The 72,089-nt window shown below is 34.4% G+C and overlaps 1 non-coding gene and 1 pseudogene across 1 annotated transcript; both read left to right on the top strand.

The window, feature by feature from the left end:
- The first annotated feature begins 26,711 nt into the window (after positions 1 to 26,711).
- LOC117705187 (cytochrome P450 2C42 pseudogene) lies at positions 26,712 to 32,553 on the top strand (annotated as a pseudogene).
- A 4,669-nt stretch (positions 32,554 to 37,222) lies between these two features.
- On the top strand, positions 37,223 to 37,436 carry LOC117706475 (small nucleolar RNA U3). The gene has a single exon (XR_004606562.1). It is a non-coding gene; the product is annotated as a small nucleolar RNA U3 (small nucleolar RNA).
- The last annotated feature ends 34,653 nt before the right edge of the window (positions 37,437 to 72,089 follow it).

Genomic DNA, 72,089 nt, shown 5'->3' with positions numbered 1-72,089 from the left:
GATTCTTTAAGAATAACCAGGTCAATATCAAGACATACTTAGCATTACTCATGCTTGTTTAATGATAGGTGCACTAAAGGGCATAGCAGTTAGGCTTAAAATAGCTGAACTGTGTTTGAATGTTGCCCACTGGAGATGTTGCTGTTTTCTGTATTATAGGTTAAATTTCTTCAGTGCTTTCACAGTTATATATGTAAAAAATTAGGGGAAGTGATAAAACTACTTTATAAAATTAGTTTGAAAAGTAGATGAGTCTATCTATAATAAAGCATTCATAAGATTGCTAACACTCAGTGAGTATTGATTATCACCAAGTACCATGATGTAAAAACATTATTACCAGCTCTCCAAACCATGACATTTGAAATGTTGATTTCAAATATCAAGTGAAAAGAATACTAGATAAGGAGAGTAGAGGAGAGCAAAAGTAATAATATCATAAAGACAATGGAGCAAGCCAAGTAAAAACTTTCAGGAATCGAGAATAGCAAGATTCAGGGACATATGAATAGCCAGGGTAATTTTCACTGAGAACCGTTTAGTTCTTAGAGGAAGATGAGGAAAAGCTAAAGAAATAAAGATGTTTTGAGATTTTGGTCTGATATTCTTAAAAATAATCTTTGATATGTTAGGTTATGTGACCATAGGAGATTAGAAAATAAAAGGAAATACAACTATAGATATCTGAAATAGTGACACTATGAAGTCCGTTTTAGTCAGGTTTTCTATTTCTGCACAAACATCATGACCAAGAAGAAAGTTGGGGAGGAAAAGTTTATTCACCTTACACTTCCACATTGCTGTTCATCAGCAAAGGAAGTCAGGATTGGAACTCAAGAAGGTCAGGAAGCAAGAGTTGATGCAGAGGCCATGAAGGATATTACTTACTGGCTTGCTTCCCCTGGCTTGCTCAGCTTACTTTCTTATAGAATCCAAGACTACCAGCCCAGAGATGGTACCATTCACAAGGGGCCCTCTTCCCTTGATCACTAATTAAGAAAATGCCTTGCATCTGGATCTCATAGAAGTATTTTTTCAATGAAAGCTCCTTTTTCTGTGATGACTCCAGCTTGTGTCAAGTTAACACAAAACCAGCCAGTATACAGTTGGCTCAGCTAGCTTGCTTGAGTTGGCAGGCCTCTGTGGCTGGAATGCAGAGAGGTCCTCCATAGGAGATTAGACAGTGTCTGGGTAATCAAATCAAAGGCCCCCTCATGGTTCTCCACAGCTGCATGCCCCAATAACAGGAGGAAGTCCATGGTTTTAAAAGGTTTATTGTCATGGAGAAAAGTGGATATAGCTGTATTCTGTGTCCTCAGGGTGGGCCTGAAGTTAAATACCATTTATAAGGAAGAGGGTCTGGGAAGTAATGCTTAATTGGATATTCACTCTGGCCTTGAGGTATCTCATTAATATGGAGATCTCTTGAGGCTCTTCAGCCTGTAGTCATGCCCTCTACCTGTGGAGGCACTGGTAGGGGCATTGCCCTATGTGACTGAAAGGCTTTGGTCAGTGGAGGTCTCCGGCCATGTGTCAGGAGCCTGGAGTCTGGGAGCCTGGTGAAATGTATGCCAACCCTTGCAGAAATACCTGTTGGGTCTCCAGCAATCTCTAGCCTGTGCTCCACCAGAAACCAAGCTATCCTTTCACAGTCCCACTCCTGTTACTTTTTGTTTCCTTTTCCTTATCATCCACATTCAGTACACAGTGAAGGTAAAATTACGTTTGACATTTAGCATAGATGCCTTTTGTAAAGTACTTTTTTTAATGAAGTCAAAATTAAGATAAAAAACGAATCAACAGAAATTTCTCAGCACAGCACATATCCCATGAGACAGACAAGAAAATGAGCTTTCAATTAGATAAAACTGCATTCCTTCAAAGACACTCATTATTAAATATTCAAGATTATGTGCATTAGCAAGGACATAAACTCATAGTCATACCTTCTGCAGGGCCTCTGACAGTAACCATTATAGAGACATTAAGTGAAACTTTGAAAAGACAAGACAATTCAAGAAATGGGCCAATTTGAACAACTCAAAGCTACTTTAATGGCACATTTATGGAACACAAGACAAAAGAGAATCAGAAAGAAAAAAAATTAGAGACAAAGTGGCCACTGCCCATTGATTGAGAGTTTATACTTTAAATCATTTTGACAGCTTCAGAAAAGAATATAGTTTTCTCAGAAGATAGGTCTTAAATTTTGTTTTAAAAAAATATATATAAAAAGAAAAGGATAGCAAAACTGACCTAAAATGACTAAAACATTTACCTGCAGACAATATACCCTATTATAGAACTAGAGCCAGATAAAGAACAGTTAAAAATTGGTTGCAGAACAAAGGTCACGGTTCACTATAATGTCTTTTATCACTCCTTTCGAAACCATTTAGCATCCTTATAATATCCAGCACTTACATTCAACTTACAAACTTAAGGATAGTCTTTTCTTATAATTTTCTTCCCAAAATTTATCTAGATTTATGACAACTTACATCTTTTCTTACCAGCAGCATTTATAATATATATATATATATATATATATATATATATATATATATATATAGTATTATATATACTATATAATACTATACATTATATAGTATTCTCATTCAAAAACTCTGGATTTAGGCTATAAAGAGAATGCTATGTCACTATACTTCATTCCTCATTGTATAAACTCTAAAGACACAAGTATTTCCTATCAAATTGTATACTCTATGAAGGACATTAAAGACAGAATGAAGCCTAGTTTGCTGCACGTCTCACAGTACTGTGACCAAAAGCATTGTTATGCATGGGGCAACTTGATTTCATTTTGGAATGTTGAAAGATCTGACAACCTATATTCATGCTACATTTGTACACACAACAAAATCTGGAGGAGCAAAAAGATTATCTGGATGATTTGAGGGAAAGGTTGATTTTCACCTGAATTATGGAAAGATCAAAATGTATGCCATTAGAATTAGATACTTGATAATTAATTACAGAATAGGCTGTATCATAACATTAATTCACTTCCTTGGCCTTGTTAAAGAACTTTTTTGATTATAATTTAGAGTAAAATGGAATTGATACAGTACTAACAAATCATGTGACAATTCTTTTATTTTTTATTATTTAAAGCAATTTTTAAGTTTAAATCTATCTTGATCATATTCTTCCCATCTGCAAAATCCTTCCTGATCCTCTCTCCCACTGTATTCACCCAATTTTTGAGTTCTTCCTCAAAAAACCAAAAGCCCAACTTAATATCAAAACTCTGAAAATCCAAGAAAACAAAATAATCTGCCCCCACAAAAAAATCTCACAATGTAACCACATAAACACACACACACATGCACACACACAAATATGTGGAATCCAATGTAAGTTGATCAACTACTCTTTAACATTAAACCTGCTCTGTAATAGTTAAGAAATCCACTGTCACTTCTTTGGAGAAAACGGAGTTTCCTTCTTCCAGCAGATATAAATGACAGTGCTGTTATTATCATTTAGCTTAGTACTAAGTTTCATGTATTCATCATTATTTATTCAATTGGTTATTCACTTTTTAAAGTATAACAAAATAAAAATTATATGATAAAACTAAAGCTCTCACAATGAAGTTGGGCAAGACAAAAAACAGAAGGATCTTGCTCAAGAGAAGTCATAAGTGTTAGAACTTGCTTATTTGCACACTCAGGAATTCTGTAAGAACAAAATAAGAACAGAGGACCTGGTGCATGCAGATCAGGTAGGCACTGTGCATGATGCTTCATTCAATGAGATGATTTCATGTGCAGTTTACCTCAAGGATCTCAACTATGGAATGAGTCATTACTTAGAAAATAGATGTAGAGGTAGTAGCATTAACTGTGGCAAATATGCTCATTATTATAGTAGCATAAGGAATATTAGTCATAAATATTGTGTTATCAAATTTTCCCTGGAATTACCAATTATGAAACCCTCAATTGTTATTCTGAAACCATAAGCTTTAGTAAATGCTGACCTTTATATACATGAACAAAATAATAAAATCAAGTCATAATAAAACTAGCTTAAGCTTACAATGTTCTTAACCTAAAACCAATATTTCACATGTATTTATCCACAGAAAATTATATGCCAAGCAAGGAATGTTAGGGGAAATCTAGTTGTTTATAGTTAATACATTTCTAACCGGCTTGGTTTTAAATGTCTGAGTCACATTTGCAACTATAGGGTTCTTAGATAGGAAAAGAACTTCACATTATCTCTTCAAGTTCATTGTAAGTCTTTGCTGTTTGTTTTAAATATGTTTTCAGTTTATTCTAGATTCAAAGCTGTACAGATTCCCAACCATAGAGAGTAGGTGTGCAATTTCCTTCATATCTAGTTTGAATAAAAGTTTGAAAATTCTATGCATGTTCAAATTTCCAGCTATCTATTGATCTTGGAAGTTGGGAGTAGAGATTGAGATGTGATGGGCTGAGTTCATGTGCCAAGTCAATCTGGGTCAATGAGGATAGGCTCTGTAGCATAGAACATATAGGAAGGATAGTTAGTTACCAATAAAGTTAAATATCACAGTATTTCATCAGAAGTCTTTAATAACGTGGTTAAAAGTGGTTTGAGTCAGTAATTTCAAACCTGCAGAGTTAGCAAGGAATCACACAGCTGAGTTTCTGTTGCAGTAACACTCAATGTGGCCACTGCCCTGTGCTGTCATTCTATCTTCATAGGTAACATTTGTATAATTAGTTCAAGTTAAGCATTGAACATCTGGTCAGGGAATCCGATATGGTCTTCATGGCAAACACACACAGGTCTTTGTATGTTTGATAACTGGTGAACCTTCTCTTAAGGTTAATTTTTTTTCTGAACTTTCATAAAAAGCTTATTGATCTGATATACTTAATTAAATATACATCAATCTATTCATTTAAATAAATTCTCTAATTTTTCTTTTTCTTCATCTATCAGTTTTGTATCTATGGCGTTCTCTGCATCTCCTTCTTAGTGTTCTCCAGAACCTGGACTATGTTGTCCTTTTCTTTGGAAATGCTAACAATCACATGACACTATCATGATTTTTCTTGACAGCAGTTTGATTACTAGTAGATGTTATCATATGATGATTCAGAGATCAGGAACATGCACAAAGACACATAAATAGAAATTCTTATTTCAATGAATTATCAGACAACTTTCACAATAATATAAATTTAGAAATATACACCATATATATATATATATATATATATATATATATATATATATATTGTCTTTTCGTACTCATCAAGCTAATGAACTTCTTCAGATATAACTTAGCTACTGTTTAGGAAAGAAGGTCCCAAAAATTGTCCTTTTCTGATATCTTCTCAAGGGAGGACAACAAATTAAAACAGAAATATTATCTATGTTCATTCCTGTGACAAATAATATAAATAAAGGATTATACCTTGTGTGATTTTTCAAAACGTTAGTGGTTACAATTTATTAACCTATTAAACAGATAAGATTAGTTTTTACTGTAATTATCTGAACTCCTCTTCTGTGTCTTTAAAGGATCATTCTTTACTGTTGCTACTAAGTGAGTTACTGAATAATCATTTCTTTTCTTAATCTAGATTGTATTTTACAGACTCATGTAATCATCACTCTGTAACCTGTCTCAAACATTAAAATGCCTTAAAATGAATTTATTCTCTTTTGCAAGTAGATAAAAAAAGTTATAGCTTGATTATGCAATAGTTCGGTTTTCAAAAAGTTAGTGCTATCCTAAGTCTAAATAAATGAACAAATGGTAAAGAAAACTGCAGAGTAAATATGAAATTTAATAACGGCCTTCCAACAGCTTGCCTTTCAGATTGTTAGGAATTCATTAAACAATGGTTGAGCAGCATTGACAATTAAATTACTCTCATATGAGGTACCTAGTCGTATTATGAATATCACATATAACATAGCTCACATTTCTAAAGGGATATATACAACAAATTGAATTTCAGATAATTAGCATGAGGCTTGGATTCTGTCTCTAGAAACCTCCCACTTTGTTTCCAAATAATTGGGATGTAACCATTTAAAGGGTGTATCCATTAAAAATATTAAAGAAATGAGAGTTTAGAGTTTCTGGCTGTCTTAAAGGGAGTTTCCAACACTGTGGATTAATGAGTAGTGGTGAGATTGACTAACCATATAGAATAGTAAATATTACTTTTACAAATTAGATACTTAAAAACTAAAACTATATTAGGAGCCATTTTTTATTTTCCCCTAGATTTTTTTAATTATTTCCTATATTTTCATTTCAAATGTTGTCCTCCTTGGTTTTTCCTTTGCAATCCCCCATTCCATCACCTACATTTTGCCTCTAATAGAATAATCCCCAGCCACCCACCCACACCCTCTTTACCCTCTAGCATATGCCTTCACTGGGGCAACAAGCCTTACAGAACCAAGCCTCTCCCTTCCATTGATGCCAGATATGGCAATTCTCTGCTATATATACAGAAAGAGCCATGAATGCCTGTATACTCTTTGGTTGGTGGTTCAGATCCTGGGAGCTCCGATAGGTATGGTTAGTTGATATTGTTATTTTACCTATGGGGTTACAATCCCCTTCAGCTCCTTCAGACCTTCGGGGGATCTCTTTCACTGGGGTCCCAGCCTCTCTCCAATGGTTGAACCTGAGTGTTTGAATGTGTTTTAGGTGGTGGCAGAGCTTCTTAAAGGACAGCCCTCCTGAGCTCCTGTCTGTATCTTACTGATAGAGAGGAAAGCAGGGTATTTTAGCTCAAGCTTCTATGGGATTTCCAAGCCAAATTGTGTATCTTTTCAAAAAAAAAATTTTGATTATAATCCTTACTTTTTATGTAGTGGAAACCCTCGGTTTAAATGAGTAAAGAATTTGCAATATCTATATCTATATCTATATCTATCTCTCTCTCTCTCTCTCTCTCTCTATATATATATATATATATATATATATATTGCAAATTCTTTACTCATTTAAATATATATATATTGCAAATTCTTTACTCATATATATATATGGCATGTATATGACATTAAAGCAATTAGAAAATATAAAAATCAAAATAACAGCTTACTCTTTATTAATCCATGAATTACTCTTTCAGGCCACTGTAAACATCAATATCTTGTTACAGGCTTTTGTTTTGTTGCTGCAGTAGGGACAGAGGCCTAGCCTAGGTCCCCCCATGCCAACCCACACAGCCTACTGAAGAATTCCTTTTCCCTTTGGAGACCTCGATTCAAAGAAAAAGGATTTATGGCTTCAAGGAAAAACGTATTTAAGATCTTGCCAGTATGAAGCAAAACTGAATTCTCTAAAAGCAGAATAAAAGGGACTCTGAGAAAATATACCTGATGGCAAGAGTGTGGGCTTCTCAATGGAAAGTCTTTACAGTGAACACATAGGCTCTCTGCTAATATCTCTAAAGGCTCCTAACACCACTCTTTTATGCCCAGCTTTAAACATTGCTAAGGGATGAAGTTTACAGTAAGGTTAAAAGTAAAGATGTTTTCCTTCTATAAACAAAATTGTAAGGTGGATTTATGTGAGTTATTGCTTAGATTAATAGTGAGAAGGGAGTCATAGATACTTGAAGGTTGTCTATTATCTTTGGCTTTCAGTAAACATGATTTATTTACTGTCTTTGACAAGATGTCTTTGAAAAATCCCATTGTTCTCTGAGCAATTTTGCCTAGTGCCAGAAATTTCCTCACTGGCAATAGAGTGTTTCTTCATGTTTTGGCTTGTTTTGCTTTTTTTTTTTTTTTTTTTTTTTCCTTTCATATCCACTTAATCTTTTGCCTCTTTGTCTGTTTTCTTTCAATTATACTATGAAGAAATCAAGCACTAGGTTATAGAGTCTAGAAAACTGGCTTTTCTGATGCTGGTAAGCATTTGCTAGCCTCCTAGAGCTAGAGTAAGACAAACAATAGCGAAGGAGAGCCTAGCTGATGAAGGTCCTATCTCAGTGAGACTGGGAGGAGATGGCTAGGAATGATAGCACAGTTCCCAAGGCGGAACTTAGCTCATATTTAAAGTTTTAAGCCAAGACTTACTGAAATAATCTGTCCCTGGAAGGATCTAGTGTATGTGAGCACAGTGAATAGTCCTTATAGAATCTCCAAGTCCTTTAATGTCTAAAGTTCTCTGTAATTTTTCTTTCTGTCCTTATGGCAATCTCTTTCCCTAGGACATTCTACACCTTTGTCAAGTGCCCTCTTCTTGGTCTCATACATGATGGCTAATTTCTCACTCTGAATAGAATTTCCTCTAGAAGTTTTTTTTTCTTAAATTTTAAACAAGCATAATTGTTTGCTCTATGTCCATGCTTAAGGTCTTACCCCTTTTTGTTGCCTTCAATTGTGCTTGAGTTTTCCTTTCCTCATAATGGCTGTGCTATAAAGAATTGTGGATTAATCTTCTTGATCCCTCACATTGAGTCTTGTGGATAAAGAAATGGCATTGTTGGACCATAGATTGAAAGTAATGTCTTGATATTATTTGTTTGACCAGACCTGGCGTTTGTTTCCCAGCACCAAACACCAAACACCAAAACAGTTTCCGTGGAGAATATATATATATATATATATATATATATATATATATATATATATTATACTTTATGTTCTTTTGAATTAAATTGATTAAACAAGTCACCAGTATTTCTTTATTGATTATATATGCCATCTTCAGTGCTGAGTTTTCAGTGGTGTGTTGGAAAAATATGGCTTCTCTGATATCACTGATACCTAGAAATTAGCTACATACAGGGAATAGCTTCAATTATCTGCCATTCATGAAATGCTTGCATTTAGAGAGGTAGATAATGAAGTATTTTGATTCAGTAAACACACATGAGTGTTTGCTTTCTTGATTTACATCTTGTGGTTGAAGAAAAATAAATATCACTAAGTTCTTGCCTAAAAGATTCACCATCTATCAGAGAGTACTGACCATGGATCTAACATTTTTCTGTTGTTTAGATTTGTAACAGGTACAGAGAAATAGGTAATGTCAGTCTGAATCATCAGCAAAACTGATGAGATGAACTGTGTTATCCAACTCTTGTTACCAGGATTACTTTGCAGTGATCTCCTCAGAATATTGCAGGAAAAGAAAACATTGAGAAAACATACAGACAAACATCTTCCATTACATCTCAGAATTTTTTATACACATCAGTATCTATGAACTAGCTGTCTAAAAAAATAGTATCATATCAATGAGAAATGAGCAAATAGGAAGGTCAATGCCTGTCATGTAGTTTTATCATGGGACTATGACTCATCCTTCAGTTTTCAGTGCAGTTAATTCTCTAGTTCAGAATTTTATAACATGGGGTAACAATTACAGTGGTGATCATACACCTTGTAAAACACCTATTTCTATAATTAACAAAATGTATACAATTTTACTTTAAGTATTCTCAGAAGTAACTACTTCTTTCATTAACTGTCATGAATATATTTAACAAATATAAATTCAATAGGAGTCATAATTAATTTTATTCCATTCTAATTAAAAAAGTTTTTCTTTGATCTTTCTTTCTCTTCAGTTTGTAGTTGCTGTTGTAGAAGAGATCAGTAAGCTATTTACTTTCTCAGTGCAAAGTGGAAATTGCATGCAAAAATATGTTGATTTAATCAATATATATATTTTTTCAAAGTTCATGATCTTTCACTAGATTCTTGAAGGGGATCAAGACCCATAGAAGCTCAGAAGATTAGAAAATGTCTTTGTATATTTTCCAGTTCTCCACATCCTTTAAAAGGCTCTGGTCAACTGTTGTTATAAAAACATTAGAATAAATTTTAGATTACTTTTCTTACATAAAAGAGAGAAAATAAAAATTAATGTCACTATGAAAAATTTTTAAGCATTTAAAACATAAATTAATGTAGACCGTCACATTAACAAACAAAGACAGTAAAATCACATTATCATATCAATAGAACCAGAAAAGAACTTTGACAAACTCTAACAGCTACTTATTATATATTAAAATCAACTCTAGTAAACTAATAATAGAATTAAACTTCAACTTGATAAAGCATACTTACTAATATAGTAAGGGTAACATGAGGCTGTATGCTGTTAAAATTGAACTTTTATGTTAACATGGAAAGAATGTATTTCTTTCTATTCTGATTGGGAATTCTTTCTATTCTATATGGGAATTGTGTACCTGGAACTTTAGTTAAAAGTTTGAGCTGTCATTTTGTTGCTGAATCACACTAGGTCTTTTGAAAGAAGAGTAAGAGCTGATAATCACTCAGCCATCTCTCCAGCTCTGAGGATTTCTTACTATCAAAATTTTCTTATTCTCTATCAATCATAGTCAGTGAAGCAAAAATATGCAGAATAAAAAAATTAAGAAATAATTATCAGTGACATGCTCATGTGTACTGTATTTCTAAATACTAAAGAACTCTTTAATCTCACAAATTGTATAAATAACATGATAACAAAATCTAAAGTCCTCAACAGGTAGTTCACCAAATATTAAAAATGACACATTAATGTATAAAATATGCTGCATATTAATATGTCTTTATAAAATGTAAATGAAAAGCCTATGTTTGAACAGGGCCAAGGGAAGAATGAAATTTAGCTGCGTTTTACTTTTTGGTAATGAAATTTACCTTCCAAAGATAAAATAAAAATGAAAACAAACCCCTCAAAACCAAACAAGCAAATAAACAAAACAGCAGAAGTTACTTTTCATGAAATCTACTATGAATGTCTCTCAGCCTCTGTCCTTATTATGTTAGATTATCATCTGTAAAGTCTAAGAGAGATTATTAAGTTATATACTTGGACTTCAATACATGTGGCAATTTGAGTCAATGAATAAAATGTTCTTTTAATATTTAGTGGTAGTGAGTAAATAAGCAAGATATGTGATCAGAACAATACATTCATTCTGTGATTTTTGTTGTTTATGCCATAGTCCTTTTTAATAAATAGTAATGGGTAAATTACTTTTATTAGAAAAAGTTAATGTGTGCAACTGCTTTAGTTTACATAAAAGCAAAATAATGAACATACTTCATTCACTCTGAAGTAATTATTTTTAATTCCATTTTTATCATTCAGGACTCATTTTTTGTCCTTCAATAATGTTAATTTGCCAGTAGGAAGACTGTATTGAAATGCCTGTCACATGGGATTAGGACTACATTAAATGAAACCAGCAGAATTGATTCTCTGGTACATTCCCATATAATTTAAGGCTGAATTGGAACGTGATAAACGATGCTTGTCCTTAGTCATTCTGCTACCTGAACAGTGATATGTCATTCATATCTTCCCATTGTACTTTTGTAGCTGCTGTGGGGGTTGCAAATCTTCAGTAAATACACTTTTATATTAAATGTACATTTCAGAACAATTCAAAATGTTAGAAATTCAGGAGGAGGAAATTTAAATGTGGTTGAGAATACAAAAGGAAAGAGACTTATTGACAACTCTTGGCTGCATTCCTCATTGTATAGCTCAGAAGCAATCATACATAGTGACATTATTCTTCAAAGTTGTAACCAGTTAGAGATGGTTATGGGATTAGAGCACAGCTTGTCCATCCACACATTCACTGCACTAATACTTACTGAGTATAATGCTGTAGACATTGTAGTAAATGTATTGTTAATTTTGACTACTCTGAGGCATCATAGATCTGTTGGAAGTGGTTGGCAAAATTTAGGGACAATTATAGTATAGGAGAAATGATATGTTCCTCTAAGAAATGTTGCATGTAATTTCCAAAAATGACACAGAGGTTATACATTTTAGGCATTTGTGTGGGGTAAAAGAAAGTGTCATGTGAAGGCTGTGTATTGAAAGGTTAATAGATATAAAGGGACAAGAGAAGAAAGGTTTAAAACTTACACCCCGGCTTTGAAGAAGCTAGTATGTTTGACCAGGGCATATGAACCTGAAAGCAGAGTAAATTCATTAATGTACTTAATGCAGGGAGTCACTGTAACAACTCTGTAATATAGTAATATTTTTTTTTCTGCTTAGAACACTGTTTATAGTTGCTTATCGGTTCTGGGTGGTTATATTAGAAGAGGAAAAGCCAGACAGTAGATCACTCATTCAATTGCTTTTGTAGATACCACTGGTGAAAGTTGGGAATAGAAAGCAGATATGCAGCATGGTAAACAATAGGCATATGAATAAGGCCAAGAGTATGGAAAACATAGTAAATGGTATGAACGTTATTCCTCCCTGGTAGATGGGAAATCGAACCAGCAGCAAGATTACTCTAGGAAGCACTGCTGAGTACTTTAAATGCAGTTCTGCCAATACATCCATTACCTGGGTGTGTACATGTTTACAGGTTTATCTGTTATCCAAAGCAAAACAGAAGTGTCAGAATATATAGCATAATTATAAGTGACTGTTTATATGCACATATGAAGTAAGTAATTTAAACCCCATTATATGTAGTTATAATCCCACATGGATGTAAAATAAAATGTTTATAATTTCAGAAATGAGATTTCAAATAATTTTGTGAGGAGAGGTATTTGGCATAACAATGGACTTGCCCAAAGAATTTTGAGCTTTTGAAATTTCTAGGTCAAATTTATTCCGGACAATAAAATGTGATTAAAAATAAAAATACAATTTATCTTACTAATTAAGAAATTATCCTCATGGTATATTGCTACTTTTTATTACTATTTGCAGCTTTGGGAAAAATCATGAAAATGGTTTTGTTTTGTTTTGTCTTTTTGTCTTAACGAAAGCACCATATATAGAACTATCCTAAAGATAAAAATGACCTATGCTAAACAATCATTTTTATAGAAAAATAAACAATCATTTTCTTTTATAGAAAAATATGTCCCTAATTTAAAATTCACACACATGCACACTGAGAAGTTTGTCATTCTGTGATTAGAAATACAGGAACACACACACACACACACACACACACACACACACACACACATATATATAAAACAATAAATATTTTTAAAAGACCATCAATTTTAAAAAGAAGATGAAGGGGGTCTATGGTAAATTGAAGGAAGAAAAGAGACATGATATAGTTATTTTATAATCTCAAGAAAATAAAAGAATTAAAATTTTAAAATGTTTGATACTAATAAGTTGAAATAGTAGCTGCTACATTACATTTTCAAAAGTATGAATGAATGTCTTAGTTTTGCTGATTATGTAGTCTCTGTGCCTCTACTTTTGTATGATTTGAAGAAACAAAATTTATTTCATTAATTTTGAGCTCATGTGTTCTTGAGGCCATACTAGGAAGTCCTCTATTGTATATGTGTTTAGGGCCTCATATTAGCTAATGTGTGCTGCCTGTTTCGTGACTCTGTGTCTGAGAAATCTGAGGATTCAGGTTAGTTGAGACTGTTTGTCTTTCTATGAGGTCACCCTCTTCCTCAGCTTCTTCTGGCTTTTCCCTAATTCAACCACAGGGTCCTCAGCTTCAGGTTTGATATAATTCATGAAACTAATGCACTCCAACTAAAAAACATGGCTTTTAAAAATCTAATTTATAGAGCAATGTAATGATAAGCCACTAATTTACTCCAGGCCTTATCTAGGGAATCTAGAAGAAAAGGAGTAAGAGTACCCCACAGTATAGATAAGAAATCTTCCCAAGATACGAGGACTCTTACTTGATTATGTCACCTGGAAAAATAATCTCTGTGATTTTTATAAAAAAATTATTAACAAATTCATTCTTGTAACTTACTATAAAGTCTTTCCTACAGCCAAAATGTTTTAAAAATAAAATCAGAGAAATCATTGCATTTTTATTATGTTCACACACAAACTAAAATAGCCACATTTGCATATCAAGCCACTGTACCAGACATTGCTACATATTTGCAGGTAAAAAAGTTCATGTCATGATATCCTGTTTTAGATCATTTTAATAATAAGATAGATTTTTTAAATAATTTTTTAATAATAAGATTTTTTAAATCATTGACAATATATACCCTGGTTTCAAAATAACCGAATGAGAGGTTTTGTAATTTAAGGGAGGTATTTTGCATATCCATTTCCCTATTTCCTATCTCATATGTTGATTTAATCATTTATAATTTTTATTGTACCCAAGAATTCTATGATCATGTTTAGAAACTTTATGTGGCTTCTTTAATTATTTTTGATCGTACATGAACTGTAAAATATTTATCATTATGTACTCTACTTCTACATTAATAATAATTTTTACCTTTACAGGTTTGATAAGTCATTGGAGTTAGAAATAATGGTATGTGAGATAGAAAGAAAGTCACTCACTGAAGTTATTTTTCATTTATTTCACTGTATTCAGGGGAAGTACACTAGTAATGAGCATATTCAAGTCCCAGTTTTATTCCTGTAGTCTCTTCCTCCTTGTAATAATCCTTTCTCTTTACTTATAATGATCCAGAATCTGCTTACTGTTCTGTTTCTATAGCCTCTGACCTAAGCTAATTAGTTTTCTTTGCTAGCATAGCACTACAATAACAATTATTTCAACCATTTCCCTTTAGAGGGAAGGCAGGATAATGAGAAGTCCCTTGAATTTTATTTGAGCACTGTGACTTGATAAAATGTGAAACCTTGAAAAGTAAGTCCAGTCTATATTATGTATGTGATGTAATGCATCTCATGTGTCATTCATCTTCAAGTTCCATGGATCTTCATAGGACAACATATTCAACCTCGAAAATGATATTTTGATGAGAGAAGACATTTCAGAGTCTAAATTTAAAGTTGGAAGATTATCTCTAGGGTTGATCTACTGGAATTACTTATTTGAGCCAAAGTAATTCATGTAATTCAGGTGTACTGAAACCCTTCTAATAAATTCAAAACACTGATGAGTGAGCGAGATTGGTGGTGCTAGCACTCAGTTCGTCGTTTTCCTTATCATCCTTGACTTTTAATGCCTGCTCTTTCGAAAGTGTGCTTCAGAAATCCATGTGCTCAAGAATATTTGATTCATTAATTTTGAAAGACTGATGAAGGTCTCTCTGTGGTAAATTTAGAGATACCAAAAAACCCAGAAGTGAATACTCACAAATATTTTTTTTAAAGAATTAATAAAATGGTCACAGTTAAGTTTAGATTGCAGTCCAAATCTTAGATTAACTGGAAGTTGTATTCAAACAGGAAAGTCATAAAATGCCTTAAAAATAGCCTAAATATTTCTCAGTGAGTTCCTGAATGTGAAAGTGTGCAGAGAGGAACACTTGTTTGATTTTTTTCCTTTTCTTCTCTCTTTAATCTTCATTTCTTCTATATGCCTTTCTTCCATCCCTGCTTCTCTCTCTATCATGTAGTGTGTTCCACCTCTTTAAATCCTTTGTTTTTGATGAAAGAGAAATTAATTAAAGAAGGATGGAATTTTTCATATTTTTAAAGCCTCTAATTTCCATTTGATAGTCCTTATTACCTTACTGTAACATGTAATTTTGTGTGTGTGTGTCCATTTATATCAATATATAATATGCAGAGTATAATACTAATGTGCAGGAATACAGCTAATAATACTGATACTAATACTAATACTGTACAGGAATAAGAGTGAAGAGATACTGTTTCAATTTAAGTAATGGTATGCTTTCATTGATATACAAAATAATTAAACAAAGACAGTTTATAAGAGAGAAAAGTTGATTTTGTCTCATGAAAAGTTCAGCCCGTGGGTGTTTGGCCCACTTGCTTTGGCTATGGAGGGACACTAGGATATCATTGCAAAACACATACAGAAAACATCTGGTAACATCTAATTGATATGAGTCAGAAAAAGAGAGATGAGAAAGGGCTGAAGTCCCAGTGTTTAGCCTAATGCCATAATCCCAAAGACTTAACTTCTTCCAAGGAAACTCTCACCTTTAAAATTTCTGTCACTTTCATTGGAGCCATAACAGGAAGATCAGGAGTTTATCATGAATATTTAGGGGCATTTCCAAATCATAGCTATTTTGTAAATAAAATTAACCATTCACCTTAAGTGGATCTTATTTGACTATTTAGCTAATGTTTTACTATACATCGCAAATTTTAGTATGCTTTAACAAAAATATTATATAACTTTGTATTCTAGGTATAACAGGCCCCACTCTCTAGGATGCTGGAAAAATCAGAACAAAGCATGCATATTTGTGCAGTTTTTATCATAAACAACTCAGATGGAGGAAACAAGCTTCTACCTTCTACTGAAACTGGGACTTAAAAGTATGTGTCTTTAGGAAGAAGGGGAATGGGATAAGGAGTATGAAGGTGAATGGGGAAAGGGGATAATATCTGAAAGGTAAATAAATAAAATATCCAATAATGATAAAAAATAGATACTGGAACTGGCTATTGCACTCAAACATTTGAGACTTTTGTCAACAATTTAATATTACCCATATTACTCAGATTCCTTATAATCCTCAAAGACAAGGTATTGTGGAAGGGGCCCATGAAACTTTAAAAGAATATCTTGATAAAATAAAAAAGGGGGACGTATATCTCCTTACACCACATATTTATTTTAATCATGCTCTTTTTATTTTAAATTTTTTAAAAATTTGGATGCCAAGGAACTTTCTGTTGAATGTCTATGGAATCCTACAACTAGACATACTTATGCCTAGGTGAAAATGAAGGATCCACTTACTGCCCGATGGCATGATCCCATTCAGGTATCTAATATGGGTAAGAGGGCATGTTTGTGTTTTTTTTCTACAGGAAGCTGGAGGGACCTGGTGACTGCCAGAGTGATTAGTGAGACATGCTGATGCCTGGACAAAGAATGATGCTGTCCTTCGAGCTTGCAGAGTGTCCTGACAATGGTGACAGGGAAGCTGTATTGGACATATGTTCCTGACCCACCTTTACTTTCCTATATCCCAGATGGAAAAAGCTGCCTTGCCTCAAGGTTTTAGACCTTATGAGACAGAGAATCAAAAAAAGAAGTTATAATGACTCTTGTATTTTTCTTAAATGTAACCAGTTATTTAGACTCACTCATATACTGGTCTAGAAATCAATCCAATATAGGAAATAACAATATTCATTTGGAAGACTGGATCTGGACACTTTCAGAGACATTTTTGGACATTAGCTACAGTTCTATATGATGTTATGATAGCAAGAGATAAAGTTGGAACAGGATCTGGATTTTAGACAAGTGTTAGTGCATGTGTTAAGGATCTTTCAATTTTCAAGTTAAAATTATTTTTGTTTCTTCTACAGTATTTATAGTAATTTACACTGATTGTACACTTCTAATGGTGTTAGTTTGTTGGAACTTGGCATGTCTGTTATGAGTGTCTATCAACCAACTTTTATCTTATTGTTCTGAGTATTACTGAACCTTGGTTTTCTGAAAAAAGCTTACAAGTATTGGAAGAAGTGAGTTAGGTTTTAAGCAGAAGCAAGCCAGTAATGGATTTGATTATTGCTGGTATAATAGCTGTAATTATATTGACTGCTAGCACCACTACGTCTGCAATAGCTTTGAAACAAGAAGTTAAGATAACTACTTTTGTTAATCATTTAGCAAAAAAAAAAAAAAAAATGTTACTAATGTGTTGAGTATACAAGAGGATTTAGATAGGCATTTGGAACATCGGACTGATGCTCTTTATTCTATTCAAATTACTGGAAGCAGGTTCAGAATTTAAGGTAAGGAGCCATCTCGGGTGTCTTGCCAAATATCAGTGAGGTTGTGTTACTTCTAAAATTTACAATGATAGTCATTGTAATTAGGAAAAAGTTTAAAGACACTTGCAGGGTATTTGCCATAATTATAACACCTCTTTGGATGTTTTAACTTTGCATAGTGAGATTATGAATTTAAAGAATGCTGTTCTGCTGAGCTTTGATGCTGCAGATACAGCTGATGAAATTATCCATGACCTGAGGTCAATATTTCCATTTTGGTCTAGCTTTAAGAATGGCATATACAGTTTGATCATGCTAGCCCTTTTTGTCCTGGGAATACTTTTATTCCTGCCCATGGTATGAAAGCTTGTGTTTATCAACATGAACACGTTGGCAGCCAAAGTACATGACTTGAAACTGAAAATGGATCCCCAGAATTTTAATTTAACAGGCCGGCAAACCAAGGACAGGTACGATTCTGCACAGAGCCTTACCAACATACGATAGAAGTGTATTGCTTTTACTAATGCATATTTCACAATGGGTAAATAAGGCATTCTTGGCAGAATGACCTATGACAGGCTCAGTCCTGCTTATGAAGTAAAAAGGGGAAAGATGAGGAGAGATTTTGGGGTTGCTTGGCAGGAAACTGACATTGGTTAAGGACAAAGAAATGGGCTTCAGGCTGGGATCTGACATGAGGCAAGAACAAAGAAGTAATTTCAAGCAGGAATATAAATCTTAAGCTAGAACAAAGAAGTAGGCTTCAGGTATGAAAATGACTTTGAGCTAGAACAGGGAAGCTGGCTTAGATATTTTTGTCATCCTCATAAGTCCTTAAAAATAGTGATCATGGGAGTGATCAAGGGACTTTATTTATTGCCTTGTTTGCTCTTTGACTATTTGTGTTTATTGTCTTGTTTGTTCCTTGACTATTTGCATCTATTTTATTGCTAGTTCCCCAACCTAGTACTGACCTTAATACTTGCATGTAACTAAAATGGTATAAAAGCAAAAAGGAAGAGGGCAGATGGAATAGGGGGTTTACGGGTATTGGCGGGAATGGGGAAAGGGGATAACATTTGAAGTGTAAATAAATAAAATATCCAATAATTAAATAATTAAAAAGTGTTTGTCTCTAGGTGTTTGTATGTCTTACATTTTGTTTGTTTTGGTTTTATGTTTATTTTCTCCTGATTTGCTTTGTGTTTGCCTATTTGTTTGTTTTATTCCTGTTTGTTTTGTAAAACAGAAAGAGAAATAAAAGAAAAGTCATGGATTTGTGTTGGTGGGTAGGATCTGGGAGGAGTTGGTGGAGGTGAATACCTTATCAGAATATATTGTATAACAATGAAAAAATTTAATAAGGTAGTCTTTTGAATATTAAAAATAAGTAAGAGTTATCATAAGAATAAGGACAAAGTTTTCACGATTAGAAAGTTTTCATAGATAAGGAGCAACTGTGAGGATGCTGGTGGGTTGGAGGTTATACGAAAACAGGTGTTGCGACATTTCACTTTGTTGACATTATGGAGACTCTGAGAATTAGATCTGATAGGTAGGTAACCATGTTTGATAGCAAGGGGAAAAGAAATTTCAATGAGACAAAAAAAAAATCTTAAAAAGGCTATGATATCTTGAGGACCGTAGTTAATAATGCCTCACATTCTAAAATAATTAAGGAAGTAACTTTTTGTTTTCTCATTAAAAGAAGAGATCATACAGTATGCTCATAGTGATGTGGAATTCCACAATACATACTCATTCAGAAATAATTGTTGAATATGATAATTGTTTTTCAGCTTTTTGTCAATTTAAGTAAGCATGAAATATTAAAAGTTGACATAAAGAATAAACAATTTCCAAATTATTTTTTATGTGTACAAAATTCTCAAAGAACTAATAAATGTATTATATTTTAAAACAGTTATATAACTTTTCAAAAATTAAGTAAGCAAAAAGTACTAAAAAACATAGTGGAGATATAACACATAACAAAATTATATATCTGTATAATTACAAAACAAGATAGTTTCTAATTCAGAATTTCATTTTATTTTTAAATCTTTTTAAATGACTTAAATGTTAATTTTAAATATTTGTTATTTACATAAGCTTATTTTTTTTTATCTTCCAAATGTGAGAAAGCTAGAGATCAAATGAACTAACTCATACATGTTGAATAAGCACCCTACTATTGAGGTATGCCACAACACTGATTTTTGTCTTATAAGTATATTTTTAGAGAACTCAGGATATGAAACTCAAAACATGAACAATTTTAATAAAATTTTTTCATACCAGAATGTAAATTCATGAATCAATTGTACTTTCTTCTATGTCACTTACTTATGTGTTAACTAAAAACATAACAGAATATATATATTGAAAACATTTCTGGAGTATTTTTCTTCATAAAAGATGCTTGTTAAATTATTATTTTATTTTTCTAGCTTTGTTTTTTTGATTTAATATTTGTTTTTGTATCTTGAGAGGAAGAGAGGAAGACAAATGAAGTTAGGCAGCTGGAGAGGACCTTGGAGGCTTTAGAAGAGGGGATATTATGATCAAATTTGCCAAATTTGTGAAAATAACTTACAAAATAACCTTTAGATACTAAGTGTTCACAGGAATTTGCTCCCAATTTTTCCACATCTACTATTTGGTACAGATTTCTTAAAGGACAGGTTAGACAAAGTCATAGTCATTCCCTGCCAATATTCAAGAACTTTCCACAGAACAATACTGGCACTTGACAAAATTATAATAAATTGTCTGTGGCATGGTGTACTAGGTAAAACCATCATAATTATGGTCCACTAATGTTAACCCTCTTTATTAACAAAGGCATACAGAAAAAAATTAAGTAGTTACATGGGTTTTTGGATGAAGAGATATTTGATTATGTAACTGCAAAATATATTAAAACTAAAAATATTTTATTTTTTTTATTTTATTTACATTTAGAATGTCATCCCCTTTCCTCATTTCCTCTCCCTAGAAAACCCCTCTCGCATGCCTCCTTTTCCTTTTTGCTTTTATACATTTTTTAAAAATATTAATCAAAGGCTTTATAAGTTTGGGAATGCTCAATCAGAAGTGTAACCCAATACCCAACCTAGATATATAAACTATCTTTGACTAGTAGAGACACATGGACATATTCCTCCATGCACCCCTGCTTCTCTCTCTTTCTCTCTCTCATCACCTAGCTTCACCCTTCCTGTTAAAAATAAAACTTTTTTCTCAAAATGCAATTAGAGCATAATTATTCCTAATTGTACCAGTGAGGTACAGGATAGTCCTAATACCCAGTCTATCATTTTGTTGACTAACCAGAACCTCTGTCATCTTTCCTAATTAAAACACTTAGTTATGAACCTGGCCTTTTTCTTGGATTTAGAATAAATGTCAGCTGAAAACCATCCACTCAGATCTTTTCTCTCAAAGTAAATAGCCAGGATTGGCTATGAGACTATAGGTCTTCAACCCTGTCAGAAATCTAGAATGAATGAGTTGACTGAAATTATGGGAAGCACTAAGCATAGGTTCTAAAACTTAGCCAATTTATAAAGACTGCTGAACACCTGGAAAGCCCCTATACTACTGAATGTTGGAGCATCAAATCTTGAGCCTTCTGGCCCAGAATAATCTGACAGACCTTAGTGATGCAGAATTATTAAGGGCTGATTACTCTGTCTAGGCAGATATAATCAGTCGACTATTCTGCAAGTGTGTCCTTTTCTGGACAGTAATTTGTCTGTAGATGGAGAGAGGCAATTCTTGCCTAGTGGCTGTCTCCCCACAACTGGAGTAACTCCAAGGATGTCAAGATATTAGAAGAGGGGTGGGTGGAAGAGCACATTGATAAACCTCTGATGCTGTTTCTTCACTGCATCCAGATGGAATTCCAGGACATCGGAGGTTTGGGCAGGTCTGCTCAGTATGCTTGATGAGTAGATACACCAAGGCTGTGTATTCTGCAATATACAATTCTCAGAACAAGTTTTAGTATCAAGAAAAAAAAAATTTTTTTCCTAGAGGGCTGACATTTTTTTAAAGCTGTTGGTTCTAACAACTTTTCTTTTCTTTTCCCTTTTTAAAATTGGTTGTAATATTTACATTTCAAATTTTATCCCCTTATCCCATTCCCCCCCCCAGGACCCAGGAACCCCTTATATCATCCCCTCTCCTTGTGCTTCTATGAGGGTGTGATTTTCCAGTTTCTATGATGCTGTTTCCATTAACATAAACTGCCTTCTAAATTTCTAAACCCTTCCCTTTGTGTTATTAAATCTCCTATTTTTCTTTTTTTCTCTCTTTTTTTCTTTTTCTCTTTTTTCTCCCTTTTAATCTCTTTTTTTAAAATTGAGTATTATGTTTACCTTTCAGATTTTATCCCTTCCTCCCATCACCCAGAAACCTCCTATCCCCTCCCCAGTCCTCATGCTTCTATGAGGAAGTGTCAGCACCTACCTCCCCACTATCCCTTCCCCACCCTCACATTCCCCCACACACACTCTGTTCTTTTTTTATGGGACCAAGAAACTCCTCTCCCACCTATGCCTGACAAGGCCATCCTCCCCTACATATACTGCTAGAGTCATGGGTCCCTCCCTATGTGCTCCCAGGCTGGTGGTTTAGACCCTGGGGGGCTCTGGTTGTTTGGTATTGTTGCTTACCTCCTGGGGTCACAAACCCTTTCTGCTCTTTCAGTCTTCTCTCTAGTTCTCCATTGGGAAACCCTTGATCATTTTTATATTAAAGAGTGCTATCATCTGCTTTAGAATCACTGCTCTTCACTGTGGATCCTTTATTTAATAAATACATGCTCTATAGGCATTCATGATGGAATGAAAAAAATTGTCTTATGTATTTATTTATTTATTATTGAATATTATATTTACATTTTAGATTTTATCCTTTTACCCCATTCCCTGCACCCAGAAACCCCGTTCCATCCCCCTTCCTCCTGCTTCTATGAGGATGTGCCCCCACCTAACCCTCAACTTCCACCTCCCCACCCTCAAATTTCCCCCCACTCGGTGTCCAGCCTTCATGGGACCAAGGATCTCCTCTCCCACCTATGCCCAACAAGGCCATCCTCCCCTACATATACAGCTGGAGTCATGGGTTTCTTCCTGTGTGCTCCCAGTCTGGTGGTTTAGACCCTGGGGAGCTCTGGTTGGTTGATATTATTGCTATTCTCATGTGGCCACAAATCCTTTCACCTACTTCAGTCTTCTCTCTAACTCCTCCATTGGCAACCCCTTGACCAGATCAATGGTTATCTGTGAGCATCTGCCTCTGAATATGTCAGACTCTGGCAGACCTCTAAGGAGACGGCTATATCAGGCTCTTGTCAGCATGTACTTCCTGGAATCCACATCAGCATCTATCTTTGGTGACTGTACATGGGATGGATACCCAGGTGGAATGGTCTCCAGATGGTCCCTCCTTCAGATACTGTCCCACACTTTGTCTCCACATTTGCTCCCTTGACTATTCTGTTACTCCTTCTAAGTAGGTCTGAGACACCCACACTTGGTCTTCCTTCTTCATGGGTTTCATGTCGTCTGTTAATTGAATCTTGGCTATTTCAAGCCTCATAAAATTGCAAAGCTTCTGTAAAGCAAAGGACACTGTCAATAGGACAAAACGGCAACAAACAGATGGGGAAAAGACTATTACCAATCCTACATCCAATAGAGGGATAATATCCAATATGTACAAAGAACTCAAGAAATTATACTTCAGACAACCAAATAACCCTATTAAAAATGGGGTACAGAGCTAAACAAAGAATTCTCAACTGAGGAAACTCAAATGGCTGAGAAATACCTAACGAAATGCTCAACATCCTTAGAAATCAGGGAAATGCAAATCAAAACAACCCTGAGATTCCACTTCACACCAGTCAGAATGGCTAAGAACAAAAACTCAGGTAATAGTAGATGCTGGCAAGGATGTGGAGAAAGAAGAACACTCCTCCATTGTTGGTGGGGTTGCAAGCTAGTACAACCACTCTGGAAATCAGTCTGGCAGTTCCTCAGAAAATTAGACATAGCATTACCTGAGGACCCAGCTATACCACTCCTGGGCATATACCAAGAAGATGCTCCAACATATAACAAAGACATGTGCTCCACTATGTTCATAGCAGCCTTATTTATAATAGCCAGAAGTTGGAAAGAACCCAGATGTCCTAGAACAGAGGAATGGATACAAAAAATGTGGTACATTTACACAATGGAGTATTACTCAGCTATTAAAAATAATGAATTTGAGAAATCCTTAGGTAAATGGATGGAACTAGAAAATATCATCCTGAGTAAGGTAACCCAATCACAAAAGAACACACATGGTATGCACTCACTGATAAGTGGATATTAGCCCAGAAGCTTGAAAGAAATTGTTTTGTAAGTAGGCATCTTGGGTGAATTTATTGTAGAACTAGGCTTGAAATACAAACCTTAAAGAAACATTCATCTAGCTAACTTTCTGAGTATTAACAGTGAGGATAACAAACTGGTTCATCTTCTGTTTCAAATAGGACAGCTTTGAATGGCTTGGTGAAAAACACTTATGATAATGAATATGTTAATAGAATATTTAGACATTCTGAACACAGCTTAGAGTGTGCTTGCATACTCTAGCCTGATGAGATGTTACTGGCAATAGAATATTTGCATCCCTTTCATATATGAAGACCCTCCAAAACACTTTTACACAGTTCTTGATTGTATATAATTTATTTTTAACTCAGAACTCTTGAAACACACTAAGCAATGCAAAGAGAAAACATTCAAAAGTAGTACAAATACATGCACACACACATACAACACACACTCTCACACAATCTGAAAACAATAATGACCAGGGTATTGTATTGTTTTTGTTACTGGCTGTTTATGCTGTAAGCTAGATTATAGTGAAACATGGCCAGATATAATCTGGGAGTGCCCATGTCTGAATCCACATTTACTCTCATGCCATTATTTCAGTCTTTTTTTTTTTTTGCACATTTGCAAACCCATTCTAATAGAGTAGTGGTCACTTTGAGAATTGCTCTTAAAGACTCATTAAATTACATTGCTCTTGATTTCCCCCTCTGGCTGTCTATAACTCACTGGCATGTCATAGGGGAATGTGGGAGAAAAAGAAGTTTTTTTCCACAGCTGCTCACAGATGGTAGGAATCAAGTAGCATTGTATTGTGTATCACACTGAAAGATGCTAATAGTCAAACTAATTGAGCAAAGTTAAATGTTTCTTTATTTCCCTATGTTGTTCCACATTTATGTCTTTAAGTTTTTATAGAATTCCTTACTTACTAAAATATTTCTCCTTGCATATTTCTGTCTTCTACCTGACCATATTGATCACTGTCAGATCAGTTGGGATTAATATTTTTATATTATGACTCTCAATAACATGTGCTTATACTAATATCCCTTAAACCTCCAATATATCTTAATTTGGTGGGACTATAGTTCTTCACTTGATGTTAATATCCCAAATGGCAAAATCTATTTTCTTCTCTATCGAGATATATTAAATGCTCAGTTATATTTGTTACCATGACTGAGCACATCAATTATCAAGAAGGCAATATGAAAAGAATCATGTTAACAGGTGCTCCTTCCCTCACTGTCACTGTAAAGTGTTCTTGCTTGAAACAATTTGTGCTGACTGTACAAAGAGGGATGTTATCAGTCTTGAAAAAAAATCACCATGTTCAATCTGCAAATATGCCAATCAACTTTTTGAGATCTTCATTTGGTATAGTTTCATGTATAAAGATAGAGAGAACACCATGGTTATACAAGAAATTTAATTATATCTTTGTAATACATTGATATTCTTGCTAAGGAGGTAATTCTGCATTTGTTTTAATTATTCTTTCTATAGCATATAGATATGAATATGTCATAATTTCTAAAAGTCTATAAAAGTAATGAAGAATTAATAATGGGCTATAAGTTTTTATGGCAAGGATAGAACGTGGAAAAGACATTCTATATTTTTAAATGTCCTTGAATCTATTGTCAGAAACAGTGTCAATTTTTTTAGTCTATTAATGGGTATAAAAATAATAAAAGACTCAAATTCAATGAAGCTCAACCAAGTATTGCAAAGGACTAACAAAACATAAAAAGAATTAACTCTTAAATCATTCTTTAGAAAACAAAAGAGAAAAACTGTTTCTTATAACATTATGAACTAATATTTTTAAGTCAGTTGATCACTAACAATGATATGCCACATTATATAAGTGGTGAAGACATAATAAGAAATACTAAAGATGAAAATATCATATACTACCTCATATTCCTACCCAATTCAGATTAGAACTGTGCTAAATACCTGGTTCATAAAATTTAACTACTGATATTTTAAATCACCAGAAACACTAACATTAAGAATTAAATTCATTTCAATGCTTAGTTTTAGATTCCTTAATTTTGTTAAAAGATCTTTGTTGATGTTTCTGTTGCAATATTAACTGATGAGTCCCCAAAAGTCACAGATAAAATGTTATATAGTCAAGTGTCTAAGCTTGATCCATTATAATTATGAAACCAAATAAATACTTTAAATAAATAAATACAAAAAGACTTTAATAAGTCTTTCCCTAAACCAAAGAGTTGACAAAATGAAGCAGAAATATTGATCTTGTTATTATCTGTGAGCATCAATACTGTATATATTTTGAGTCTTTACAACTGAGTAAAATTTGTTGAATTGCAAAATATATTTAAAATTTTCAAAACTTGTAAAACAGACACACACACAAACACACACACACACACACACACACACACACACACAAGCAATTATAGGCTGTCATTGTAGGTGATCAGAAAGAAAGCTGCGAGCTCTCATGCATATATCTTCAAATATGCATAAGCTCACATGACATTTTGGTAAATGGATTTTCCCAAGAAGATGCCATGAATTTCAGGAAATGGATGATTTGGCAATTACTAAAGAAATTATTCATTTCCCTGTATAAAAAAATAAGTAGTTGCATTAAATACTTGTAAACTGTCAGAATGTGACGTATGACTGCCGCCAGCAACAACAGCGTATGAGCTCAGCTCATTCAACTTAATAATACATTTTCAATAACACATAAATTAGGCCATAAATTTGTGTTGAAACCTAGAAAGAACTGTCTTGTACATTCCCATACTCCTCCCTCTCCATCCCTATCTCTCTAGCTAATTTCTCTTAGTATATCTTTATCTTGTTCCTTTACACTGATTAGTTCATCATATATTGTAAAAAGAAGACATAAGAAGAACTGAGCAGCATTGTGCTTCAAGCAAAATAAATTGTTCCCTGAGAGGGGATAATAATATTTATGACCAATAATGCTTAAGATTGCTTATTGCTTTTGTTATTTATAATTCTTTTATATCTCTTGTCTCATATTATCTTCATAAAATTCTCTGAGGATCAATGATTTTATTTTGAATATTCACTAATCATGTTTCTAGAAGACATAAGACTGATCAATTCACATATGAAATAGTAGTGAGCACAATATTTAGAAACTAGTTTTATTGACTTCAGTTCCATATTCTTTCCACAGAATAAATAACTGAATAATCTTGTCATATAATCAAGCCAGGTTCATGGATGGTTTTACTAGTGCTTTGAGTTTCCTTCATTGTCCCTGCTTTATGCAAAAGTTAAAGTACTAAGAAGCCCATTTCTGGCTTAGACTCAAAGATGAAAGCATGATTTTCATGTTAATGGGCTGAACTGGACCTTATTATGAATACTGAGATGCTGGTGGAGTAGAAAGCACCTGAAAATCAGTATTGAGATGAAATAATAAAAAAAAAAAGACAATAGGGCAAGCTCTGTAAACAAACATCTTTTACCTTTAAACAGTGGGAGAAGACATAAGGAAACATGATCAGATCTTGAAATGATGCAAATATGCATTTTCTTTTTAAGTTTTGAGGTGATAATATAATCACATCATTTCTCCCTTTTGTTCCTCTTTCTCAAAGCTCACACATTTGCCTCTTTGCTTGATTTCAAAAACATGCCCATTTTGTTTATAAATTATTTTTGCAAGCATATATATGTGTATATATATATATGTACATATATACATATATATGTGTATATATATATATATATATAGATATAGATATAGATATATGTAGATATATCCTGCTACTCTGTAATTTTACTTGTATATATGTTTTCAGGACTATTTGTTATTAGATGTGTTCTTCCTTGAAGACTTTCACTCTCAGCACTCCATATCTGCCTGTAGTTCTTTGTGTACAATTTAAATCTCATAGGCTGTCACATGTCTAATTTAGCAACTGTATTGATGTAGTTCTTTTTTTGTTTGTTTGTTTGTTTGTTTTTTTGTTTGTTTTTTTGTTTGTTTTTTGTTTTTTGTTTTTATTTTTTTTATTAGATCTTTCATTTACACTTCAGATACCATCCCGTTTCCCCATTCCCCCCCCCCTTAGAAAACCCCTATCCCATGCCCCCTTTTCCTTTTTGCATTTATACATTTTTTTAAGAAATGTTAATCATAGGCTTTATAAGTTTGGTATTGTTCAATCAGAGGTGTAACCCACTACCCAACCTAGATATATCAACTATCTTTGACTGGTAGAGATACATGAACATCTGCTTCCCTGTCTCCCCCCTCTATCTCTCTTTCATCACCTAGCTTCTCCTCTCCTTCTTCTTCTCCTCTTCTTACTCCTTTTCTTCCTCTCAGTACTCCTCCCACCTTAGCTCCTCCTACACATCACCCTTCCTGTTAAAAGGAAACTTTTCTCTCAAAATACAATTAGAGCATAATTATGCCTATTTGTACCAGTGAGGTACAAGATAGTCCTAATACCCAGTCCATCCTTTTGTTGACTAACCAGCACCTCTGTCATCTATCCTAACTAAAACACTTAGTTCTGAACCTGGCTTTTTCCTTGGCTTTAGGATGAATGTCAGCTGATGACCATACACTCAGATCTTTTCTCTCAAAGTAAATAGCTATAAGTTTTCAACCCTGTCAGAAATCCAGAATGACTGAGTTGACTATAATTGTGGGAAGCACAAAGCATAGCTTCTAAAACTTAGCCAATTTATAGAGACCTCTGAACACCTGGACACTCGCTCTACTTCAAAACGTTGGAGCATCTGTTCTTCTGCCTTCTGGCCCAGGATCATCTGACAGACCTTAGTGCTGCAGAATTATTAAGGGCTGATTACTCTGTCTAGGCAGATATAATCAGTCGACTATTCTGCAAGTGTGTCCTTTTCTGGACAGTAATTTGTCTGTAGAAGGAAAGTGGCAATTCTTGCCTAGTGGCTGTCTCACCACAACTGGAGTAACTCCAAGGATGCTCAATTTCTTCTTAGAATTTAACATAGGAAGCTGTCCGGAGCAGACAGGTCTCTAATGAAAATGAACATTAATACTGAAATGTTTGTCATGTCAATTCTAAGGATTTCTGATGTTTTGAAAACCAGCTACCCATGTAAGGTAATCTGGACTGTTGCCTGTTAACTCCACTCAGCTATTTCTAAATAAAACATAGAGAACACCCTTATAATAAACTCCAAGTCATGAATTTGCTATAGTCCCTTAACTCACAGGCTGACCATCTCAAATCAGTTAAAAAAGTTAAAGAAGGACTGGGTCTAAGCTATGTATTCCTAAGTGTGTTTTCATTGGCTCATGCCAATGAAAACCTTAAAATTTTTAAACAAAGTAAATTGGTGCCATTTAAGAATTTATATCTTCATCTTGATATTAATTATACAGATTTCTACTAATAGGTTATGGCTATGCAATAAACCCTAGCTAATCCTCTCTATTCCGACAAAACCACTACTTTTCCCTAGGGAGACAGCCCAACATTTACCACCTTAGTCCCCATGCCCAGGGAATAGGGGCGCTGACTCATCATTAGCTTCTTCAAGCTGATTATGGGCGTTGAGATATTAGAAGAGGAGTGGGGGGGAGAGCAAGTTGACAATCCTCTGATGCTGTGTCTTCGCTGCCTCCAGATGGAATTCACGGACCTCAGAGGTTTGAGCAGGTCTGCCCAGCTTGCTTGTTGAGTAGATACACCAAGGCTGATCATTCTGCAATATACAATTCTCAAAACAAATTTTAGTATCAAGATAGTTTTTTTTTTTTAAAAGAGGGCTGACATTTTATTAAGAATGTTGGTTCTAACCGCTTTTCTATTTTTCCCCTCTTTTATTGGATATAATATTTACATTTCAAATTTTATCCCCTTACCATATTTCCCCCACCACCCAGGAACCCCTTATCCCATCCTCCCTCCTCCTGCCTCTATGAAGGTGTTTACCCACCTACCCCCAGCCTCCCTCCCCACCCTCAGATCCCCCCCCCCTCAGTGCTCAGCCTTCAGGGTACCAATGATCTTGTCTCCCACCTATGCCCAACAGAGCCATCCTCCCCTACATATACAGCTGGAGTCATGTGTCTCTCCCTATGTGCTCCTGGGCTGGTGGTTTAGACCCTGGGGAGCTCTGGCTGGTTGGTATTCTTGCTCTCCTCACAGGGCCACCAGCCCTTACGGTTCACGGTTCCTTCAATTTACTCTCTAACTCCTCCATTGGGAACTTTGATCAGATTAATGGATAGCTGTGGGTATCTGTCTCTGGGTATGTCTAACTCTGAGAGGCCTCTAAGGAGACAGCCTTATCAGGCTGCTGTCAGCTTTCCCATCCTGACATCCCTATCAGCGTCTATTTTTGGTGACTGCCTATGGAATGAATACCCAGACACAATGGTCTCCCTACAAACCCCCCCCTTCAGATTCTGACCCACACTTTGTCTCCATATTTGCTCCCTTGGTTATTTAGTTACTCCTTCTAAGAAAGACCTAGGCATCTTCACTTGTTCTTTCTTCTTCATGAGCTTCGTGTCGTCTGGTAGTTGAATCTTTGTTGTTTCAAACTTTTGGGCTAATCTCCGCTTATCAGTGAGTAAATACCATGTGTGTTCTTTTGTGATTGGGTTACCTCACTCAGGATGATATTTTCTAGATCCATCCATTTACCTAAGAATTTCTCGAATTCATTATTTTTAATAGCTGAGTAATATTCCATTGTGTAAATGTACCACATTTTTTGTATCCATTCCTCTGTTGAAGGGCATCTGGGTTCTTTCCAGCTTCTGGCTATTATAAATAGGGCTGCTATGAACATAGTGGAGCATATGTCTTTGTTATTTGTTGAGGCATTTTCTGGGTATATACCCAGAAGTGGTATAGCTGCGTCCTCAGGTAGTGCTATGTCCAATTTTCTGAGGAACCGCCAGACTGACTTCCAAAGTGGTTGTACCAGCTTGCAACCCCACCAACAATGCAGGATGTAGTTCTTATGTTGCTCATGTTCAGACAGTCATAAGAGTAGGTCCTGAAATTAGAAGTCACAGTCTCATAAAAAACTCACTGATCCTCTGACTCTTACAACCATTCTGTTCCGTCTTCCACAGTGGAACCTCAGCCTTAGATACATTAGTGGCTCATAGTTGTTTTCATTGGGATTGAGCTCTACAACTCTATTTTGTGGTTTTCTGTGATGGACCCCAACTGTTGCATAGAGAAGTTTCTTTAATGAGGGGAAAGGACCATACTTATCTGTGGATATAAGGATATATGATGAGCATTGTTGAGATTTTTCTAAGCAAGATATAAAACTATAAACTTTCATAAACAGAGATGTTGAACATATTTTGAAAATCATCCTGATATAGGCAGTACTTTAAGGTAAGCTTTAAAATTTTCTTAATATAAACTTACTTTTGGATGGGAAGAGGAGCACTGAGGACTGTGTTCAAGAGGAGTGTTCAAGATGACTTGAGTAAAACCAATGGTGTACCCTGTGATTCCACCTTCATTCTGGGTTATGCTCCTTGCAATGCCATCAGCTCCATTGTTTCCCAGAGTGGATATGATTATAAAAATCAGGAATTTCTTATATTCATGGACATCTTAAATGAAAATCGAGAGATTCTCAGTTTTTGGATTCAGATTTGCAATAATCTTTCTGCTATCATTGATTATCTACCAGAAAGACACAGAAAATTACTCAAAAAATATTTGTGTTTGCCTAACATTACCTTTTGACAAATTAATACAACATTAAGAGTCACTGAATATTAACAATTCTAAGGACTTTATTGATAAAAATGGAGCAGGAAAAGCATAATCCAGAGACAGAATGTACTTGTGAGAACTTGATCTTCACAGCATCTGACCTGTTTGATGCTGGGAGAGAGACAACAAACACAACACTGAGGGAATCTCTGTTGTTCCTGCTCAAGGTTCCAGAAGTTACAGCCAAAGTCCAAGAAGAAAATGGCCATGTGATTGGTAGACACAGGCACCCCTGCACACAGGACAGCAATTACATGCCCTATACTGATGTTGCATTACATGAGATGCAGTGACACATTGACCTCCTTCCCACCAGCCTGCCCCATGCAGTGATCTGTGACATGAAATAGAGAAACTGTCTCATTCCCAGGGGCACCACTGTCATAGCATCACTGACTTCTGTGCTACATGATGACAAAGAATTCTCCAACCCAGAAAAGTTTGATCCTAGTCACTTTCTATATGGGAATAGCAAGTTTAAGAAAGGTAACTACTGTTTTTTCCCTTCCTTATCAGGAAAACAGATTTGTGTGTGAGAGGATCTGACTTGACCAGAATTATTTTTTTATTTGTGACCACCATTTTATAGAACTTTAACTTGAAACCTCCAGTTGATCTGAAAGACCTTGAAATCACCCCAGTTGCCAATGACTTGGTTTATGTACCACCCAAGTTCTTGATATGCTTCATTGCCTTCTGGATGTACTTCTTCCTAAAGCCCCTTCTTTGAGGATATAATTGACCTCTTTGGTCAGGCATTCCTCTCTGACCCCACCACCTGAGTTCTGGGATTACACACACACACACACACACACACACACACACACACACACACACTTTGCTCCATTGTTTTCTGTTCTTCATAAGACAGTCAGGAACAAATTAAAATAATATCCCAAGATGTTTTTGTTTTCTTCATGATAATACATACAAAGAAAACATGGCATCTCTCACTTTCCAACTCTTAAAGATACAGAAAATGCCTATTTTAGGCAATTTTTGGGGTCACCACAAACCAAGTCTTTGCAATGATTTATTGACTTCAGCATAGTTAGTTCTTATCTAATGGTGAATTACTAATATAATAATACTTTAAAATGGAGAAATGTGACAATTTCAAAAGCCCTTTATGTTTTAAATAAAAGTATTATAATTCTGAATAAAAAACTCACTTTGGCTTAGTACTGAGAATGTATTTGCATTTATTTGTAAAGAAAATATTTAAAACTATGTCAGATATGAGATTCATTATATAAGACACAATCCAGTTAATCAGCACTGACATTGGAATTTGATAATTGTAAGTCTTAACCACATAACAGTCAAAACCTATGTGTTATAAAAAGCTAGTTCAATTTTTTTCTGTCACAATGATGAAATCTGTTGTAATATTTACATCAAGTTACACACATATGCTATGTATTATCACTATTCTTTAAAAAATCCAGATTTTCTCTTACTTCCATCCTTCTGAGTCACCCTCACTGAATATCCTTTTATCCTATCTTCCAGTTCAAAGATCTAAAAACATCATTTTGTGAAAGGAGTCAGTGTAAGAAATGGGACTAGATCTTTCTTATCTTATGTCTGTTCTTACGGTTTGGCAGGGACTGTGCTTATATCCAGGCAGATCTTGGTAGCCTGGTAAGTGCTGTCTACCCTGCTCCATGCCTGGGTTTTATATATATCAGGCTCCAACTAATCCACTCTTCCCTTGTCTTTTTTGTAATCTTCCTACAGAGTTAGGAGCCTTCCTGATGTGATCATTTCCAGGCTTCTGTCTTTTTTGGATTTTCTTAAACTCACAATTTTGTTAGTCATCTCTTTACTAAACCATCTTCAAGGGTCTCTTTTCAAAGTACCATCTGTTTTCTGACTGGGACACTGATCCAAGCAATTATTATTATGATCATTATTATAATTATTAAATAGTCTCATTGAATTCCATGCCAAATGTGGTTATGAAAGGCATTCATAGTAACTGCCTTGAGACTATGTGAGCCATCAAGTGGCACAAACATATGGAGAACTGTCAATCTTGTGCGTAATTATCTAATATGTCAGAAATTATAAAGGGGCTTTAAACTATGTGTGTTGAGAAACATAACAGTTTCACTAAATATTAATATTTAATGAGGGAGAATGTAGAATTTCTCAAACATCACATGCCAATTGTATTCTATAAATTAATATAAATGTGAAAATTAAAGCAAAGGAACATATCTTTTATTTGCATTTGATATTAAAAACATGTGGGTGGTAAGAAAAGGGGTTGGGGTGGCAAGAAAAGGAGTTGTTGAGAAAGAGTCAACTACAAGGACGACAGCTGTGAGTTAGCTGTAAGCGTGGTCACCTTGACCTTGTCAGGATCTATTACTTCAACATTGGAGTTGCTAAGCAGGGAAGAAGCCTGGCTAACTGGCAGTGTGTATATCCAATGCTGTAAGCAGTTGGATGAGAAAAGAAAACATACTGAGACCTAAACACTGAGTCTTCAATGAAATAATTTAATACAAGATATGAATGTACTGAATCATTTCCTTTCTATAGATACATATACAGTTCAAAATGCTATGAACCACATCTGCTCAATAGGTAGTATGAGTTTAAGTTGCCAGTATCCTGATCTTCTTTTTCGGTGGTTTACTCTGAAGCAGTTTAACACATTTCCAAATAGGAAAAAAAAAATAGCTGATTTCTTTTATAAAGCTGTAGCAAAATAAATTAGGAAGTGAAATAATTTTCACAAATATGCTAGGAAGGCAATTACTCATTTTCCTAATATTTGTTGTCACTGAGGTTTCCAATATTAAACAGCCAGGCAGGCCCTTGCCTTCTTCCCCATTTGGTTGACCTATGTTCCAAAATTGATTGGTGCTGGCTTACTGTAGCTACCACAAAGGCACAAACATATTGTTTTATAATCAATCCTGGCTTAAAATGTTAATTAAAGTTCACTATTGGAAAATCAATATGTGTGTGACAAATGCTTCTTTCCAAGTTAACTGTCAAAACAGTCCACACAAGATAACATAGTTTATGCCCAAACCTATAGAACTTAATAAAACAAGTTAAAATGTTGTAGGATGTCAGGCACTTCAGCTCTGTCACCTATGCTTACCTCACAGTGCGATATGACATGAACCTCTTTTATTCCTACCTAAATATAATATTGTGCCACTGGCAAATTTGGCTTGATGCAGTAGGCTTTAAAAGCATTTGGAATCTAAACAAATATTCTTATGTGTATTTATTTACAAGTAAAATATCTTCATTTATATTTCATTGTGTTATGATGCATCTGAATTTTTGGAAAGGAACCTCAGCTGCTTTCCTTCATTCTTTATCTCTCCTACCCTTCCATAAACGAGAGACTGTTTCAAAGTGTCTCATTGATATAGTGGAAAAGTGTCACAGAACAGCACATACTTATATAAAGTCTTTTTAGGTCAACGTGTGGTTTTAGAAATAAAAATACCACAATGTCTCATTAAAAAAACCTAATCACCATTTTTATCAAAACACATTTGTTGTATATGAGAATTGAAAAAAGAACTGGAAAACAAAACAGTTTAAAACTCATTTTTAAATTCATTTTTTAGAATTGTTCTTCTGATAATTACATAAAAATGAATGAAAGGACCTTAGACAAGAATCTTTCCTCCTGTTCTTGCAGGATTTAGACTCATATGTTGGAGAGATTGTAGCTTTGAAGGTCTAAAAATTCTCTACAAAACTGAACCCCTTTGAAATCACCCAGTCTATGGTGACTTTTTTTTTTCAAAAACAACAACCAAAATAAACAAAAGCCAATGCTTTTAGTCAGTGTGGGTGCTACTTAATTGAATTTTCCTTTTGACTCCCTATTCTGTATGATATACTAATAAGACAATCTCAGTGTAAGTATCTTTAACATATATAACATTTGCTGTTTATTTGAATTCTTTTTTATATGTTTAATGAATGAATGACAGTATTAAAGCATGATTAATAATTTAGAATGGTTTTAAGTAAAAGACAATGGTTACTTTCAATCCTCCAGTTCGGAACGTGTTATGTTGGAATGAATCTGAATTGGGAAGAATTGCCACCTATGGAAGGGCAGCTTAGATTTTAAAAAAAAAGAAGAAGAAGAAACTCAGTAAGAAATAAGGGATTATCTTCCTGTCTGAATCTTCTAAAAATTCTTCTGTAAATATTGATGACACAAAGAACTTTTGGTTTTAGGCAAACAAACAGTAGGTAATTACATGTAGTAACACAATCATGTTTTATAGAAATTATGATATATCATACGGAATTTGAACAATTTTGAATTGGAAGTGGTAGTAAGAATTGTGTATCTTAGAAACAGTAAATGAAGTTAGGTTAAATAATGGGGAAGATAAACTAGGAAACGTCTCTCATTTCTTCTCACAAGGTACTTTTTTCTTCAGCTGGTATAAATTATAATGATACTATAGAGCATATTAGTGGGAAAAAGTAAGTAGGATCACAGTTAGACTAACCAATGTAAAATATATTTTAAGAATCCCACAAGCTCAAGTGCCAACTGTTCTTGGAGTGCATTATTCATCTCACTAATTTCACTGGAGGATCGGAGGACATTTAAACACATTTCACATGACTTTCATAGAATAAAGTGTCCTTTTTATAACTGAAATCTCACCACTCAAAATAAAGAGCACAGTGTCCTAACTTTATTAAAAAGTACAAAGCAGAAGAGAAGTGGGTAGTGAGTCGCTCCTGGTGAATTATTAACTAGCAGTCACATGCATGGCAAAGATGAGCAGAAAGAACGGAACTTCACAAACACTGTGTGGCAGAATCATTTATTGGAAAATTCATTTGTGTTTCCTTTACTCCACTGAGGAGCGATCAGAAAGAATGAGAGTTCAATGTTTTTTGTGCTCTGCATTTTTCCTTCTGTTCTAAGAAGCCTTTTGTGTTTTTGTGCCTCAGGGGCCTTTCAGGGCCTAAAGCAGAAGGTACTTGAAAATAACCTCCTTCTGGCTTTTGTAAAAAGTATAAACTAGGGGTCACGAATTCAAATACAGACAGATGCAGGCAGACACTTAAATGAACAAAGCCATTTGGGTTTGACTTTCCCACCAGGTTCAACTTGTTTGCATATGTATGTGTATGTGAATAGTCTTTGTTTACCCCAAAAGATATACTGTCTTCTATTCCTTCATAAAATATTAAGAACTTTCGTCCACTTTCGGCCATACTTTGAAAGAGTCAAAGAAAAGCTGTTCTGAACAGACCGAAGGAAGCAACACATTGTTTTTAAACATGTGATACACAGGGCAAAGATGTTGACATACAAGTGAAAGATGAATTTCAACTTTGTGGAAGCAAAAGGTGTGAGCTTTAGCATAGAGTAAAAGAATGGAATAAAGACTATACTTTCAGGGATCATTTCTATAGTTCGTTACTAGAGAAGTTTCTCTGAGTGTGTAGAGCACCCGAAACCACGGGGAGGAGGTGCAGCATCCTTTCCTGAGCGTGAAGCCGGCTCTTAGTGTTGTTTCTTGCAACTACTACCAGCCATTGATGATCGTTCTTGGACCTCTTTGAGGTCTAAGAGGGAGAGGATGCAGTCTGAGTGTTTTTTTTTTTTTTTTTAAAAAGAATGGAATAATGGTGGGTGTTCTAGGAAGAAGTCGATCTCTCTGATTATCTACTTGTTATCTTATTGTAACCATTACAATTGGGCTCCTACCCACCCAAAGACCAAAGGACAGAGACACCATTTTCCTAGAACTTGCATATTGAGGAAATAACATGCAGATCCTTGAGCAAGATATTTCTAGGTGCAACACTGATAATACATATGAAAGGACTTAAAAGCTCAAAAGCCAAACAGGAATTTAATATTTCTACAGAAAATGCTATAAGAAAACCCCCCCAAAACAATAAAACTAACAAAAATAAAACATAAAATATTCATCACATAAAATATTCATCACATAATTTCATCACATAAAATATTCAGTCATGAAATTTCCATGCAATTATGACTATCTAGAAACAAAGCTATGGACATAATCACAAAAGTGACTTCACCACCGTAAATAAACACTTGCTGCATACCCAAGAATATTGGTCTCCTGTAAGATGAAGATGGTGCTGACTGAAGAGTGAAGCCTGCTAGTCAGTTGGGTGACATACGTCTGATGTCCTGGCCAGATACTGCTACTAGGAGGGACAGAAAGCTACTTACATCAAATTTGTATAAAAATCCAACCACTTTTACTAGGCAATTGGTTTTTGGCACTTAAAATATTAAGAACAGATGTAACTATTGTCCTCTCAAATAAATAATGTCCTGTGGCAGAATATAAAGAAATACATCAAATATACTTATAAGGTATGGGTAAGTAGTACTGTCCCTTTGGTAAAGGTTAAAGAATGAGAGCTCTGAAAGAGGTCCTGGTAGAAAAGGAGCAACAAAAGTTGGTTAATGAGAATGAATTGTGAGATCATCTCCACGTCATCCTTCTTTGGAAATGACTGAAAATTCAGATCTTGGGAGTCAATATTGGTCTGATTTAAAGTAAAAACAGATACATTCTTTTCTTCACAGTGAAGTGCATTGAATAAAATCTGGATCAAAATATAAGGACAGTGTAGCCTTAATGTCATTACAAGCTTTTTTATGTGACGTGTTAAGTTGGAGGAGGAGGTATAATTCACAGATTATCTAATCCACTTCATGCTGTGCAAGTGAGTTCTCTCTTTTATCCATCTAAAATCCATGGGCCGAACAGAGTTAGAACTGGAACATGTAAATAAACTGGAACACGCACATCTATCTCATTGTTCAATGTTTCTCCTTTGTATCTTTAATATTTTTGTGATTGTAAACATTATTACGTTCAACTCTCAAATCAGGATTGTTTCTCTTTCAAATGTAACTCTCTTTCTTCTCCTGCTATTCATTTTTGTTCAAGAGAATTTCTGGTCCAAGAAATTACTTTTAGTGGGAAATCTACACCGCTAAAAAGGTTCTTTAAATTTTGGTGTGTGTCATGTGTAAAGTGAGGATTTGTAATTCCAAGTATAAAGATAAGTATACAGTTTTAATGAACTTTTCTTATCTGAGTTGACGGTGCTCTATCTAAGAGTTAAAACCCTCCTAAAAGAAACACAAATATCAGGCAGGAGAAAACATTCTTCTAGGGTGTTGTCCAGGGATATTCAAGAGCTCTTCAAAACATCTATCTATTGCTGTTGCCCTTGATTGTGTATAGAGGGAGATGTCAAGTATCTATTGCTAATTTCACCATACACCAAAGAAACAGGACTCAGAGATTCCTGAGCTAGAACTACCTGAAATTTCCCTCCTTGATAGTTAGTTTTCCTGTCAACACAAATGCAAGAAGGAAGGAGGCAGTGAGCAACCCTACCCATCTATGATGTTTGTAAGACACATCAATGGTTCACCATGCCACAAGCATGGCAGGATAACTCTAAGGGTGTAGTAGTGGTACGCATCCTTTGGTTATAACCAAAAGTTCTCTAATTCAACTTAAAATAGTTTCTGCCAGAGGAAAATTATGATTAATCCTGGAAATCTTGCAAACTACTAAGTGTTTGTGAAACCATAGTTAATGGACAATCTGTAAGCACAAATGTACAAACTCAGAATAATCCCTAATAATAATCTATAAATGTTTATCCTTATACTCACAGATGATAATCTTCATCCCAAATCAAAGAAACTTTTCTTTGCAACAGGTGGAGATCATTACAAAAAAAAAAAAACCAAAAAACTCCATCCAAGTAAGAAGTATAGCTGTGAAGCCCAGTACTCATGGATACATCTCCCAAGCATTCTTCAGTAAAGGCTGGGGAATAGTGCAGAAGAATGAGTAGATAGCTTGTAAAAGCTATTGGATCAGCAATTTGTTTGAGATTTTGTCTACTATTGATATCAGAAACTACAACCATGAATTCTCATCATTATAACTTCCCAAATGTGAGTTGAATAAGGACATCAATAGACATGGCAAAGGAGACATGGAAAAGCCCACCAGGCAACAAACATATACAGAGAACTGAAGAGAGCTTAAACATGGGTGGTGGTTTTCTCCATGCAAGAACACACCAATTATTTGTCCAGAACCCAATAATCAGTCCAGTCCTGAATACATTCATATAGTTGATATAATATACACTGAAGATGTTATATATATATATACATTCATTAGCAATTAGTAAAAAAAGATGCAATAGATTTAAAGTGGAGAAGGGGAGGGTATATGGCATTGTTTTGAGGAAGAAAATTGAAGTAGAAATGGTATAATTTCATTGTAATCTCAAAAATGTGGATAAAATCATACCAATTCATAGAGTTTGAAATGGACCCAACTCCTCAATGCAAGTGCATAATATTTTTCAATTACTGACATATATTTATCAAAACTTTCCAGAGTTTATACATGGTACTGTTTTCTGTTGCATTGATACCTCTATTGTTGCTACTTTTACCTGTCATAAATGATTTATATTCTATCTATCTATCTATCTATCTATCTATCTATCTATCTATCTATCTATCCATCTATCTATCTATCTATCATGTATCTATCTATCATCTATCTAATCTATCTAATCTCTAATTCTCTATATTTTGTTGCTTCATATTTTAATTTATTTACTGTCTTCAATTTATTCTTTAAGCATTTTGCTATTTCATCCTCAAAAATTACCAAAAGAAAAATTGATAGCAAATAAATTATCATGATCAACAAGAATTTACAATCACTTTTGAGACACTTTATAAAGTCATAGTCTTAACATTCTAAATTTTTATTAAATTTAGGATATACAAAACAGCAAGTCAAGAGGTAAGGATGGAAGAAAAATTTACCTAGGACTTATAAAAGTATACCTTTTATTTAAATATGTATTGAAATGCTATGTACAAGTAGAGATGAATATTTTCATGTATGCAACACAAGGGAAATATATTTTGTTTCACAGAAGTGTTATAAATAAGTTTAGATATAGGCACAAGATAAGTAGCTATGACTTTCAACTGCATAATTGTCTCTAGGAAGAGGTAGAAGCTCTCAAGTTTAATACAACAGCAGGGATTTAATTATCAGAGAAGAAGCACAGTTAAATTAAAGGAAACATCAATAGAATAGATGTGAGACTCATTTCCTTTCTTCTAAGTTTTAATTTGAGACCTATTTAAAGTGGAGACACAGGACAAAGTCTGGATTGGTGGAAAACAAATATTAAAAGATAGGGTGCAACATTTTTTTCTAAACTGTTAAGAGCTTTGAAAGTTTGTGTGTGGTGATCCACACTGTGTTTAATGATAGTAGTCTACTAGAAACAGATAAAAATTCAAATAAGAGAAGTTAGAACACACAGATTAGTGTTTCACTTCCAAGTTCCTTTCTTATGAATTTTTAATTGTTTGTGAGAGACTATGTGGAATTTCAATACCTTTATTTATATATAGAGGTAAGTTAAAAGAATAGGTTATACAACAATTATGCTGATGGACTAAATTGTAGCTTCTCTAGTGCCAGATTTTTTTTTTTTTTTTTTTTTTTTGGTATATCTAGGTTGACTGCAAAGACCTATCACATTGATTGCTTTCTTCTCCCTCCCCAGTGGGACTGAGGTGTCCTTACTTGGGCCCTTCACCTTGTTGACTTTTTTTTTTTTTTTTTTTGAGTTCTGTGGACTATATCTTGGGTATTCTGTACTTTTTTTTTTTTTTTTTTTTTTTTTTTTTACTAATATCTACGTATTAGTGAGTACATACTATGCATGTCATTTTGGGTTTGCATTACCTTACTCAGGGTGATATTTTCTAGTTCCATTCATTTGCCTGCAAAACTCAGGAGGTCTTAACCATATTTTCTGAATTCATTCTTCTGTCATAGGACATCTGGGTGGATTCCAGCTTCTGGGTAACACAAATAAGGCCTCTCTGAACGTAGTTTACCACATGCCCCTGTAGCATGGGAGGAGGCATCTTTTGGGTATATTCTCAAGTGTGTAATTGCTGGGTCTTCAGGTAGATCTATTTCTAATTTTCTGAAGAACCTCTAGATTGATTTCCAATGTGTTTGTATCATTTTGCCTTCCCACCAGCAATGGAGGAATTTCTTTCTCCACATACTTGCCAATATATGTTGTTACCTAAGGTTTAATCTTAGCCATTCTGATTAGTTTAAGGTGGAATATCAAGGTTGTTTTGATTAGCATTTCTCTGATTACTAATGAATATGAACATTTCTTTAGGTGCTTTTCAGCCATTTGAGATTCTTGTTGTAAATTTCTGGTTTAGTTCTAAACCAGCAACTTAGGGATTTAGGAGGCAGGGGGGGACCCTACAGAATGCAAAAGAGACTTGGGAGAAAAGAGACTCTCAGGACTCAAAGGGAGGGACTTTAGATGAAATGCTGGACAATAGGGAGAGTAACTTATAGAGCCCTCATCCATCAGGAAGACAGGGCATCCATAATCAGCTCGAAGAAGTTAAAGAAGAGTCAGTGCCCCTATTCCCTGGGCTTGGAGACTAAGGTGATTAATATTGGTCTGTCTTTCTAGGGAAAAGTAGTGGTTTTGTTGGAACAGGGAGGATTAGCTAGGATTTATTGCACAGCCATAACCTAGTGGTAGAAATCTGTATAATTATAATCAAGATGAGGTTATAATTTATTAAATGGAACACAATTTACTTTGATTTCAAATTTAAGGTTTTCATTGGTATGAGCTTCTTATTGATATAAAAGTGAGATGAATATTGATACTCTCATGGGCATTGTGCCTGTATAACACATTTAGGAATGCAAGGCTTAGACCCAGTCCTTCTTTAACTTTTTTAACTGATTTGAGATGGTTAGCCTGTGAGTTAAGGGACTATAGCAAATTAATGGCTTTGAGTTTATAGTTAGGGTGTTTTCTATATTTTATTTAGAAATAGCTGAGAGGAGTTAACAGACAACAGTCAAGGTTACCTTACATGGATAGTTGGTTTTCAAAATGTCGAAAATCCATAGAATTGACATTACAAACATTTCTGTATTAATGTTCATTTTGATTAGAGACCTGTCTGCTCCTGACAGCTTCCTGTCTTGAATTCTAAGAAGAAAGTGAGCATCCTTGGAGTTACTCCAGTTGTGGGGATACAGCCACTAGGCAAGAATTGCCTCTTTCCATCTACAGACAAATTACTGTCCAGAAAAGGACACAATTGCAGAATAGTCAACTGATTACATCTGCCTAGACAGAGTAATCAGCCCTTAATAATTCTGCATCACTAAGGTCTGTCAGATGATTCTGGGCCAGAAGGCTCAAGATTTGATGCTCCAAAGTTTGGTTAGTATAGGGACTGTCCAGGTGTTCAGTGGTCTCTGTAAATTGGCTAAGTTTTAGAAGCTATGCTTAGTGCTTCCCATAATTTCAGTTAACTCAGTCATTCTGAATTTCTGACAGGGTTGAAGACCTATAGTCTCATAGCCAATCCTGGCTATTTACTTTGAGAGAAAAGATCTGAGTGGATGGTTTTCAGCTGACATTCATTCTAAAGCCAAAAAAAAGCCAGGTTCAAAACTAAGTGTTTTAGTTAGGAGAGATGACAGAGCTTCTGGTTAGTCAACAAAATAATGGACTGGGTATTAGGACTATCTTGTACCTCACTGGTACAAATAGGCATAATTTGCTCTAATTGTACTTTGAAAGAAAAGTTTTATTTTAACAGGAATGGTGATATGTAGGAGGAGTTAAGGGGGAAGAAGTACTGAGAGAAAGAGATGGAGTAAGGAAAGGAGAAAATGAAAGAGAGGAGAAGCTAGGTGATGAGAGAGAGAAAGAGAGGGGGGCATAAAGGCAGATGTTCACGTGTCTCCACCAGTCAAAGATTGTTTATATATCTAGATTGTATATTGGGTTACACTTCTGATTGAGCATTATGAAACTTATAAAGCCCTTGATTAACATTTAGAAAATGTATAAAAGTAAAAAGGAAAAGGGGGCATGGGATGGGGGTTTTCTAGGGAGGGGAAATGGGGAAAGGGGATGGCATCTGGAATGTAAATAAAATATCAAAAAAAAAAAAAAAAAAAAAAAAAAAAAAAGGAAGGAAGACAGGGCATCAAATGAGGGAGGGGCTTTCCATCCCACAGTCAAAACTCCGACCATAGTTGTTCCCATTTGAAAGAACTTCAGGGATGGAAATGGAGAGTAGCTTGAGAAAAGGTAGGTCTAGCAACAGGTCCAGAGTGGGATCCAACTTGAGGAGGTCTGAAGGCCTGAGACTATTACTGAGGCTATGGAGCACTCACAAAAAGGGACCTATCATGACTGCCCTCTGAAAGACTCAACAGGCAGCTGAAAGAATCAGATGTAGGTATTTACACCCCAAGCAATAAACAGAAGCTGCTGAACCCTGTGGTTGAATTAGGGAAAGGCCTAAAGGAGCTGAGGAGGAGGGCAGCTCTGTAGGACTAGCAGTCCCAATTAACCTGGACCTCTGAGATCTCTCAAATACTGGAACACCAAAAAGGCAGCATATTCCAGCTGATATGAGGTACCCAATACATATACAGCAGAGGACTACCTGGTCTGTGTTTAATCAGAGATGATGCACCTATCCCTCAAGAGACTGGAGGCCCCAGGGTGTTTAGAAGTCAGATGGGGTGGGGGATGGAGGATGGAAACAGCCTCATGGAGACAGGAGGGTGGGTTGGAGGTATGGGTGGAACAGTTGTAGAGTGGATGCGGCGGGGGGTTGGGGGGAGATAAAATCTGGAGTTTAAACAATAAATAAATTAATTTTTAAAAGAAGACATAAAAACTGACCTATCACAATAAAAACTTAATTTTGAGTGAATTGTTCTCAATTGTAGAGGTAAAAGAAGGTGAAATGAAACGAATAAACTCTCTTACTATAAAAACTAATGCCAAACCCCATATATCTCAGAACCAATTCGTAGAAACCAGGAGAACATGAATGTGGCCAGTGTCATTCTGTGTAAAAGAGGCTATCCATGGAGACCTCTGGCCCGGCCTGAGAGGAGGATTCAAGCAAAGGGGAAAGGACACAAGCTTCACTGGCTGAGCTGAGCTGGTGGCAAAAAATCTTTGCTCTTGTGTGATAGATGCAATCAGATGACAGAGTAATTCTCACACACCTTTATTCTTTCTGGATAGGATCTTATATACAGTTTTGAGGTGGGTTGGTTCTGACAGAAGGTGCTTTCTACTGGCTTGTCCTGAGATGCCTCATTTACATGGGAGTAACATATTGTCACTGTCTCTATGTGACTGATGGCCACAATTCTCTCTATGCGGAGCTTTGGCTAAGTGACAGGGGCCTGGAGGTGGGAGTAAGCAAAGCTCCTACCATCCCTTCTAGGTCTGTGGGGCTTCAAACTGTAGCTTGACCTTACCAGGCATCTTCTCATGGTCCACGGCCCCAAAATCCAGTGACCCCTATACATGTTGTGTGAACTTACATAGTTGCTTCAATCATGATTTGAAAGAAGACAAATTTATCAAATTCACCTATGAAAAATATGTCTCTGTCAGGTCAATAATTCAATTATAGTTCTTTTGGACTATAAATTAATAATGAAATGAACACATGATACAATTGTTTTGGAATATCTTATTTTCTGTATTGTAGTATAACTATTTACATTGGTCATGGATCTTCATTCTGGTTTATGGTCATTAAATTTATTGTTTCTTTGGTACTTGGTTGATTCTTTTTTCTTGGCATTCACTGGCAAGTATTATATCTGTTTTTTGTGAAGTTTGTATTGGTGTCTAATGTATGAATTATAAAGCACATAAATTGATTATGCCTTCAGTTTCATTGATCTTTGGTTTCCTCTACACACTTACTATTAAATTATTTAAATGTGTTATCTTTAGATCTTCTCCATTTTTAGTTTCTATTAGAATAGCAGAGTTGTGTTGTTTATACAAAGTTTCTTCATTCTAAAAATGATAGAAAATTTGATTGATTGTACTTTGTTACACCAATGCTAATATGCCACACGATACTCATGTTTGGTTCTACAATTTATATTATTTGCTCATTTTTACATAAACTAAGCTCCAGCTATTTTTGTTATATGTATGGAGTGAACATTGCCTCCTACACAGCCTTAGCTACCTGTTGTTCTGATGAACGTTAACATGATTGGATTTAATAATATTAAGTCATTTAGGAATTACAATTATTATAATATGCCTAATATTTTTGTGTATTTCTAACTTTTATACATTTTTCCCAAGATGATTTGTAATTTTTAATTTTGCTAATTGAAAGTTGATTATAGGATTTTCCATTTTATCTATGAGGATAGTTTCCAAGAACATACCCCAAGTGCATGCATGAAAGCACAGATAATAATATAATAGATCATACTGAGCAAATGTGACATATAAATAAATAAATATATATATATGTGTGTGTGTGTGTGTGTGTGTATGTGTGTATACTTTTTTCTTTTGTATATATGGTCATGATGCTACTGAATATATGAATTAGATACAGGAAATTAACAACAATATAAAGCAATAAATCACTCATAATAAAAGTTATTTGAAGGTGACTTTTCTCATAAGTTCTAAGGCAGGATATTTTTCTATTTCACCATTTCATAGAGAGAAGATTTACTTATTATATTCCTGAAAAACCCTCAGATTATATATTTTTCTTTTATAAGAAAATAACCTGCACTTTGACACTGAAAGGGAATTACAGTATGACTTTTCCAGGGTCAATTTCCACCATGATCACTGCTAGTCTTCATAGACAGAATCAAGGAAAATTAAGGTTAATATTTTCCATCTACAATTATATGTTGACATGGGGCCTATTGAGACAGCTCCTTGACTATGAGGCCAGCAGTATGTACAGTGCTGAATGGGAGAAGGAGTGGTTTACTTCTGGGTAATGTGTGAGCAGGACATTGCGAGGTTTATCAAGTTTTATATCACGGTGTACAATTTACAGCCTACAATTATTTTAGTTTAGATTTTTTATGTTCTATATTTTGAGGCTGTGGTTGGGGATTGATAAATAAAAGTAATCAACATATAACAGCAAATACAAATACTTGATATTCTCTGTAACACAAATTTTAATGCGCTATCATTTTTTACATTTTGCTCACATTCTTTCTTTCTTTCTTTCTTTTCTTTCTTTCTTTTTTTTTTTTTTTGTTTGTTTTTTCGAGACAGGGTTTATCTGTGTAGCCCTGACTGTCCTGAAACTCACTCTGTAGACCAGGCTGGCCTCAAACTCAGAAATCTGCCTGCCTCTGCTTCCCAAGTGCTAAGATTAAAGGCATCTACCACCACTATCTGGCTGCTTGGTTATTTTCATTGTAAGTACTTGTTGACCTCTTCAAGGTAGCAGCGATCCCTGTATGACCCCAGATTAATTTTACTATAACTTTAGTAATAACTACTTAAATTAGAAACACCTATACTTAGAATTTTTCATGAACCTACTTTTTTTAAGTAAGAGAAGAGAAAGGAGGAAAAAATGCATCATAACATGAAAGATAAACATAACTCTTTAAAAGACAAGAATACATGTCATAGGGTCTTTGCTAATAACTACTTGATAGTGATATTATGAGATGAGTCATGTCCTGCTAAACTTCATATGCAATATACCCAAGAATCTTTGTATTATAAGATGTTTTGAGACCCTTAGGTATATATGAGTCCTTTAGGGAAGCCACGAGTTCTATCAGAATAGCTGAGACAAGGAAAACCAAGGAGTAGGCTGCTATCTTCAGCTTGGATATTGAAAACTTCTAACTAAGTACATTTTTGGTTTTTAAGTCACTCAGCTTAGTGTAGTCTGTTATGTCAACTCTACTAGATAAATAAAATTGGGTTATTGGGTACATATATATTACATTATTTTTAGAAAAATCTCAGAAACCATATATATTAGTAAATACTATATATATATATATTGGTTTTTCGAGACAGGGTTTCTCGGTGTAGTCCTGGCTGTCCTGGAACTCACACTGTAGACCAGGCTGGCCTCGAACTCAGAAATCCGCCTGCCTCTGCCTCCCAAGTGCTGGGATTAAAGGCGTGCGCCACCACCGCCTGGCAAATACTATCAATATTATAAAGCAGATATTTAAGATAAATATTCACAGTCAAATTCCCTGAAAATGTTCACAGCTACTAAGTGACAAATGTTGAAATATACTAAACTTCATGCTTAACATATATAAAATATACACTATAAGATTATTTATAGTACTTTCATCTTCTACTATTATTCATATATTCTTTTGCTATGTTGTTGTAAAAAGACATACAAAAATGAATATAAAGAAACAGAAACAGAATATATTTGTCATTGAATAAATGTAGCTATTAGCTTGCTTTTCTTATTCAAACATTTTAAACAAGTGATAGTTATATTACTGAAACAGTTTACTTCTTTGGACAGACAGAAATTACAGTGACTTCTTTTTAAACTTTTTTCTTTTATTGGATATTTTCTTCATTTACATTTCAAATGTTTTTCCTCTTCCTGATTTTCCCTCTGGGAACTCTCTATCCCATCCCCCCTTCCTCTGTTTCTATGAGGATGCTCCCCTACCTATCCACCTACCCACCCACTCCCATCTCCCAGCCCTGGCATTTTCCTTCACTGGGGCATGGAGCCTTCACAGAACAAAAAGCCTTGCCTCCCATTGATGTCCAACAAGGCCAGCCTCTATTACATATGTGGCTAGAGCCATGGATTGCTCCATGTGTATTCTATGGTTGGGTGGTTTAGTCTCTGGGAGCTCTAAGAGTGTGGTTGGTTGATATTTGAGTTCTTCCTATAGGGTTGCAAACTGCTTCAGCTCCTTCAGTCCTTTCTCTAACTCCTCCATTGGGGACCCTGTGCTCAGTCCAATGGTTGTCTGTGAGCATCTACCTCTGTACTTGTCAGGCTCTGGTAGAGCCTCTCAGGAGACAGCTATATCAGGCTCCTGTCAGCAAGCACTTCTTGGCATCCACAGTAGTGTCTGGATTTGGTGAGTGTATATGGGATGGATCCCCAGGTGGGGCAGTCTCTGGATGGCCTTTCCTTCAGTCTCTGCTCCACACATTGTCTCCATATTTCCTCTCATGAGTATTTTGCTCCCTTGTCTAAGAAGGACTGAAGCATCCACACATTGGTTTTCCTTCTTGAACTTCATGTGATCTGTGAAATTCTATGTACACTATTATCTAATTGAATGGCTCCTTGTTGAAATGACAGTACATATTCTTCTGATTTAAATAGTAGTAAGGTATATTCCCACTTTTATTAAGGCTTGCATAGCAGAGGACTGGCTTCAAAAGTAATGTTTTTTCTTAAATAGACTTTGTTTTCAACATTTAGAACTCTGCTGGCCTGAGGTTTGTTTGTTTTTTGTTTTTTGTTTTTTTTTTTTTTTAATATCTTCACTGATTTGATGAAAACCAGAGCAAGGGCTATATGCAACTTTCAACAAACACATATGGGGAATAAAAAGCATTAAAAAATAACTCCCAATAAAGTATATTGGCAGAAACTGCCTGTGCATCATCAATCATCTGTCTCTTTCATTTACCTGGGTATATGGCTTTTATTTTTTTCCCTGTGGTCTAAAGAAGCATGTAGCATAAGGTGAAGGAATGGCAGTGAGCTCTTCTCTGATGATTTATAGAGTGCACAGGCCTCCTGGCCTTAACTGCACTGACATTTACCTGAGTAATTCTTATATACTTAAATGATGGCACCTTCTTGGAGTGGCGATAAAACAGCAGCTCTCTGACGTGAAGCCAGGCAGGCATGGAGGACAGCCACCTTCTCTCATCATATTTCTCATGATAAGATTATACATCACTGGGACAATGCCATGTCTAACTCAAGATATGAAATGCCCTTTTGTTTTCTCATATTCAGAGAGAAAAAATGGTTCCAAGATTTTCCAGATATGAAGTGGTAATAACAATTCTATTGTATCAGAAGGTGTGCATTATATATATATATATATATATATATATATATATATATATATATCTTTGAAAACCTAATAATCATGTACTTTTTCAGAGTATAAAATCAATAGCTATTTATAAATATTACTTAGAGAAATTTATAGTTTATCTCTCTTTCCCCTTTTTCTTCTTTTCTCTCCCATCTTTCATTCTTGTTTTCATTCTTATTCTTTTTTAGTCAAGAGATTATTTATAAAAATGTTATTTTGAGTTAAATGTAAACTGATTTTCATATTTGATATGTGAGTATATACTGTCCAGATATTTAAATTCTCAGAATTTTATTATCTTCATTTATAAAATGAATCCAAGTTCCTCATTGTTCAGTTGTAAGAATGTATTAAGTGTTTCTCTTACTTACGAATTTGACACAATCTTTGATAATATTTGTCTCTAAAAATTCATATATTTGATCTCCAAGTCTATGTTGGATTTTGGCACACATAAACCACCTTCAGTTTCTGTTTTTGGCATGATGTACAAGAAGCTAAAATATCTCTTTTTATTCTAACAAGTCAAAAAGGTACAAGTCTGAAAATTCAACAATTCTTCAAGGTTTAAGAATAGTGAGGTCACCAGGTAAACCATAAATTCTCTTCAACTGGAGACACTAACAGGCAGCAACTGAAAAATCAAAAATTTTTATAGCACAGGTCTTCAGTAGAAATTTCCATGAAATAAAATGTTAGTATAGAAGAATCAGGCCCAAATGTGATATATTGCAGGATGTTAATCTCAGAAAATTAAGAGAATTTATGTCTTGAGGAAAACCCAGTGAGAGAATAGCCTCTGCAGCACTCAATATTTATCTTCTAAAACTCAGACATGCTTTACAATAACTATTAAAAAAAATATCATCTAATTATCTCCCTGAGTAAGGAGTGATGATTCTAAACTAGACATCAAAACATTACTTTTTTTCCTGTTGAGAATTTTATCACACATATAATGTGTTTGATCAAATCCGTCTTTCAATGATTCCCCTCTTAATTCCTCTTATATGGATCCTACCACAATTTTACCTCATAACTTAATGTTTTCTATGCCTCTCTATCTCTCTGTGACTATTTATACCTCTCTGTATGTGCATGTGTGCATATGTATATGTGTGTATGTGTGTGTGTGTTTGTGTGTGTGTGTGTGTGAGAGAGAGAGAGAGAGAGAGAGAGAGAGAGAGAGAGAGAGAGAGAGAGAGAGAGAAAGACAGAGACAGAGACAGAGACAGAGACAGAGACAGAGACAGAGAGAGGGCCAGAGGTGGGATGAATTGAGTACTATATGTCTCCTGGAGTGTGGGTAATACTTCAAGAGCTGCATTTTTGACCAAAACTTACTCTACTCTATCTCCCTTTTCAGCCATCAGTTTCCGGTGGTTTCCAATTGGGATGAGACACCATAATCCCTTCCTATTTCCATGCTGAAATTTTGGCTAGTTTGCTCTTCTAATGATCTTGTGCACTCAGTAATCACCATTCATATTTACTACATATGTAAAACAAATCTGTCATGTTCAGTAAGCACTATATCTCTGTTGGTGTTTATTTACTCAGGTTCTTACCATTACTCTCTGTGGTACATCTTCCCTGTTGGGTGCATATGCAATACAGAGATTACATTTAGAGCTGAGTACTCTATAGTCTCTTATTCTCTGCATTTGGCCAGTGGTGGGTCTCTGCATTATTCAACATTTACTTTAAAAAGGAGATTCTTTTGTGAAAGACGAGAGACTAGTCTATGAATACAAAGAAGAGGAGTCAGTGGGTAGTTTACTATTATGCTCATCAGCAGAGTATTAACACCATGCTTTCCCCTAGGGCTCATTCATAAAGCTGAATGAGGTGACCCAGACCCAGAAAGGAAACTGCCACATATCCTTTCTCATAAGAGAATGTTAAATTTTAGACTATGAATATGTGTGTTTAAGTTAGAGTACCCATGGAAGGGAGAAAATTAGCAAGTATCTGTGGGTTTGGGACTCCAGAGAAAGGACAATAGGTCCCTGGTTCCATAGGTCCCTTTTCCAAAGGGAAAATGGGTGTTAATGGCACCAGATTGGTTAAATAGATGAGTAGAGAGAAGGGTAGAAAAAGTAATATGGAGAAGGATAACTAATACTAAAGACCTGTGGAAAGGTCATATTGAAACCTACTGCTATAGATGTTCAGTCAAAAATTTACATATATAATAGTATCGAATATTATATAAGTAATGTGTACTCAAAACACCTTTAAATGACTCATATTATAATGTATCTCTCAGACAACACAGGTAGTCAGTTAAGTAGTACAGTGCCAAGTATGGCTTACCACATTTTGAATTGTTGGTCAGCTGGATCCCAGACCAATTTCCCACAAGTAAAAACACTAAACTCTACTGCCATTTAACTTGCTGAGCTCTCAGCATAACCATGACGACAAAACTCTGTTGCTAAAGACAGGATATACATAGAGAGAAATGAAGCTGTCACTAACCTGGAAACATTACCCTTGAACCAGCCTTCAAGGCCAGACAGTTCTATTTCAACTACCAAAGGGAGAAAAGGAATTAATCCTCATTTTCATTTGTTGAGCCAGAGAGCTACAGTGATGACCAGCCTAGCAAAATGCATAGACTGGTGGGAAAGTGGCATAGGTATTGTGGAAATAACTAAATAAGTTCTGCATGGATTTAAAGTCTGTTTCACAAGATAGAGTTTATATCTGATATTTTACTGGACCATTCCTGTGTGTGTACGTGTGTGTGTGTGTGTACGTGTGTGTGTGTGTGTGTGTGTGTGTGTGTGTGCGTGTGCGCGCTACCTGCATGTGTATATATGTCTACCACACATATGCCTGGTACATGTGCAGAAGAGTGTATAAGATCCACTAGGACTGGACTTACAGATATTGTGTGCCACCACATGGATGCTAAGTGTTTTCATCCACTGAGAAATCTCTCCAGTCCTTGAGCATTCTCTTCTGAAAAAGCTGTGCCTTCAAAAAAAAAAAGTTAGTTTAGCCAAGTCTGACTTTCTAGAGCTTTATAGGAGGACATTTGATCTCTGGAAATGGAGATATTCAAACTTACCTCACTGTAGTTATTCTCTCTTGCCTAATGGTAGAGAGTGCACTGCTGGTATGAGCCTCACATAGGACAGAACAAATTGTTACTAGAAAACTGAAACCCAATAATTAGAGTATAGAATGATTGCTTTCTCTATATTCTTACTACATCAAACTGAGTTCAGTCTTTAGCAACCCCATCAATCTCAAACAAAAAAATAACAATGCCAGTAAAAGTCTAAAAGCACAGTTTGTGAATACAGAGGAAGCATTTGATCCTGACTCAGAAGGAATAAAAAAATCAGTGTTCTTGAAATGATCAGATTGGGGCTTAAACCACCTGTGATTAATATGCTAAGGGCTCTGATGGGCAAAGTAGACAGCATGTAAACGCAGATGGACAGTGTAAGCAAACAGATGGAAGTGTTAAGAACCAAAAGTAAATATCAGATAAAAACAGCACAACAGAATGAAGAATGCCACTAATGGGGTTATTAGGAGACTAGATTCAATTGAGGATGTAATCTTCATGCACCCGCTATGATATCTTAATAGAAGCTCCGTAAACTTGTAGCCAAGCAAAAGAAAAGTAGGAAGCACAGGATAGAATAACTGGAAACTTATTTTTAAACAAAATTATGAGATTGCAACAAATATAAAATAGGAGGAAATGAGAGAATGACGTAAAGTTGAATCAATAAGAGAATTTTTCTAATTTAAGTTTAAACACTACACCTGAGTCTACCAGAAACAAAGAAAATATAAAGAGGATTAATGTAGCAAACCTGAACCCTCCAAATTTCAGAAAGTCAAGGTTAAGAAAAGTTTTTGAAAGAACCTAGAAGATGTGTTTGTTGGATGACCTTTAGAAAAGAGCATTCTGACTGTTCTTCAGAAATTATGAAAGATGCACAGTAGTATGCTGAGAATTAAAATGTTGACAGGAACAAAACAAAACCTCAGTCTATGACTCTCCATTCTGAAGAATTAGCCTTTACAATTGGTAGAAAAATGGAGACTTTCTCAGACAACCAAAACTGAAGAAATTTGCTCCAGTAAAACTTGATTTGGGAAATGTTAAAAGAGGTTTGTTAGAATAAAATAGACATGAATCTGGAAAACAAATATAGGTGGGGAGAAGACAGTTACTCCAGGAGGAATAGGTAAAGTATAGACTTTAATATTTCTTATTTAATGTGTTGTTTGAAATGTCTTTGCTGAATGGTCACTTTACTTGAAAGTATTTTTATTGAAAGCAATTTTTTTGCTTATATTATGCATTTATTTAAAGGCATTATTAGATGAGATAGGATTTTAGGTCAGATTAATTTGTATGCCTTGCAAGCCAAGTCATCAGCTATCCTGGGTCCTAAATCTTGGGATTAGGCTACCTTACTGCTGTAACATTATGCAATGTCTTATAATGAACACCTTCCTGTATGTATGTATATATATTGTATTATATGTATATATGTATATATATTATATATATATTAGATAAAAATAACAAAATATTCTTTCAACATAACTATTTAGCAAAGGTATTTTGAGCAATACATGCATACTTTAGTAGTAGAAGTAAGTTTCAGAGCTGCCCCATATGTATGCATAGAAATCCTCCATGAATTCTCTTTCTAGGGGAAATCCTAACACACCTACTACTCTTTGTTCCTGTAAACATAAAATAATTTTTAAAAAGACACAAAGAACACATGATCTTCTTTACAATGTTTAGTATGCTAAATAAATAAAATGAATACAGTATTACTATTTCAAATTGGAGTAAAAGCCTGACATATTTTTCTGTTTCTCTTTGTTCTTATTATATTGTTGGTGATTATAAACCAATCCCTAGACATACAAAGGATTGCAATCTAAATTTTTAGTAATCCCGATATTGTGAATCGCAACCTATTACTAATATATACATCTTTTAAATTAAATTTTCTTTTAAAGTGCTTAAGGAAAGAGGAAAACATGAATTAATCAAACCAGCATACTTTTGTTACAATGCTAAATGTGATTTCTAAGGTATTAAAGTTTTCTAAGATTAAAGTTTTGCAGGATTAAAGTTCCTAGTCTGGTAAAAATGACTGAATAATAGTATTTAACTTAGCATTAGTGTTGTAGATGTCCAGAAGTAAGAAGGGAGAAATTCAGGTAGAAAACTTAGGACTCAGAAGATGAGGGAAGAATAATCACCATGTGGGATAAAACTGAAGTTAGCCATTTGTCACATACAAACATGTTGTGGGTACAGAGAGAATTCAGTATGAATGAGTGTGTACAATCCAGCATGCATGCATTGCATTATTCTCTCATAGAAATAAGTCACCTAAGTCTTCTGCTTGTATTTTATGTTTGTGTGGCCTAGTGACCTTGTGGGATTCTTAAAACTTGAAGTGGGGTTTTCTGACTCCTTTGTCTGTCTTTGTGACTGTTTTTCTCTTACTGGGTTGCTTAGTCAGCCTTGATGTGAGAAATATGTGTCTGGGCTTCTTGGAGCTTCTTATGCCTTGTTGGTTGCTTTACCTGATAGGTCTGTTTATTGTTTGTTTGGTTTTTGTTTGTTTTCTGAGGAGATGTGAATGGAGTGTGTCTGGGGAAAAGTGAAGGTGTGTGGTGGGCAGACAGGGAAGGGGTGGAAGGGCAGGTAGGAGAAGGGGAAGAAAGGGAGGAAGAGAAAGGAAAGAAGGGAGGGAAGGGGAAATTACAGTCCAGATATCAATTTTGAGAGAACAAGTAAAGGGAATAAAGAGAAAGACCAAAAGCTCCCCAAGGGATTGGGAGAATTTGCCTCACTCAGAAAGAGCCATCTAATGGTTGAAAATTGCTCAAATCACCAATCAGTTTTTACTAGTTTATTCAAATTGTCTGATCCAGTTAAGAGTTATATAATGTGACTTGTAGTTCAGATTTTGTTTACTTTTTGATGAAGAAATATTAAGTTTCTTATATTTTTTCCAAGCCTCCAACTACCTCATTGTCCTCTGTTTTTCCACCTTCTTTTATTATCTTTGTAATAATTAATGGATACAGATGAATAGGGACAGAATAGCTGATTTAGAAAGGAAATGCTTGGTGTTTACAATAAATAATGCCATACCTCATGAATCTGTCAGTTCGAAGAGACTATAAAAGCACTAGCTAATGCAAGGAAGTCAATAAAATGTTCCTCTGCCATGACTCTTCTTCCCAATTTGTGTAATGTAATAGAATGTCAATATAGAATAATGCCTATTATCTTACAACAATCTACATATTTGTGTATATTTTCATTCTGGGAATTGATTTTGGACAAAAATCGATGTGTACATATTCATGCCACTTTGTCATGGCCTTACAAGCTGGAGTCAAGTGGTTTTAAGGATGACTGTGTGCTGAGGGAGAAATCCCTGACACATTCTAAGGCCAATTTCCTACATTTAAGAAGCAGTTGCTTTTCCAGGTCACAGATGTGAGTAAGAGCTTTTACTCACACACCATTACTATTTTCTTCTTGCTTTTTGTACAGGGGTGTTTTATTGTCAGGAATACAGTTGTATGTTTTTAATTCTAGTTTTCTTATGAGTTGAAACTTCCAGAAACATCTCAGAAGAATGTTAAGGAAACAAAAATGGGGACTCCATTTTCAAGACTCACCTAAAAATCGTGGCATTTCTTTTGAAGATGGTTCAGCCAGCTCCATGAGATTTGTGCAGGGAAACAGGCAGGGTCTTTTCAAGGCTACATTCCCTTACCTTGATTTGTCCAAAGAATGGAAATGATGAAACAATTTCAAGTGCTAGTATAATAATGTACTACAAATCTTCTATGGAGATCTATAAAAGATGACTGTACCCTTGATGGTTTTGTAGCTCAGGCTTGCCCTGAGAACTTGGGGTACAGCTTCATCCACTTTCCACCATGACAATAAACGTTTTAAAACCATGGACTACCGCTGGTCTTTGGAGCTGGCCTTGGGGAACTGTGGAGAAGGTCTTCAACTACAGAGCCTCTGTCTAACCTCCCATTGATGACCTCTCTGTGTTCCAGCCACAGAGCCCACCAATTCAGCCCAACAGGACCCACACCCATGCACACATGACAGCCCAAAAACCTCACACATTTCCAAGCTTGTAAAAATATTTTTCTTGTTTTTACATTAAAAAACCATTAATTTTCAAGACAAGGGATAATTAATATTACCCTATAACTCAACATATCCGGCAATGTTAAGATATCCCCAGAGAACCAAAAATACTCAGAATGATTCAAATAAGTTTATTACTTCATGCAGTTTGCAAATTGAATTAGAAGAATAACCATTTTCACTTGTACATGACAGAAAATGCAAGTGCATTTTCCATAGATTTTAGGCATACATTAAGATTGTTTCAGATCATTGAGAGTTTGTTACATGTGTTTACTCTTATTAAATATTCCATGGGAAATAATATTTCATGAATTTCAACACTCAGACCTGTTGGTAGTGCTTTCCAGAGAGGTCTAGTGTGGGGAGCCAACTGAAGGCGGCTATCATCCTTGCAGCCATCTTGAGCCATATACCCTGACAAGAGACTTGATTACATCAGCCTACAACAGCTGAGCACACTCTGATAACATCTTGTTTTAGATACCCAGGATCTTCCCTTGGGTGTGTGAGACTTAGAGCTGTGATTTAGAGACAAGACTTAAGGGCAAGGATGTGATTTAGAGATCAGATTTAGAGATAAGACCTAAGGGTGTGACTTAAGGGCATGACTTAAGGGTGTGGCTTAGAAGTGAGACATATAAAAGACAAGAGGCAGACAGAAGAGTTCAGTACAACTTGGAGTAGAAATTAGGCATTGAGGTAGAAGACACTTGGACTAGAGAACTTGGAAGAATTTTTATTATTAGGTAGTATGCACTTAGCACTTTGAGAAAGAACTTGGAACTTGGAGACACTAGGGCCTAGAAACTAGGAACTAGGGACTTGGAGAGAAGAAGAGAGACTGAAGAATAAACGGGATTGAATCACATTCTGTCTGGTCTCCACTCTTTGAGTCTGTCCTCAGTCTCTCTCTTTCTGAACCCCAACCCACTGACCGGTGCAGCTTGGGGAAGTGCAGGCTCTAACAACTTAGGCCCCAAGGCTTTTGGCAGTGTGGGTTCCAACATTGACAGAGAGGTTCAGGACATTTTAGCCCCCAAAACATGGGGTAGCTCGGCTGCAACAGTCTAGGAAGTGTGGCCTTAAGAAAGGAGTATCACCCTGGGGCAGGCCTTTGAGGTTTCAAACTTCCTTATGCCTAGAGTTTTCTCTCTCTCCTTCCCTATCTTTCTCATTCTCTCTCACCCCTCTCCAGACATTTCCCTTCTTCTCTCCCCCCACTCTTCTTTCCCTCCTTGCCCTTTCTTTCTCTGCCATTCCTATCTCTAGTATAAGATGAGAATACTCTGCTTGGTGCTCCAACCACAATGCCTTCCAGCTGTCATGTTTCCCAGTTATAATGAGGAGGGACTGTAATTCTCTGGAAATATAGGGCCAAACAAACCCTTCCTTCTGCAAGTTGTCTGGTTCATGATATTTTATCATAGCAACAGAAAGGAAGTATTACACTCCAGGACACTTGATTTGTACTCTTTACCAAAAGACTGAATAACTCATAAATACTCTCAGCCAGAAAAAGGCAAGGGTGAATGAATGTTCCCTGATCCTGACTAAATTACAGTATAAGTTTTCATTCTATTTCAAATTTTCACTTTTTTCAAATACAAAATTCATCTTAGAGTAAAATATACTTTAATTTGCTTAACATTTGTGGCACAATGCCTTTCTCATTATTTGATTAGTTAATTAAAAAGTCATCACTTTCCAACAGAAACATTCCTTTTTTAAGTAAATATGTATAAATTTGACTAAACTTTCTCTTCCATTAATTTTTTAAAGATTATGATATTGATACTAGTTTTATATATTATAATATGTAGTATCATGATTTTAATACAATCTCTGCTACTTTCTTCCTGATAAATTGTTGGCAAATAACAGAAACTCAAAATTTTGAATTTAATTAAAAAATGTGCAAACATATGCATATACATATGTGTGTGTGTGTGTGTGTGTGTGTGTGTGTGTGTGTGTGTATTAACCAATACATTTATTGAGGGTAGACAATTTTAATAAAGCTGCTTTGGACAATTTTGAGTCTACAAACCACTATTTATGAGTAATAAAAATTACAGTATATATTACATATCAATATATATTTCTTAAGGGTAAGGGTTTATAAATTACTTGGACTTAGTCACGTCTCAAAATTAGATATAGCAGAAGGAAAAGAAATATCTATTAAATATTTAGTTTATCTTTTGAATGGGAGAGCATAATGATATCATTTAATACTGTTAAGAAGAATATTCTCTGGGATATCAAAAATAATGCACAAATATAAGGTCAGGATTATCATAGTTATACTAAACACATATATTTAAATCATACTGGCTCATGAATAATCTCCCCTCTTATAAATTTATTATTATTATTAAATGCTTTAGAAGAGCAAATTTCCACATATTTACAATTTAGACTCAAACCAACCCAAGGGAAATCTTTGATTGATAATTATGTTCATGGGATTGTCAAAAATTAATCATTTCTGTTGTACATGATTAGTTAACATAACTGACTGATAGGGTTGTGGAAACAGTATTTTTTCCTCCAGGGCCATGCAGTCATCCCCTGGAACTTGCTGTGAAAACAGGGCTCTATATAATTGACAAATGATTCTTATTCATGATGAAATGACTATGTTGACCTTCGAGATTTTGACTACTAGAACATTGTGCACATTCTTTCTGTGTTTTTTTCTTCTTATTTTTTAAAATAAATTTAGGCGATTTTAAAGTATTTTACTATTTCTCTTGTCTGTCATAACACATCAATGTCACTTTCAGAAACTTTGATCCATAATGCCACTGTTCCACCTTTTTCTCCTTTCCTGTATAAATATCCATCACTGTTGACATTTAACATTCATGAACAGTTGTACCAGATTTTCCTTATGCATGACTGGCTACAATTTTCACATCTTGGCTATGTGCTTTAACCAGAAGGTCTCTCAAATTCTTTCAGATCTTTGATTGGCATGTTAAATAAATCCTGGTATTTCTATAGAATTAACTTTTTAAGTTACTGTTTTAACAATATTTTCTCTAAAGTTGCAAATGTAAATTCAGTTTTTGGTGTAAATTAAACTAAGCTCTTCTTATTTTGCATAGCAGGTTATTTGGTATGTATATACATAGATATACATAGATCTTGTTTTTTCTATGTAACAGTTACTGCAGATATAATGATAAAAAACAGAGTGTGCTAAAGTCATACTCAGATATTGACAGTAGCAACTTTTGCAGAGGTCCCACATTTGGTTTCCAGGATCTAAATGTAGGTAGGCTCAGCCCCTTTTAGAACTCTACCCAGCTATTTGTTAACACTTTTCATCTTCACAGGTATCACACATGCATGTGGTGGTACACATATATTCATTCAGAAGCTCACACATGCACATAAAACAAAATATCAGTAATCTTACAAAAATTAACATGATACTGGTTTTGTTCTCAGTATCAACAACATAAAAGAACATAAAAGATGACTCAAATAGTACATATAAATTTATAAATTATTCATGTAAGCCCATAAGTTCATTCTGTTTTAATATCACTTTATACCCTGCAAATAATAAAATGTATTTGTTTTAATATACAAACATAGATTTGGGGGTCTCTCTTCTTTTAAATACTTTGTGATGGTACACATGTTTTTACATTAGATAACTTTCTGTTTTGGGAAAAGCAAACACCAATAAAATTGCCTGGAAAGTTAGGGTTTTTCTTTAATTTGTTCTCATTAGTTTCCTGTAGTTTTTCTTCACAGTATACTTAGCCAGTATCTTTGTAAATACAAAAACTACATTTTACTTTAAATAAAATTTTCCTCTACAGAATTTTCTCTCTATGAGTGAAGGGACTGTTTATTAGAAGAAAATATTATAATAGAAACATGTTGATTATATCTGTGTACATCTACATATTATTATTTTGCTCTATAGCTTTAGATCAATGTATGCAATATTAATTTGCATATAGAATTCAATATATTATATATATTTATTGTATTTATATTAATTTATAGTATAGATACATATAGACATATAAAAACATTTGTACATATAAGATGTGCTTATTTCATATATGAACTCTCAGACATGTATATATGTCTGCAATATGCATATTTAAACATATTAAACTAGGTATGAAGGTGTACACATTTTATACCAGTACTTCGAAGAGGAAGGTTCAGCTCTGTGAGTTTGAGGCCACTTTAATCCACATAGTGAGTTCAACCAGGGACATCCACGGACACATAGCAAGATCCTCGGGAAAAAATTTTGGAAATTTTATTGTAACCATCAAATGGTATGCTAGCTTTAAATCATTGCTATTGTAGCTTCAAAAGGTACAATGCTGTGGATGGATAAGTAGTTATAGATTACATTATGACCCAATGTAGAGGATAATAAAACTACCAGAATATGAGCCAGTAGGTGGCATCTCTACTTACCCAGAGCAATTATGCAGTGAAATACAAAATTATCCACTGTAAACACATCAATACTCTCAATTTCACCCATGACTGCTGTTGGTTTTCCATGGAGTTAGATTATCCCAAAACAAAAACTGAATAATATTTCTATTAATATATTTGCAGAATAATTGCAAAATTTTGGTAACCTTCTGGTTGATAATTACTGTTTTATTCTTCTGACTGTAAAGCAAGACTTTATGGCAGCATATGGAGTATTTATATGCACTGTCACAAACCTTCTTCCTAGGATAGAAAATATAGAAAATGAGTCCATTATTCCAGAGGATGACATCTCCAAGTATAAACCTTAGTGAGCTGAGAGAGTGAGTAAATTCTGGCAATACCAGTAGGCTCCCAGTCAGGAATATTGCTATAAATCCATGCCCTTGAACTCATTATTCATGATACAATAATATATAATAGATTATACTAACATTTTTCTAAGAATCCTGCTGCAATTCTTTGCATAGCTGGTTGCTTTGAAATTTTGCCAAAATCAGGAGGGGCTCATTCCTTCCTATGGGAAAAGTACTGATTGCTTTGTGAGAGGACCTGAGTTCAGTTCTCAGTGCCCACATGACAGTTTGGTATAATATATAACTAAAATTCCATGTTATCTGATTATTTTTCTAGAATTCACAGGTACCAGGAACATAAGTTTAAATGCATTTGACTAAGAAAATATTTGCCTTGAGTAACAAGTTTCTTATGATGTACAGCCAGATATCTACTGACTTGCAGTAAATTAGCAATTATTAAATATTTATTTACTCATTATTTCTGATGGACTATGTTGAGAGATGATTTCGAACCATCAAATTGTATTTTTAAAAGACAACTGTAGATGCTGTATAAAGATAAAAATAAAGAAACCACTTGTATTGTTTATACAAAATAAGAAAGAAATCACTGTGTATAGTAGTAGTGAAACTTAAAAGAGTAAGAGACCAGTTAAGTCTGCATTAGGCATACAAAATCATGAGTTACAGTAAATTGTGACAAAGATGTGTGTCTTCATAAATTAAAGAGGAAGTGACAAAATATTTCTTCTGTATGGTTGTCTTTTCAAGAGCAATAATTGGTTAATTGTACAATTTGAATATCTTAAATCAAGTTTACAGTTCACAGTGAATTTCAATGTTCCATTAATGACTATTGTAATGAAATCACTAAATCTGGAAGTCAATATTAATTTATTAGAAAAGTAGGTGAATTACATTGGAAGATGAGACAGACTAGTTTAGTATTATCTATTTGATTATTTCATAACCCGTGTTCAGTTTCTATTTGCTAAATTCTTATTTCAGTGATAATTACTTGGTATTGAAGTATATTGTTGTAGACTAAATCTTCTGTGGGGCACATTATAATTAGCCACGATTTTTTGTTATGTTTTCTTCACAAAACATTTTTTTAATTCTAAAATTTTGTTTATTGGGTAATAAATCTACAAATATTATAAAACATTGGAAGTATATTTTTTATTTAGTGTATTTTTAGAAGATATCAGAGGCCAAGGCTTATTTCCAAGTCACCATAGTCAACATATATACTTTGATAAAAAGATGTAGCCTGCCAATCTCACTATTTATAAATTAAATTACTTTTTGCCCTACACTGATCCATTAACACACACACAGGAGCACACATACATGTAAGCATACACAGACATGCGAACACACAGGCACACAAATGCACACACATACACAAGCACATATACATGTAAGCATGCACAGGCCTACAAACACACAGGTACACAAACGAATGCACACTTATACAGACACACACACATCACAAAAAGTAAGTATATATAAAAATGTCTATGATTTATTTTCATTATTGCTGTTATTCTGGTACTGTTTACTAAAGGAAGTATCCTAGTATACTTATTTGGAAAAACACCAAATATAAATATAAAAATTTATACAAATATATTTACTTTATGTTTACCTTTACAAAAAGCTGAGTGAATATTACTTTGTTATATTATAGTTAAACCAACTATGTTTTAAAATTAAAATACAGAGACACATTCTAGGATTCACACTTTTGTTTTCTTTGAATATTTATGCAAAGGCTAATGGTATAAATATTAATAATTGAAGAAAGCTTATAATTTTGAAGTAAAATGTTTTGCATTTTATTTTAATTAATTTAAAGCAAGAAAAAGACACATTCCTGGAAGGCATTTGAAATGCTCCAGGCTTAGATTAATGATTAAAGCCTCTGTTCTCTCCATGGTGTCATTTTGTAACATTCTGGTTTGTTTGAACACTTTCATTGTTTTTAGGACCATCACATAGAGGGTTGTTACCACATATGGTATTTTATGTAATCTGTGGCATGTAGATAATAGGCAAATAAACCAATAGATAGATTTATGGAAATAAATGTAAATATTTTTAATTGAATACATATCTGAAAATTCTTAAAAATCTCCCATTATGGAGGTTTAGAAACAGACAAAATAATAGAAGAGAGAGCATCTCTCTGGAACATAGTAGTGTACAGGGCTATAACAATAGGTTGTGAGCTATGGAGGGAAATAAGGCCTGGTAAGGAAGGTCTAGAAAAAGCAAGTAAAACATTCAGAAATATGTTAGTTCATACAGGTTGAGACAAGGTAATAACTGTGATGAAGACTGTTATGTGCTGCTGATGGTATCCAAGAACATGGAGCTCTAAGTCAGAGCAAATGATGTTAACCTTTTGAAGATTGGGATTGTATACTGTAATGCTAAAAAGGAGAATTATTTTGTGGTTAGTGGGAGATAAATGGGTGACCCCATGATGTCAGATCAAGAAAAGATATTGTTGAGTCTTGTATAGTGAGCACATTATATTGTGGAGGAGTTAAAAGAACATCAAGATTTGGAAGTTGCCATGAAAGAGACTAACTCTTAACCTCTTCCTAAGATATGTAATTAGTGACACATTCTAACTTGGGGTAGTTTTTATTAATATTAAGATTATAAATAGTGAAATAAAATGATTAGTGACAAGGAGATCAAGAAAGGCAAAGAGCCTCCTATATGACCACAAACAGAAAGAAGAATACAACAGTTTTCACAAAACCAGTGTCTGTATCTTGTAGATCTCTGAATAAAATAAAATTTCATACATTATAATTTGTGATAATGGTTGGATACAAATATGATTCAAGTAAGTAATTTAACTTCAACTTCCTAATCAACAAAATGCTGAACATCTCCCAGACTATTCTTAATCCCAGATGTGCCTTAAGAACAACCATTTAAAGGGATCAAGGCCTGAGCCATCTTAAACCAGATTCTCTCCAAGTATATCATCAGAGGTAGTATGTGTATGTATAAAAGATCACCTTGTGATCTTTTATATGAAAGTAGGTTGAGATCCATTAGGCAAAACAAATCATCAAAATGTATTGATTTTTTTTATATTCTGTTTGAAATATTTGGAAATTGTGATGGTATTAAGAAATTGAGGAAACACTTTTTACTTCTTTGTGTTTATGTAGATCAAAAAATATTTTTAAAACTCAACAGTGAGTGAAACTCTACAAATATTCTGAGTTTCAGTTATGTTTAATAGTTCCTGTGCATTTGTATGACATAGCCAGAATCCACTCTTGTGCAAATTTCAAAGCTTTTTTAGGGAACATAGTACTTGTCCATCTCCAAATTATCTTTTACTATAGTCTATGTAAGGAAACAAAAGAAGGAAGCTATTTTCTTGATATTAAAAAAACTTTCATAATTATATGTCGAATATCTTGCTAATTTAAGCAAACATCTGTATTTTTTTTATATAAATCTCTTCCTTGAGAGATCCAGCAAACCACTGTGATTATGGAGTCTGCAGATGTATCTACAGCTTTCATCTAGAGATGGGGAATTCATCATTTATTCAGATCTCTAAAGGTATCAAGTCATCATTCTATGGGGGGAAATTCAGGTCTATCAGTTATTCTGAGGGCACAATGAACTTTCTTTACATCTAGCCATTCATCTCAGTGACATTCCTGGAGGGAGTATTTTAATAGTTGATTATTATTTGAAGTGACAGGAGGCAGGCAACTTCAAAGAAAGCAGCTCCTTCAGTCAGAAGTAATAGTCTTGGGAAGAGGCTTCTCATTCAAAATATTTCTAAGGCTGTTGATTATGACCATACGAATATGAGATATAATATGGAAGACTATATGTTAAGAAGGAAAGATAACTAATGTAATAAGATGTGGGAAACTTTATAAAGAAATAATATCAATTGAAATCAAATAGAAGTTAATGAAAATAAAATAGTTTCATGAGATAGGGAAGCATGATCTTTAAGAGAATCTGTATATTTCCCTTAAAAACTGTAGGGCAACAATTCTTCCAGATGGGAGTTCTGAAAAATAGACAGTATAAACTGATATAAAAACATGCAATTTACTCTTGCTGCAAATGAAACTCTCCAATTTTTTTCTACACAGATAGACATTCAAAATCAAAGAAAATTGTGTAGCAGAATTCAGGAGTACCCACAAATTGACAACTGTAGGCTTTCTGCATTTTCAAGATCCAAAAATTAACTCACAATAAAAATAAAACTCACTGAATCTGAAGTGCTGAAGTGCTTGCTTCATAGCCTCACTCGTGCTGTTTCATGTGACTTCCATGAAGCCATGAGCATGCACATAACATGCATCCTGTTGTAAACATGCTTTCACCCTGACACAATGCTCATAAGCTCTGCTTGAGTCACGTTGTCTCAGAATCAAGATTACTGTATGTTATAAACTACTCTACATACAACATTTTATGTTCTTAGATTAAATCAAAGTATGAATGTAAACAAAGATTTTTAATATTTTCCTTATAAAGTAAGCATCAAATTTATGCATTCTTAGATTATGTCTGGCTAGAATACTTTATTAAATTAATTATGTGCATTTGCTTTGCTGACTTGAATTTTATAAAAAAATTAACTGATTTTTGGATTAGAGTTATGACAGATTTTTCACAGAAATTTCTGAAATGGCCCTAAACATATTTCTATCATCTTTTATTCATATTAGCATAAAAACATTATCAGCATATGAAATTATAAGATCAAAGTAGCTGTTTGAAAAATGCTTCAGATTTCTTATGTCCTCCAGTGTCAAATAACTAGCCAAGAGTTAATTCTTTATTTATTAGTATGCAAATTTGCTATTAACTTTAATAAATGTTAAAATAATATGTATTCTGAATATTTTTAAAATAAAGCTATTAATAATTTATCACCATAAGTATTATATTTGTATACTGATGTTCCAAAGTTCTACAAAAATGCCTTGGGTGAAAAATGATCAAAATTGGAAAATATATAGGAAGCCCTCTTGTAGATTCTCTAATTTGACAGAATAATTTTACTACTGGGAAAACACGTGTCATGATAAATAATAAAGTTTTAAAGCCCATTATTGAAAAGAATTCAATTGGGGTCATTACATATAAGCCTGTAAAGTGTACTGGAGTCACTTAAATGAAAATTATGGGGAAACACTGGTTTTCTCATGAAATAATTATAGAGCTATGAATCATAATCTTTCTCTTTCTTTTATGCCTTTGAGATCCTTATACTCTTACTTGATTCATGTCTGTTCCAAATTCTAAGCTGATCAAGAAACCAAAATAAATGAGTCTTAAGTTTGGAAGCAAAACTATCAACTGTTGGATTTTTAAGGCAGTTACTGGGAAACCCATCTTTACCATAGGCACATTTTTTTGCAATTGCCATTGTATAATATCTCAAGTAGTAACTGCAAGACATTCTTAGGTGTAAATAGTACTACTAATAAGTCTTATATTGAGGATGAAATTATTATATGAGAGTTAATATAGCTGGGAAACATCTTTCTGTCTGTACCTCTCTGTATCCCAGGTTTCTTCAAAACTCCGATTTTCTAATAATCTGCTCTTGATGCATTTTTAACAACTGTGAACTCATATAGCGTTAAGAAAGTCATCAGAAAGGTGGAGATCACTTCAAGCAATGCTTCCTTGAGCTATACATAAAGTGAAAATAGTGATAGATGTGATGTGACAACTTAAGAGAAAAATTGAACATGTTCTTTGAGTTTTAGCTATAATTTTCTCTCTCCATTTCTCTGTATGCTGTCAATTCCCCTTGGTAATTATTCTTAGTATAATCAATAACAATTTATTACTTTTCTTTCTTGTTCTACTAGTTTTAGTAGTTTCCACATAATCACAATTATATCCTTTCAAATATCTATTATAAAATAATTTATAATATGCTATCAAAAGCTAAATTGTCCATTGGATAATTTATAAACATTATTTTGATATGGTTGATTGTGCATACTATTTCTTCAGCAAATATTTTTAAGTAATATCAATATTTCAATTCAATAAAGAAAAGTAGATCATGTGATATTTTTGTTTGTATCACAAATGATGAGTTAAGGTTGTTCTGATGAATATGTAGCATTAGAGATAATATACTAAATAAAGATGATAACATTAAACAAAATAGAGTTGAAAAAAACAATTGATGCAAATTCTGTTTGAAATGGCCCTATTGGGATGTAGTTATTTGTATGCCAAAAAATTAAAATCTGGTAACTACTCTAAGCATATTAAAACTTATAACTTTTCAAATCTTAGAATATCATATAAAAATTAACTCTATAGAATTTAAAAAGGATATTGGGAAAAAACTGAGCCAGATAAGTTTTACATGGCATATAATTTTAATGTGGTTTGGGCTAGTGCTATATTGGTGGAGAATGCTGAACTGTATCATAAAATCAATAGCTATACACCATTTGAATACTACCCAACATACATGAGGGTTAGTGCTTTTTTGTAAGTGTATTCTCCATTTACAGATGTGAAGCATTATCTCTGAAAATGCACTCATCCTAAAGCCCATTCCACATCATAAATACTATTTCAGCATTTAGAATATTTTTGTTACATGACTTCATCCTATTTTTATTTACTGGACCTGAACTATGGTACTACGTACCTCCATATTAATGTTTATTATATAAAAAATTTTAACTTCAAACTACAGTTTGTAATTTACACATTTTGAACTATATAGGTTAGTGAGTGGATAGCAGATAGATAAAATTTATGCTTTAATTAACTATAAGCTAAAATTATTTATTGAGTGTGTTTGGCTAAATCAAATAGAGTATTGAAATAATTGCTACCAGTTTTTGTTTTTGTTTTTGTGTTGTTTACTCACTGGATTACATTTGTGTCCTACTTTTTATATGTTTGTGTGTTTGTTAATTGGTGGATTCTACTATAGACGATTATGGATGAATATGCTTGTTTTCAAATGTGTTTAGATGATCTAGGGCCATTGGTTTTTCATCTTATTCACACAGAGGAAATAACACTTTTACTCATGTACCTCAGATTCATGGTCTGTTGACAGGAAGAAAAAATACAGAACTGTTTGCTTTAGTTTTAATGGGACACTGAACCCTTCAAAGGAAATGTGAACTCAGAGAAAAGGTAGTCTGTTGACTGTTTTAATGAGTTTGATGAGAGCAGATTCTTATGGAAATATGACCAATCCACAGATGTAATCTAATGACAAAAATATTTATTGCTTCAGGTTCTTCCCTAGGCTGAAGTGTGTACCTTTCTTCCAGGTACAGAGAACACAATTTTATCACAAGGTTCTGAATATTCTGTGGGTCATTTTGTCCCAGTTTAGCCTTACATCTCTACAAGAGAACCATGGTTCATTGACTGACTTGTGTTTCTTCTGTCTATTCCAGGCTTTAGCATATTCTATCTGCAATAAATACAATACATTGTCTATACTATCACGAAATAAAAAAAGCAAATCAAAACAAACAGAACAGAATGCAACAACAGCAAAACAAAACAAAGCATAGAAAAAGGAACTAATACAACCAGAATAACTATATCCTCAATTGATTTCCCCAAAATGATTGAGAAACTCAAGGTTCCATATTCAGTGACCATTCTTGTAGTAACTTTGTGATGTATGTGACCTTTGTCACCAAAGGATCATTACTTAACAAATCCACCCATAATCCTGATAATACATGTACTCCTAAGAGAAAAGCAATGTGCTCTGCATTAAAAGGTATAACATCCAAAAACATAATCATAATCCTTGAGGAAATGTCAACCAATTAATTATGTTATAAATGCTGACTTTTATAGCTATCAGCTTTCAACCCTTTTGGACTAGCAACTAACAACAACAACAACAAACCTTCCAACCCCGCTGACCTTTGCAAAGACAGTATGTTTCCTCTCTTAGTTTAGTTCAGAACACCTCAGACTTAACTTTGAATAGAAGCAACACTAGATTCTTTAGCCATTTGTCTTTTATATACAGCTGATAAGAGATGTGTTCCAGGACTCCCGTTTTTATGTTCCATTTGCTCTAGAAATGATATGAAGATAACTGTTACATCATCTCTTCTTTACTTAATATATGTGGAGAATAGATTTATAAGTAAAAAACAATGGTAGTGCACAATGGAATTACCTTGAAAATATTTGTATCACATACTCTTCTTACTGGTTTTTATATCATTTTTGTTATATCAGGATTGATTGATTTTTTTAAAAAATAAAACTTCCTAAATCAACTTAGAAATATATTTAATCTCTAAAATATATATATAAATTTAGTCCCTTATCCTGATTTAATATCATTAGTATATATCTTAGAAAAAATGCCATTATTGAATCTTAGTATCAACTCTTAATTTAAATACCAGGTCCAGATAGGCAAAGACTTAATTTTGGGAAAACTTCAGAAATACTTAAAACAATTCTCCAATTGTGGTACAAAACCTAATTCTTCTTATAGTATTGTTTCTGTTTTCAGTGTCACTGCTTCCTCCATTTTTTCCCTCTTTCTTTTTCCTTTATCCTGGCCTGTTTTCCTCTTTTAGTTCTTTTTGTTTTCTCTTGTGCCATGCAAACCAGAATTTGCCAAATCCTTACATGAAGGAGAAAAGTTATTTGTAAAAGTTGTCTTCTAACTTCCACAAGTACAAAAACACACACACACACACACACACACAGAGAGAGAGAGAGTCAGAGAGAGAGAGAGAGAGAGAGAGAGAGAGAGAGAGTCAGAAAGAGAGTCAGAAAGAGAGAGAGAGAGAGAGAGAGAGAGAGAGAGAGAGAGAGAGAGAGAGAGAGAAAGTGAGAGAAAGTGAGAGAGAGAGATTTAGTTTATGCACAGAAGCTTGTTCCTATCAGAATTGGGTGCCTTCATTTTATTCAGACTTTGAAGATGCTGTCCTCCAGCAAACACCACACACAGCCAAGCTCCATTGTAAATCACTGGATGCTGTGACACTAGAATTGTAGAAAGGAAGGGTAGAAACCAAATCATTTAAAAAGCTGACAGCTCCAGAGCTTTTGGGAATATGCTACAGGGACCAATTTTGTTTTGCATTAAAAGGAAGGATAGCTACTTTAATGTCCTATTATTTTTATTTGATGTGTTGTTAAATGACATTCAGAAAGTGGGGTGCTGCTTTCTTCAGAATACAAACCACTGACATTTTCTGATGACATGGAGAAATTTTCCAAAACTAGAAGACCTGATGGGGATTAGGTTTCAGGTGACACCCAGGATCTATCTGGTCAGCTTTCCTTTCAAATGACTCTTGATTCAGTTAAATAGCCACATTCTGTGACAGAGATCTGGAGGTCAGCTGTTGTGAATGCAGAAAGTTGTCTGTCCTTTGGAGAATCCCTTATGACTTTTGAGTATACTGTTACATCAGTCAGAACAGGGATATCTTGTAAGAATTGCATGCACATAGACACACATATCACACACACATACACACACACACACACACACACACACCACAAATACACACACACACTGTGTAGGGCTGTGTAAGGATATCTTGCTGAGGCATTTAACTTCTCCTATCATATAGGTCACATGAAATGATCGAATGACCTCAGATGGTCAGCCTTGGACAGAAAACATATAATCCTGAAAAGCCATCTTTCTGGCACTTAATCATCTTTACTATATTTTAATGTACTAAGATTCACATAAAATAAGATGAACTATTTTAAAATGTTACATGGTGTTATTTTTATAGTTATTAAATAAAATTATATTATATTTATTAGGTCAAAGAGATTATATATTATAAACACTTTGGCCTCCATTTCAGACATTATTTTTTCAGTATATAAAACTAACTCAGAATCGTGTTTTGCTTATATATGTGAGTCAGATTTTTTCCTATTGTGAGAAAACATACTATTTACAGCCTAAGAGAGAAAATATTTCTTTTCACTCAAGGTTTCAGATTTTTCAGTCCATTGGAGCAGAGAAGCCAAAGCAGAGAAGTGGAGTTCATGTCATAGTGTCCAATAAACAGCAAAAAACTAAGGGAAAGAGAGCCAGTTGTAACCATCAAAAGCATAGCCCCAGTGAACTAACATCTGTATCTAATCACTAGTGCCAAACATTTCACCATCTCCAATAACAGCATCAATACTGGACAATTCAATACAGGTGCCTGGAGGAGATACTTCATTTCCAAACCACAACACGAATTTCCCATAACAC

Source organism: Arvicanthis niloticus, chromosome 3 (genome assembly GCF_011762505.2).
Source record: "Arvicanthis niloticus isolate mArvNil1 chromosome 3, mArvNil1.pat.X, whole genome shotgun sequence".
Lineage (NCBI taxonomy): Eukaryota > Metazoa > Chordata > Mammalia > Rodentia > Muridae > Arvicanthis > Arvicanthis niloticus.
The sequence above is the reverse complement of the archived record's forward strand: the minus strand, read 5'-3'. Positions and strand labels throughout refer to the sequence as shown.